The 72,089-nt window shown below is 39.6% G+C and overlaps 1 protein-coding gene across 2 annotated transcripts; it reads right to left on the bottom strand.

Moving 5' to 3' along the window:
• Nucleotides 1–22,493: 22,493 nt before the first annotated feature.
• Nucleotides 22,494–59,288, bottom strand: TXLNB (taxilin beta). 2 transcript variants are annotated; one of them, XM_060114887.1, is made up of 10 exons: nt 59,201–59,288; nt 56,534–56,986; nt 49,894–49,985; nt 44,452–44,622; nt 40,303–40,497; nt 38,302–38,421; nt 34,480–34,554; nt 27,580–27,672; nt 25,360–25,455; nt 22,494–24,113 (listed from the first exon to the last, which is right to left on the bottom strand). In XM_060114887.1, the coding sequence occupies exons 2-10, from the start codon at nt 56,970–56,972 to the stop codon at nt 22,902–22,904; spliced, it is 2,493 nt and encodes an 830-aa protein (XP_059970870.1). In that variant the 5' UTR covers nt 56,973–56,986; nt 59,201–59,288; the 3' UTR covers nt 22,494–22,901. The 2 variants fall into 2 exon arrangements, with proteins under 2 accessions (XP_059970870.1, XP_059970871.1); XM_060114888.1 differs by lacking the exon at nt 56,534–56,986 and having other exon boundaries at nt 59,201–59,279.
• Nucleotides 59,289–72,089: the final 12,801 nt, after the last annotated feature.

Raw genomic sequence — 72,089 nt, 5'->3', positions numbered from 1 at the left:
TAGCACTGGGTCATATATTTCAACAAAGAACTTAAGATTGGAAACCATGTGTGAAATGATTCTGTTACTTATTATGCATTTTTGGTTCTCCTAGGAGGGAGGTGTACCCGGGAGCCCCATGGAGTGTGTGTGGTTCAGACATCAACAGTCTTGAATGAGCAATCACAGGGCATGTTCCCCAGACAGAATGGAAACTGGCTGTTGGCCCTTGCCTGCCTCATGTGAAACACCAAGGTTAATTTCAGGTCTGTGTCATGTGAAAGTAACTTCCTAATGCTGGTGTTCTTATTTAGCATGTCTGCTTAACTAAGCCTCTTCTATGAGTAGCTAAACGTACATGTAATTCAGTTTTCTTTTTAATTTTCAATTAATTAATTTATTTATTTTTGGCTGCGTTGGGTCTTTGTTGCTGCACACAGGCTTTCTCTAGTTGAGAGCGGGGTGTGGGGGGGTACTCTTCGTTGCTGTGTGTGGGTTTCTCATTGCAGTGGCTTCTCTTGCTGTGGAGCACGGGCTCTAGGCACCCAGGCTTCAGTAGTTGTGGCACACAGGCTTAGTTGCTTTGCGACATGTGGGATTCTCCCAGACCAGGGCTCCAACCTGTGTTCCTTGCATCGGCAGGTGAATTCTTAACCGCTGCGCCACCAGGGAAGTCCCCATAATTCAGTTTTTAATAATCTATTATTAATGGCTTTTTTTTGAGTTGATAATATCTTATGGACCTTTATCAGACTTAATCCAAGATGAGTTTCCTTTGTTGACTGGTTCCGATAGATCACAGTACTAATTGGATTATTCTGAGTAACAGTGAAATAAGTGGAGGCTGAATCCTGGTTTTTACTCCTGGTTTATTTATTCAACTAATTAACATTTGGGGTCTCCTCTAAAGTCACAGGTCTTGTAGATATACTTGATTATTTAATGTCAGCTGAGGGATGTAAGCTAAGGACATTGAGGGAAATAAAATCTTGGAGTATAGTTTTAGCTCAGAAAGCTCTTTACAGCTATTAATCAAATGTCACCTTTACGAAGCCTACGCTGACCACCCTATTTAAACAGCAATCCTCTGGCATCCCTGATGTCCCTTTTCCTGCACTATTTTTTAATAGCAGTCATCACCTTCTGTCTTATTTATTATGCTTATTGTTTATTGTGTGTGTGTCTCTCTAATAAAATCTAAGCCCCTTAAGGGCATGTATTTTTCTGGGGTGGGTGTGGGTGTCTGTTTCACTGGTATATGCCAAATATCTAGAATAGTGCTTTGTCACAGAGTAGGTGCTCTGAGTAGTTATTGAATGAATGAATAAATAGGTGACCAGGATCACAGAGAGGGATGTTTTCATTTGATCACTCCATTAAGACTACTGCGAAGTTCATCAGTGGCCTCCATGTGTTAAAGCTAGTGGTCATTTCTCAGTCCTCACTGTACTTAAATTATGAACGTTTAATACAGCAATCACTCCCTTTGCCAGGGCACCATGCCACAGGTTCCAGTTTTTCCTCTTACCTTACTGGCTAGCTTCCTCTCAATCCCTCCCCACCTGGCTCTTTTCATCTCCCCACTCACTTAACCGTGAAGTACCCAGTGGTCACTCTTCGACCTTCTTCTTTGTTCTATCTATACTCATGGTCTCATCCTGTCTCCTGACTTTAAATGCTAACCATATAGTGAGGATACCTACATTACATATCTAGCCTAGACTTCCCTAAAGTCTAGGCTGCATTAGTTCAAAAACAAATGAACCCCACATTTCAGTGGCTTTTACACTGACACACATTATTTCTTGCTCATGGGTTTGTAGTTCAGCTGCATCTCAGCTCCAGGCTATAGGTTGGGTTCAGATTTTTCCCTTGTTCCATAGATGGATCTTTTCTGTCTTCTCATTCTAGGTACCAGTCTGAAGGCGCCACCTGTCTGGTCTGGTCTATTCTCTTGTAGCAGAGAGCAGGAATGAAAGGGTAGGTGGGGATTTTTGATGGCCAAGACCAAAGTCAATAAAATAGGGAAGTATACTCCATCAACTGAAAGGGAGAGAATGATGCCAAACAATACAATCTAGCAGAATGTCTATTAGACATTTCAGGCTTCACACCGAGTTTCTGATCTTTCCCTCCAAAACTGCTCCTCCCATAACCCTCTCCGTTTTAGTTACCGGCAACTCCAATTGCTTAGACCAAGATCCTTCAGATCATGCTGGACTCTTCTTTTTCATATTCTATATCCAATATTTTAGAAAGTACTGTCAACTCAGCCATTGAATTATGTTTAGAATCCAAACACTTCACACAGCCCAGTGCTGCTGCTTGGTCATTGTCAATGTCACTGTCAAGAGACAAAGTCATTGTTTCTTTTTTTTTTTTTGCGGTACGCGGGCCTCTCACTGTTGTGGCCTCTCCCACTGTGGAGCACAGGCTCCGGACGCGCGGGCCTAGCGGCCATGGCTCACGGGCCTAGCCGCTCCACGGCACGTGGGATCTTCCTGGACCGGGTCACGAACCTGCGTCCCCTGCGTCAGCAGGCGGACTCTCAACCACTGCGCCACCAGGGAAGCCCTCTCAGGAAAAATTTTAATGAACCCAGATTCTTGCATCTTCCCACACATAGAAAAGCACTAAAATCATTCACTTGAGATATTGGTTCTTTGTGATTAGCAGTAGCCTTTTACCAAGATGTATGCATGACTGCATGTATTCCCTTGCCAAAAATCATATATAAACTGCCTTCTCTCTCACCTCTTCAGAGCAGTTCCCTCAGAGCTACTGAAAGGCTATCTCCTGGGCTATACTCCTCAGCAAGACCCAGAATAAAACTTAAACTTACAACTCTTATGTTGTGTGTTTTTCTTTACGTTGACAACTGGAATGATCACGAGGAGACATTTGTCAAAAATAAATGTAAAATATGTGCAGGGGTCCCAAAAGCCAGCTCCGTGTTATGATGGGGATGACATACTTACGGGGAACATTTGACTCAACATGGATCAGGATGCCATGCAGAAATGTGGAATCTAGAACTACACTCTCCATAAGGTATCCATTTAACACACCGGGCTGTGCAAAATAAAATTAGTTAAATAAAATAAAACACAAATTTTAGTTCTTTGGTTTCAGTAACCACATTTCAAGCACCTACTAGCCCAAGGAGGCTGGTAGTTACTGAGTGAGACAGTGCAGCTGTAGAACATTTCTGTCATTGCAGGAAGTTGTGTTGGATGGTGCCAGTCTAGAGTGCAGACAGTGGTCACATCTTTCTACCATGCACTGGTCCTACCACATCAAGGATATGGTCATGCTGGGTCTGAGTAACACATTTCAGAGGGACATAGACCAAATAGAGCATTTTAGATCAGAAGGCCTGGAAAATGAGAGAAATGAAAATCATGCCCTACGAGGCACGTGGAAGGACCTGGGTAATTAGCTAGGAGAAGGGACAGCACCTCCTCTACGCTGAGCGTCAAGGCTAACACGAGGAAGAGGAAGGAGATGGCCTCATGGCCCAAGGGGTAAACCAAAGACTAAACTAGTGGACGTTAGAGGAAGCAGGAATCGTTACGCTATGCAAACTCAATAATTTAGAGGGGTTCTGGAGTCAGAGAGCCTGTGTTCAAATCCTGCACTGAATCTTCCTTTTTGGATGAATTTGGGCAGGTTATGTAACCTCTCTAAGCTCCATTTCTCTCATCTGTAGAATAGGATCATATTAGTATCTTCCTCACTGCGTTATTGAGGAGAATAAAAAATATTATATAGACAAAATTGAATATCTAACAAGTTAACTAGTATTATTATGTCATATTCTATCTGATATAAGGAAGATTCATCTAAACACTGAATGAGCTGCTCTGGGGTTATCAGTTCCCGTCGCTGGAGATGTTTAATGTGATGACAATTTTTGGGCAGGGAGTATGGAGGGGACTGAAACTCTGAGTAAGAGGCTGAATTGGAGTATTAAGTTTCCTTCCTGTATAAGCATGTATGGTTATTTTGTTTTGTTTTGTTTCATTTTCTGTCTGTTTTCACCAAGGCTGTCCCCAGGTCTTGAGCATTTTTGACTCGGTCAGGTGACAGTTCATACTTTCTTGCTGACCTTGAGGGATGGAGCAGGAGGGAGAGGAAGGGAGGGAAGGAGCTGAGCCTGAGCCTCTGGGTCCTGCCCAGTACCCACCAGTCGGTGCTCCTCAAGAAGAGACTAGAGAAGCATAAGGCCAGTCCTCAGACCAGTGCACGTGTTCTGGAGAGAACGAGGGCCAGAGCAGCCCCAGAGTTCTGTGGCAGGTTCTGAGCGAAGTCCAGAGTGGTGTATGCCTGTCCTCCCAGCAGCTCACCTAATGGCTAACTGTGGATTTGTAGTAGCTGATAGTTGCTGTAAGTGCCCTGTCTAAACTGAATTGTAGAAGTTAAGGAATAAGGCATATAAGAAATTTTATCAGGTCAGCAGTCAAAATGATCGGATGGAAACATTTTCAAAACTACTTTGCACAGGGCTTCCCTGGTGGTGCAGTGGTTGAGAGTCTGCCTGCTGATGCAGGGAACACGGGTTCGTGCCCTGGTCTGGGAAGATCCCACATGCCGCGGAGCGGCTAGGCCCATGAGCCATGGCCGCTGAGCCTGCGCGTCCGGAGCCTGTGCTCTGCAACGGGAGAGGCCACAGCAGTGAGAGGCCTGCGTACTGCAAAAAAAAAACTACTTTGCACAGAACCTTGCAAAAAGAAGGGGGTTGGGTTGGATGGAAAACATGATGAATGAATCTTTATGGGTAAAAATATGAGCTAACATAAATATTTAATACCTAATACTCAAGTTTTTGCTCACCTGGACTGTATTCAAAAGTAAAATCATAGTAAAATACCAGATACTTTAGCAGGGCCTCAGATACAATTCTCACACTAGTAGCTTAAGAAGTTTTAGTTTGTGAATATTAATTTCTCCCTTAAGTCTATGTATCTTGCATCCAACAGGGCACTTCTTTGCCCATTTCCTATCATTTGCGTTTACCTGGTCTCCTGCCAGAGGAGGAGGCTCACCTGTACAGCTTATTAGAATATGCCTGGATGATGGCTGTGCCTCGTGGCTAAAACACCTGGATCTCTCTGTAGGGAAGGGGTGTTCAGGTTCTGCTGTCCAGCTGCAAAAGTGTGACCGCATCACTGTGTGTTGGGGTCTTGACTTAATAGGGTGTTTATTTACTAACTAGCCTAATGTCTGTCTGTCTGTCTGTATTTTAAGATTTCCTGATGTCATTAGACACTAAAAACGTTTAAAAATGTATTTTCCTAATCATTGTCAGAAATGTGCTGTTAGCACATGTAGAGGAGTTTGTGAATACAGGGAAAGGATTTAACACTTTGAGAGTTTTCCTGGCAAGATTTTCTGAAAGGCAGGCCAAGAGGATGCTTAGGGCATCTGCAAAACAGCTATTTTGAGAACAAAATTCCAAATATTTTATTTGTTAATTGGTAACTCAAGAAACAAACCAAAACAAAACAATAAAGAAGTCATCATGACTTCTTAATCTAAGCTTAGTGACAGTGGGGATAGAACACAGGGAAACATGGGAAACCCGGATTCCCCCCAATTCCATACTTTGAGATATACTCTGTGGAGTGAATTGTGGCGGGTTCCTCGAGTGGGTTTGTCAGTTGTGGAGAGGAGATACAGCTTTATCACCTTTCTAGTGTAGATCATTCATTCTTCTGACCCTAATGCCTCACCCAGCATCTGGTTCAGGGTGAGTCCTTAGTAACTGTGGTCTGTGTCAAACTGCCCTGGCTGGCTTGCCCACTGCTCACTTAAGTGGAATACAGCCTGGATCCCAACTGTAGTTTAGTTTCGTTTGTTCAGAGCAAAATAAGCTTTCTTGAGACTTTTTCAGCCTAACCATGGTAAACAATCACTAACTCTGGCAGAAGATGAGGTCACCTTAACCTCTGTGTAAAGGTGGTTCAGGCCCGTGGCTGGGTGCCGGGCCGACCCGGCTAGCCACGACGCCGGCTACGTCTTCAGTGCTCAGTAGGTGGCGCTCGTGCTCTCTGTGCCAGAGCCGGCGGCAGCCAGCGCGGAGGCCGTGGGTTTGGTCCAGATGGTCAACTCAAAGCAGCTCCTTGGGCAAGCAGCTGCACAAACCCATGATCGGCGCGGTGGCAGCCGCTTCCGACTGTCCCTGCTCGCAGGCTGGTTCAAAGTAAAGGCCTTTGGAATCCGTGAGGCTGGAGACAAGAAGCGAAGCCACTGTCTAAAATAAGCAGGTTAGGAGTCTGCTCTCTGGTTCCCTGTAGGAGGGTCCGGGAGCAGCTTGGAGGCTGAGACGAGGCTGCAGGGAGGCTCTTCCCTCCTGTAACTCTGTTCTGGAAAATCTCATCAATGTGGCCAACTCTCTTGGAACCAAATTAGTGAAAATCAAGAACATCTTGAACCAGTGACAGAATTACATTTTTTATACCTATGTGCTGGCTTCTGGTCAGTCTTAATTCCTAACATTCTGTCTTATTGCCAATATAAGAGCATTAGCCCTCCTCAGACAGTGCCTCCCTCTATTTGGGGTATAGAAAATATGGTCACCATAATTACCCTCCATTTTCTGACAGCTGAGTCTCAAGCAATGTTATGGACTGAATGTTTGTGTTCCCCCCAAGTTCCTTTGTTGAAATCCTAATCCCCAATGTGATGGTATTAACAGGTGGGGCCCTTGAGAGGTGATTAGGTCATAAGGGTGGAGCCCTCATGAATGGGATTAATGCCCTTGGAAAAGAGGCTCCAGAGAGCTTTCTCACCCCTCCCACCAGGTGAGGACACAGTGAGAAGATGGCCATCTATCAACCAGGAAGCAGGCTCTCACCAGACACTGAATCTGGTGGCACCTTGATCTTGGGCTTCCCAGCCTCCAGAACTGTGAGAAATAAATTTATATTGTTTATAAGCCACTCAATCTGAGGTATTTTGCTATAGGTGCCTGAGTGAACTAAGACAACTGTATTCTATGTCAAACTCTGCAGTTGCTGGCTTGCCCCCTCTTCCTACCTAATTCAAACTTAAACTCTTATACAACTTGATGGGAAACCATGAGCCACTGGGATTTGGTTTTTGCTAGTCTCAGTTTATAGGATGAATACCTGCCATGTTAGCAAATCCTTGTCCACCTTGAAGAGAAAGGCAGTAGCTGTCTTTTTAAAATTTGAATGGATACAAAGCAACTTCTCAGAGAGATGAATCCACTTGTGGATCATCTCCTTTGTGTCTGACAAATGCCTGGCGAATATGCTGCCACCCCTTCTCTCTAGGGTAGGCATTATTAATTTATCATGGCACACTTTCCTGCTGGACCAGTTGTGGCCTCAGATGCTTTGGCACACGGGAAAAAATTTATTTGTCTGGTTTCAACTATGGTTGATCTTTAATATTTTCATTATATTAGATAATAATAAAGGTCAAAATATTAGCTGAAACAAAAAAACAGATACCTTAGAGTTGGTTCTTTAAAGAAACAGAAACTCTAAGGAAAGCCATAGGGAATCATTTAATTTTAGAGCTCAAAGGAAGTATGATGAATTTCCAGAATCTCAAGATGATGAAGTTGATGCTCAAAAGACAAGCTGGGTGAGAATTCTGCTTCTGGTGAGGGTGGAATCACTTGTTGCAGGGTAACCTTCCCTCCAAGAACAACTAGCAAAGATGGAGAATATGCATAGAATACCTGTGTGAAGGCACTGGAGTGCTACTCAGACAGCAAAAATTTGAAGGGACAAGGTCCTTAAGAAAAAGAAAAAAAAGAAATGAAGTGACATTCTGACTGGTTTTCTCCCTCAAGGCACTTGCAAATATCCAAGCTGTGGCTGAGAGGCTGAGAAGCTAAGCTACGTTTCCAATAGTTTTATGGGGCACGAAGAACAAAAATTGGTGTTTAGGGACAGCCAGTGATCTAGGGTCTTGGCACCACTCAGGTTTTAGGTTGGGACCCTCAAATTACTATACCATAGGAAATAGAAGACTCTTTAAAAAGTCAGAAGCCCAACTTCAAGTCACTTCAATTTATGATTAGGTAAGATAATCTGCTCCAAGTTAACTGCCTGTTGGAAGCAAAAATAAACTCCCTTCAGGAAGATAATGCAATCTAGAGCTTTAAATTATCTCAAAAATTTTTAATAGAAAATGCCCTGCATTCAGACAAAAATTATCTAGTATCCCTCAAGGGAAAATTACTGAAAACTGAGTGGGGAAACACTCAAGAGATTTGAATATTGCAATTATCAGGCATGGAAGTTAAAATAATTGTGATTAGTATGTTCAAGAATTGAAATGATGAGATAGAAATTGCACTGGAAACTATAAGAAATCAGATGGAATATCTAAACTTGAAAATTAATATCTAAAATTAAGATTTCAATGGATTCATTTCACAATGGTTTAGATATAGTTGAAGAGAGAGAACATAAGCTGAAAGATGACTCAGGGGAAGGCAGAAAAGGATTAGATGGAGTTAAACTGAACTAAGGCCCTGCTTTGGCCAGAAAGTGGTAAATTTAATACTATTTATTAGACTTTAATAGTCAGAGATGAATGCTGAAATCTCTATGGTAACCACTAAATACATAATGCAATATTGTAGAATTAAAAATAGCCAGGTAAAGAGGGAGAAATGGGATAATAAAAATAAGAAAAATTCATAGTCTAAAGGAAGACACAAGAAGAAAGGGAAAAAAGAAACATAAAGCAGAAGGAACACATTAAAAACAAATAGCAAGATGGTGAGTTTGATTTTATATATATCACTTATTGTATGTAAATAAATACAAATTCTAATTAAAAGAGAGAAAATGTCAGAATGAATAAAACAAAATAAATAAACAAAAAACAAATCAAAACAAAACCCAGCTCTATGTTGTACACAAGTGCATGATGCAAAGTATAAGAATCCAAGAAAGTTGAAAGTAAAAGGATGGAAAATGACATAGCATGTAACTATTAACCAAAAGAAGCTCATTTACCTGTACATATATCAGATAAAGTAGACTTTAAGGCAACAAGTGTTAATAAAGATAAAAAGGAACATTTCATAATAATAAAATGGTCATTCCAACATAAGAATATCACAATTGTAAATTTATATACACCTGATGTTGTATAAGGTAATGCTTGGTAGAACAAAATGGAGAAATATGAAAATCTGCAATTATAGTAGGAGATTTTAACATACCTCCCTCAGTAACTGATAGAACCAGTGACCAAAAATCAATCAGTCAATGAGGATAAAGAAGATTTGAACAACATGATTAACAAAACTGACCAAACTGGGACTTCCCTGGTGGCACAGTGGTTAAGAATCCACCTACCACTGCAGGGGACACCGGTTCGAGCCCTGGTCTGGGAAAATCCCATATGCCATGGAGCAACTAAGCCTGTGTGCCACAACTACTAAGCCTGTGCTCTACAGCCCGCAAGCCACAACTACTGAGCCCGCATGCCACAACTACTGAAGCCTGCGTGCCTAGAGCCCGTGCTCCCCAACAAGAGAAGCCACCTCAATGAGAAGCCTGTGCACTGCAACGAAGAGTAGCCCCCGGGCTTCCCTGGTGGCGCAGTGGTTGAGAGTCCGCCTGCCGATGCAGGGGACACGGGTTCGTGCCCTGGTCTGGGAGGATCCCACATGCCGCAGAGCGGCTGGGCCTGTGAGCCATGGTCGCTGAGCCTGCGCATCCAGAGCCTGTGCTCCGCAACGGGAGAGGCCACAACAGTGAGAGGCCTGCGTATCACAAAAAACAAACAAACAAACAAACAAACAAACAAACAAAAGAGTAGCCCCCGCTCGCCACAACTAGAGAAAGCCTGTGTGCAGCAATGAAGACCCAATGCAGCCAAAAATAAATAAATAAATAAATAAATTAAAAAAAATTGACCAAACTGTTGTATGCCGAATATATAGAACATTGCACTGAACAACTACCCACAGAACATTTACCAAAATTGACCTATGCTGAGCCATAAAGAATTTCAAATGAATTAAATCCTACAGAATATGGTTTATGACCATAACAGTATTAAACTATTAATTAAAAGCTTAAGAAAAGATAAATAGAAAATTTTCTGTTTAGAAATGAATCAATATACCTTTAAACGTATGTCAAAGAAAAACTAGTGAAAATAAGAAAACATGTTGAATGATAATAATCAATATAATAGATCAAAACTTGTGGAATGCAGTTAAAAATATTCTTAAGTAGTCTTTAATTCATATGTTAGAAAAGAAGAAAGGAAGAAAATAATCTAAACATCTATCTCAAGAAGTTAGAAAAAGAACAGCAAATGAAACATCAAGAAATTAACACAAATTAATGAAACAAAACAAAATGTGCAATTAAAAAAGATAAAATAGATGAAAACAAAAGCCAATAGTTGGTTCTGTGAACAATATAATTGATAACCCTCTTATAAGACTTATAAAAGACATAGGGAGAAGGCATAAATTACCACTATCACAAGTGAAAAATACTACAGATATTACAAAATTTTAAAAAAATTTAAGAGGCTATCATGAATAATTTGTGCCAATAAATTTGAATATTTAGGTGCAATGGATTAATTTCTTGAAAATATGGCATTCAGTAACTGATAGAAACAATGGGAAAATTTATTAAAGAAAATTAAATCCATAATTTAAATCCTTTTCACGCAAAACTCCAGACCCAGATAACTTAACCCAAGAATTCTAATATTTAAAGATAGAAGAACACTTAACATACACAAACTCTCCCTAAGAATAGACAAATAAGGAACACTCCCCAATTCATAATGACAAGGACATTATAAGAAGAGAAAGTTAAAGCAATCTCTCTCATGAACATAGATGCAAACATCCTAAACAAAACATTAGCAAACCAAATCTACTAATGTAAAAAGGATATTACTTCATGACGGAGTTCAATTTATTCCAAAAATTTATATTTAGCCTAACATTTGAAAATCAATCACTGTAATCTATCACATTAACAGAAGAAAACAAGAAAAATCATGATTGTCTGAACAGATACAGAAAAAACATATTATAAAATTCATGTCTATTTACAATAAATATTCATAGCAAATGAAATAGAAGGTATCATACTTAATCTTATAGAAAATGTCTACAGAAGTCATAACAGCAAACATCCTATTTAATAGTGAAATATTATGTGTTCCCTTGAGATCAGAAACTAAAGAAAGAAGACTGCTGTCACCAGACATATTCAAATTCTATCAGAGGTCCTTACCAGTACAATAACTTAAGAAAAATGAACAAAAGGTATAATAAGTGGAAAGTGAGAAATAAATGACATTATTTGTAGATAACATTATTGTGTGCTCAGAAAATCCAAAAGCATCTAAAAATGGCCTATTAGAATTAACTAGTGAATTTGATAACCTTGCTAGCTGCAAGGTCAATATGTAAAAAAAAAAATTCTATTTCTACATAAAATCAACAAACATTTAGAAAGTAAAACTTGGCTATGTCGTTTTCAATATCATCAGAAAACACCAAACACCTAGAATTAAACCTAATGAAAAATGAGCAAAAACACCCCCAAAATGATAAATTGTTATTGGAAAATATTTAAAGAAAACTGAAATAAATGGAGATACTTACCACATTTATGGATTGGAAAACTCAATATTGTAAAAATATAAATTCTCCCCAAATTGATTTATAGATTAAATCCAATCCCTATGAAAAATCCCTGTGTGTGTATGTGTATATATGTGTGTGTGTAAATTGATAAGCTGATTCTAAATTACACATGGAAGTAAAAGGCTAAGAATAGCCAATACTACCTTGAAGAACAACTAAGTAGGAAGATGTAGATTATCAGCTATAAATACTTATGATAAAGCTACAGTAATTAAAACAATGTGGTGTTCGTGCAAGCATGAACAAATCAATCAGTGGAACAGAAGTCTAGAGAAAGACCCACCCACATATGGACTTTCAATTTATGACTAAGATAACACTAAAGCAATGGAGAAAAATGTTTTGCTTAAATAAGTGGTGCTTGATGAATGGCCTATCTATGTAGAAAAAATTGATCTGCCCCCTATGTCAATATTTATTCAAAAATTCATTCTGGGTGGACTGGTAATTCTGGTAAACACCAGAGCTTCTGTAAGATAATGTGAGAGAATATCTTCATTATTTGGGGGTTGACAAAGATTTCTTAAAGAGGACACACATGTATTTGTCAAAAGGTAAAATATTGATAATTGAACAACATTAAAATTGAGAAATTCTGTTTATCAAAATATATTATTAAAAGAATAAAAATTCACAGAGCCACAGAATAGGAGAATTGATTTGCAATTACAGTTATTAATAAAGCATTTCTTTCCAGAAATATGAGAAAGTTACAAATGAACAAGAAAAAGACCGATGACCCAACAGGAAAAAAAGGGAAAAAAATCATGCATGTCAAAAAAGAGGATATCCATCCACTTGGCCAGTAACTATAAGAAAAGATGTTCAACCTCATTAATCATCCAGGAAAGGCAAATTCAAATGACAATCAGATACTGTTACACACACCCAAATGGCTAAAATTAAACTGCCTGATGATACCAAGAGGAGGACATGGAGCAACGGCAGCTCTCATACACTGGTTGTTGAAATAATCGGTACAATCTCTTTGGAAAACGATTTGGTAGTATCTCCTATAGCTGAAGAGGCACATGCCATATAACCCAACAGTTCCTCTCCTAAGTATATAGTTAGGAAATGTCACAGCAAAGTTATTTGTAGCAGCCAATAATTGGAAACAATTTAAATGTCAGCCAGCATTAGAATGGACAAATAAATTGTGGAATAGTCATATAATAGATCACTGTATGACAGTGAAAATGAATGAACTACTCCTACAATCATGGATGTGTAACATGGATGAATCTCACATGTATAGTTTCGAACAAAAGAAGACAGACACAGAAGAATACTTTTATAAAGTAAAAAACCCAAACAACAACAACAGCATACATATACATATATACACACAGAAGTAAAACAAATCCTTGTTGCTGTACATCAGGAAGGTTGCTCCCTCTGGAGGTGTGGAGGTGAGGGAACTTCTAGAACGCTCGGCTATGTTTTATTTCTTGACCTGGGTGGTAGTTTACACGAGAGAATTCTCGTTGTACTAATTCAGTATTTTTGAAATAAATGGATTTTAAAGATATGTTGAGAAATTAAAGAGAAAAATGAGATTTTTAAAACATTTTGATGTAAGTTCAATGATTATCATTGTAAACTCTTCTTTTTGGTGTGCCGCACTTCAATGATTTCAGCTTTCTCCTCATCCTTTCCCAGGGCTCTCTGAATGCAGATGGGCAGCAACCTGACTCTCACCCTCTTAAACAAAAGGGGAAATGTTTGATCTGTAAAGGCCAACTGGATTCAGGGGCTCAAATGTGGTTATCAGGATTATGTCTGTTCTCTCATCTTGCAACTCCACTCCCTTCCTCTTTTTTTTTTTTTTTTTTTTTTTTTTGCGGTACGCGGACCTCTCACTGTTGTGGCCTCTCCCGTTGCAGAGCACAGGCTCTGGACGCGCAGGCCCAATGGCCATGGCTCATGGGGCCAGCCGCTCCGCAGCATGTGGGATCTTCCCGGACCGGGGCATGAACCTGTGTCCCCTGCATCGGCAGGTGGACTCTCAACCACTGTGCCACCAGGGAAGCCCCTCAGTCCCTTCCTCTTGACACTATTCTGCACGAAGACTATCTTCACGTGGTAGACAGAATTCCAGCAGAAAGAACCAAGAGGTAGATTTCACTGGGCCCTTCTGAGTAAACTTAGGCACACTGAATTCAAGGGGCTTCAGTGCCCACAAACCCCAAGATAACAGAAGAGTAAAAACAGTGTGGTTGCCCTGAAGCAAATGCAACTTCATGACATGTCAAGTAGCCTCCCGCCCCTCTTTACAGCAGATTGAACCCCCTCCTCTGTGGAAATCCTGGAGCTGCTGCTGTCTGTGAACTAAACACCATATGGAGTGTGATGCTGCTTCAGGCTGCCCCACAGGCTAGGATGGGTGAGGGCGGCTAAGGGTCTGTGCTTGATGGCCCCATCTAGACTCTATGTATCCAGGACACAGTGCTTCCTCCAAAGAAAGGATGCGGGCAGGCAAGAGCCATGTGTCCGCTCTTTGCTAAATAATTTTTACTTTTGCACATTAGAAAAAGTGTAATGCACACTGCCAAAATGCCCAAATGGACAAGAAAAAGACAGACACCAAATACTGTACCCACAGGTTATGACTACTGGTTTGCTTCATCCTTGCTAATATTTGATATTATCAATATTGAAATTTTTGTCAGTCTAATGAGCAAAAGTGATAGCATCTCATTGTTTTACTTTGTATTGGCCTGATGTGTTTTGGTCATTTTCATTTCTTCTTCTATGAACTGCCCATCCTATTCCATGCCAGTGGTGTACAAATGGGGGATGGGGCACACAGCAAGAGTGATCATCTCTGCCAGGGAGGACAATTTTACCACTGATGCTATTCAGGATTGCTGTGCATGATGATGATAAAAAGAAGACTGGCTTGCAGTTGGTCTTATTACCATTTTAAAATTCTCTATAGACAATGCCCCCTCTCCCTCATCGCTGGTGCCTGGGTGGGGTGCTCCTACTGTCTCTCCCACGTTCTTCTGAGTTGTTTGTCTTATTGCTTTGTATGATTTGTTTGTATTTGTTTTTTTTCTTTTTTTTCTGTTTGTATTTTGGATATTAATGCTTTGTTGTATTTATTGTGACTATCTTCTCCCATTCTGTTCTTTTTTTCTTTTGCTGTACGCGGGCCTCTCACTGTTGTGGCCTCTCCCATTGCAGAGCACAGGCTCCGGACGCACAGGCTCAGCGGCCATGGCTCACGGGCCCAGCTGCTCTGCGGCACATGGGATCTTCCCAGACCGGGGCACGAACCCATGTCTCCTGCATCGGCAGGCGGACTCTCAACCACTGTGCCACCAGGGAAGCCCTCCCATTCTGTTCTTGTCTTTTAATTTTATTTATGGTTAGTTGTTTTGTTCCCTTTAACTTTTGAAGATCATCAGTTAACTTGTATGATAGTCAATTAATTTGTTTTAAAAACTCTCACTCTCCTTCCTTTGGGCATTGCTTTAAATTACTCCCAGACTGAATTGGAGGACTTCTGGATCAGTTTTCTAATGACTGACAAGGGAGCAGCCAGATGGTCTAGCTATGACAGAACAGCTCATCAATACTAGATATTTTTGGGATATGAATTGTATCAGAGCAAAAAAATCTCTCTGCGCAAAGGATGAGTCACGGGCATGACTGACTGGCTGCTAGCTTCTGCAATCAACTCTGGTTTGCTACCCTCTGACTCACTGATTAAAGCATAAATAGATTGGGCACGATCTTGGCTTTTAGTTCAGAGAAACATTCTTGATATTCAGGGGGTTGGTAGTGGAGATTATAACTCTGCCTCCAAGGATGCCGCCTTTGTTAGAAACAGTGACCATGTGAGAAATTTCTTTTGCATGTAGAAAGACCAGAATAAAGTTAGTCTTTCTGCTGCCACTGCTTATGTCCCTTGCTCAAGCTATGGCTGGTCTTTGTGAATTTCCCCAGACATACCCATAGCCTTGCCTGAGGATGGGACTTGTGAGTCAGTGGTGGCCGTCACCTTGGGCTGGTGGTGTATGCACGTATTTCATGAATAGCTGCCACTACCACTTACAGCCTCACCCACCTGCATGTTTGTTCAGAGGCAGATTGTCAGCCAAAAAAGAATGAGTCCTGTGACACTGCAAGCAAAAAAAGGATTAGCTGTGCAAACAGAAGTCTGCAACAAGACATGATCCTATGAAAAACAAGCTAGCCACATGCCTAAAACCTCATCTATAGTATTTCAGCTTTTCCGTTCCCAGCCTCATCGTGCACACACCATTAACTTGCACACGCCAGAAACTCTCACACAGCCACACACCTATGTAGGCCCACGTCAACTTATTATGCAGAAATATAGTCACGTACAATTATAAACATTCACATAGAACTACATTCATACCACACACCTGCACAAAACTACACACATACACTGATACATGTTGCACATGCATCCTCATACATGCCCTCACATTCAGGTACGCACTCACACACATTATACATACACACACATTTCATATAACCTTCCTTCTCTACCAGGAGCACACACTTTCTCACCTGGAGATCTGGGTAGCATTTGTAATAAAAATGCTCCCAGAAGTTTCCTACCTGCTGTTTGGCTGCTGAAATTTGTGAGACAAGTAGTGGGAGGGACACTCAGGCCTGAGTCAGATGACCAGGTGCTCTGACTGGGAGCTCTGACTGGTGCTCTGACCACGGGTGACCACAAAACCTCACACATAGAAAGACTTCAATATTTATTGAGAAAAATCAAAGAATTTGTGATTTACCCATTAACCTTTTCTTTGTCTAAATTTTAAAATTAAAAACAACTTTTTATTAGAGTAATTTCTTGTCTCTCTCCCTTTGCCTAACTTCTAACAGACATGCCCAAGGTGATATGCAGATCTCTTATACTAAAACCCTCTCTGGAGAGTAGAAAATCCACATAACTTCCTAAGTCTTTCGAGAATTTATTCGGAGCTGTCAGAAACTTAGAGCTCATCTAATCCAAGGCTGTCATTTTATAGATGAGTGAACTGAGGCCCAGAGATATTAAGTGATTTCTCCAAAGTCACCCTGCTGGTTGGTAGCAGAACAGGGACAAGGGACTCAACAGCCTGATTCCTGGACCAGTGCTATCCTACACTTTTCACTTTGGACTTGACTGATTTTATTCCAGGGAATAACTTCTTGATAAGACTATTTAGAAAACAAGTCTTAACATATAATATACACTATATTACAATAGTCTATGAGGAATTATACTGGTTTGGGTAGAGCATTAGCTGTATTCTAATAAATCTTGCTTATACTATCACACTGCTAGTCCTCCAATCTGACATATGTTTAACCTTGTGACTTTAGATGTGATGAAAGCATCCCTGTTGTACTACTTCTATAAATTTCAACTCTGACTTTCTTAGTATATGGGATCCCTGAATATTCCATGGTTGGTTGCATCTGCCTGGTAGTTATTAGAGCAATCTCAGGTCACAACAGTTTTTAGCCTGGCCCTACTTAATAGATATGCTATAGCTAGTGATGGTGACCATCATTTCATTAGAGCAACAAAGCCACTAACTGTCTCATTAACTTTAAAGAGATTAGATTTGTTTTAGATCATTGACCTTTATTTAACCAATGTAATGATTTATGGTATTATCATATGTTTCCTGTCACTTCATAAACTGGAGTTGGACTTTTTTTTGTTTTGTTATTTAAAGCATTTGTATTTCTCTAGAGTTGGTTTTTGATATTTATATAATTTTTTGAGCTGTGTTAAGTTTAGACGTCTTACTCTAGCCCATGTCCAGTAGGTTTACTTGGAAATTTGTATATGTGTGGTGGAACGTTTAAGTGCATTGCATGGCATAACTTTTTCAAACAACATATAAGTGTGCTGTGTATCTGTATTTGCACAGTCATGCTTATTCTAAAAATAGTATAATATGCTTCCATGTAAGCAAATAAAATTTGAATACACAGTGTGAACGCACAAAGCTGGCAGCTATTAACAGCTATTACTCTCACTTGAACTACTGCACCCTCCCCCAAAGACAAACTAACACAACGTTAAATAAAAAAGATAGGTAATTTGGGCTTCCCTGGTGGCGCAGTGGTTGAGAATCTGCCTGCTAATGCAGGGGACACGGGTTCGAGCCCTGGTCTGGGAGGATCCCACATGCCGCGGAGCAACTAGGCCCGTGAGCCACAACTACTGAGCTGGTGCACCACAACTACCAAAACCCTCGCGCCTAGAGCCTGTGCTCCCCAACAAGAGAAGCCACTATGATGAGAAGCCCGTGCACTGCAATGAAGAGTGGTCCCCGCTCGCCGCAACTAGAAAAAGCCTGCACGCAGCAACGAAGACCCAACGCAGCCAAAAATAAATAAATAAATAAATAAATAAATAAAATAAATTTATAATAAAATAAAATACACTATTATATAGTGAATGCTGACAGTGGTTGTTAGGGTGATAGAGTATTGGGTAAATCTTCTCTTTTCTCTATTTTCTAAATGTTCTATAATTGTAGTATTTTAATACTAAAAAGACCACATTTATTATTTTAAAAGAAAAGCACCAAGAAGGAAGACAATAAAACAACAACACTGAGAAACATGTTTGTAAAAATTTCCCCAAGTTGACATTACGGTGTGGAGGTGTGTGAATGTCATTATGGTTCTTGCCCTTTATTATAATCCTGCTTTCACAGAAGGGACCACCAATTGATGTGCCACTTCCTTTATTGCTCTTAATTGTCTTAAAGTTTCATCTTTTTATTTTTTCTTTTATATAATAGCTCTCTCTCCTTCTTTCTTCCCCTCTCTTAACCTATGTCTTCTTGCTTTTCTTGTTATGGTGGTTTTGTGTTATTTGTTATGTCATCCATTGACTGTCAGTTCTGAAATAATGAATCTGACACCTAGGTATCTTTTAATTATGATATGAGGTAATTGGACATTATGATATGCCACTTTTAAAAATTCAAAGTTAAAATATAAAATATAGCCAATATTTTATAATAACTGTAAATGGAAAGTAACCTTTAAAAACTGTATAAAAATTTAAAAAAGTGGATTTAATTAAAAAATTAATTTGGGGTTAAAAAAGAGTCAAAAAATTTTAAATATAATAAACAGTTCATTCATTCATTCATTCAAAAATATTTGCATATATTGCAAATAAATAAATTAATTAAATGGGATCAAAGTCAATGTTAACAGAAAGTCTGAGGCTCTAATATCCAGCAGGAAGGACTTGCATTCAGATTTTGCCAAGGTTGATTGTCCTGCTGAAGTGATTTATCTTGTTTCTTATGTCCTGATAGAGTGGAACAGCTTCTGTGAATAGTTTTTTTGCCATGGATTAATGAATTTGTAGGCTTCTTTTGCTAGTTAAATGTTTCTGTCAAATATCCTTATTCATGAAGAAAATGATTCCTTTTTATACTTTGCCCTTGTCAGGAAACATGATAGTAGGTATCCTTTGAAAATACCGGTGTAAAGACTCACCTATAGGAACAGAATTAAATCTATGTCAAATTTTATACATGTGTGTTGTGTGCATGTGTGTGTGTACATTCACACACATGTGCATCAGTAACTAGCATTTGTGGAAATTCTATCAGGGAATACCACCAAGCAGACTCGACCTCAGGTATTGAGGATACAACTGAACAGTATTGAGGAAAACCTTTATTGCTATCACTTATGAATGTTTCTATTCTCACGGAATGCTCTCATGGTTGATCTAATGATAACTTTAATTTTCAGGTTCAGAAACGGAAATTAGTTAAGCCTTGTGAAAATTTAACCTATAAACTCTACTTGCCTACTTACTTCCTAAATCCCACTTGCCAGTTTATGATGGGAACAAATTTTAGAGACCGGAGTTATCATTTTTATTTCATATCTTCTTTTAGTGAATCCTTTACATTTTAATTACTTTCACTTTTTCTAAATACTGGATTTAACTACTGGTTAGAGCAGGGGCTAAGGAAATTTTCCTGAAATGATCTCTCTCCTCGCTATCTCTTAGTCTTATTGAAAAGCAGCTTCAGTTTTGCAACAAACACATAATACTTTCATTATTTTTTTTTAAAAAAGAGCTATTTTAAAAATGTGTATCTATACCATATGAAAAAAGCAAGGTTTAATCTTCTTTTTTTTCATTCTAGCTAAGCAACCCTCTTCTCCAAGCATGCTAGGAAATGCTGGGTTCCAGAAGCCCCTCCCGGATCAAGATGGGTTGGGGAGAGGGAATAAGCAAAAGGCAGAACCGTGGGCCTCTTCCGGTCTTGTTAGAGAAAAGTCTTGAAGCAGGTAGAGAAAGGAAAATAAGCTGACACCTTCTACACTCCCTCCCTTACTCCTCAGAATATTTCTGAGAGGGCACATGCCAGAGAAGTTTGTGGAAACATGGTCTCACGGGAGACTGGAACTGAAGTGTGATAGGTCTGCAGCAGCGGATGGCCAGGCCGAGGAGCCTGGGTTCTGCTCTCTCATTAGGCCTGGGCCGTCACATTCTCTCTCTCTCTCCCTTCCTCCTTCCCTCTTTTCTCTCACCAAGCACACGCGTGCGCACACACCCACACCAAGATTTTCAAAGTGTTCATTCCATGTACATTCTACTCATAGACCAAAAATTCAACCAAGAGAATATAACCACAATCTTTGTTAGGTATTGTTGAAACATAGAAGTAACATAAGTAAAAATAAATATAAGTGAAAAATTTTAAAATAAAACCACTACTGGAGCATTTGGGAAGAGAAGTGCCTTTTTAGTAAATACATAAATTATAGTTATTTAATTTAGAAAACACCAATAACTTCAGTGTTTCTGGAAAGTAGACTTGGCATCTCTAGAAATAGTTATATGACCTTGATAAAGAACAGAAATTCCTTACTCTTTTGGGCCTTATGAGTTATTGTTATAATTAGTAAGGCCAAAGGACTATAATAAAACATTCTTTGAATATTAAAATAATTCTTCCAAAGCCTATATTAAGCCTTGCAAATTTCAGGCAAGTTATTGTATCTGAAAATCCGCCCAAGATATACACCATAGTGAGTAACGTGTTGCTATGAAAGCTTTTGGATTAAAAAAATGAACTTTTTAGAATATTTATTAGAATATTTGATTTACTGGATTTCAGCTCGTCTCCTGCCTGTTTCTCTTGCTAAACATTCAGAGTGAGACTTTACTATGATTATCTAATCTTACCCCATTCTTGGAAGTTCAGCCTCTGTAAATAATGGGAAAGGAGACCCTCCTGGATTGTTGTAGTGCACATTTGGCTCTGAATTAAATGAATGTTTAAATAGCTAAGATTTTCAGTTAATGTTGAATTTGGCTGGATACCCTGTGGTTATAAAATTTTAAGCCTTTAAAAATACATGGGTTCTCAAATAGCATATGCTTTTTTCCTGATTTTTTTTCCTGACTAGCATTTTGTTACTACCCTCACTGTCTGCTTCAAACAAATATTATGTAGTTTATAATTCTTATAGCATATGGTTGCTGCCTACAAGCACTTTGTGTGCTTTAGCAGACAGCCACATGCAACACTGAAGAATGATTTCTTGGATGAGTAGTAGAGAATCTTGCTTTTAACCATTTTTCTACTTGAGTTCAACTTTTAAGGTAGGGTTGGGTTAGATCTGTTTTTTCCCTCCCTCCCTCTCTTCCCTCCTATTTCTTTGTTGCAGTCTCTCTTTACTCTAGGTAGAGTAATTCATGCTGTCAGTATTATTAGAGGTTCTTGTCACGCAATAATAATGTAATACTCATGTAGACAACCCCAGGTGTTTCTAGCTTTTGCGTCTCCTAAATCCTCACCTATTTTTCAAGTCATTTTGAGTAGGGACCCACTTGTCTTTTGCTTTGAACTTCTGGCTGTACAGAATTCATCAAAGCAGAAAATGTGTTGGTTTGCAAGCCTCATCACTCATATTTAAACCCTGTGTGGATTTGTTTTGGAAAAATAATAGCTTTTACTAAGCCATAATTGAGATGAGGGCTGAATGTAATTTCCTGCTGCCAAGGAGAGGGTTGGAAAGAAGGAGCAGAAGCTTTGAGAATATAGACTAGGGCAGTGACAGCAGGAGGTGGTGGGGAAACCCTCTGGAGAGAGTGGTAGACAACAGGGAGGCAACTGAAGAGTTGGCAGGGCCAGGTGAATATGCTCTCTCCAGACCTCTAGCTCAAAAGCCGGGGTACCAGAGCACAGACTCTCAGCCTGAGGGCGCTCAATCCCTCTATCCCCACCTCCCTTTCCCACTTCCAACCCTTTCCTTGCAGGAAGCCGTGAGTGGGCTGATTCACCACATGAGGGTGTTGCAAGGCAAGGGGCCGAGTTGTGTAGGAGAAGCAGCTGCAAGTGGTGAGCAGTCTACTGCTGTGATTGTTCCCCCATTTTTTAGGGCCTCTTTTGGCCATCTTTGTGTCTATGTGCTCTGTATAGCCTTGCAATCTAACCCAATGCTGTTCTGTCATTTAATCCATTGGTTGAATTTATTGACCTACCATTGGGTTACTTATTTTTACCCAACATTATGTAGCCTAATATTTGTGTTCTGAACCTATTTCTAATTCACAGAGCATTAGTCTACTGTAGTCCCAGGTGCAAGTAAGAGATAATTTTTTTGATAAGCATCTAAATATTCTGCATGAGAGAAAGCCAAAAACAGATGATAGAAATGTATGTGTAATATATATTTGCATATATGTGTATAAAATATACACGTATATATAAGTGCATAAGCACATATATGTATATATTCATACATATACATATACACACACACACAATGTATATAATGTTTAAATGGAACCTGGTCATCCATTACTTACTATGGCACTTATTAAACTCTCTGGAAATAAATAAAGCATCACATTTTCAGTATTTATATATTGTGATGGGAGTCTTTAAACACCAAATCTTACTGTTGATTAAGAAATTGAATTAAGTACCATCTTAATGGCAAATTAATATAAATTTGCTACTCGTATGTTTTCTTGCCATTTGAGAAAATTATCCTATCAGTGTTAAATAGAAAAGCTCCAAATCAGTTATAAATTGAGAACAAATAGCAAAGGCTGAAGGTACTCCGCATAACATATTAAAATGTCTTGATTCTAAATAAGTCTCTTCCATTAGACGTCCCCAGCCCTTAATGCCTCTTTCAGGAGACAATCTGTTAGGACGATGGAAAGTCGGGAAGAACAGCCTCAGAAGGCAGAGGAGGCTTAGTCGACTCCTTCCAGATTGGTGTCGGCCACTTCGGGCAGCGGGGGCCCAGCTGAGGCCCCTCCTGGCAGCCCCTCTGCTGCTGCTGCTGAGGGCTGCCTCCTGGGCTCACATCTAGACTCCCCAGCTGGCACATGCTCTCCCGCTGCGGGCAGCGGGGCACGACCGCCAGCCTCCATCACCCATAAAAAGGCCTCTGCCGCAGGCTCCGGGGCCTGGCCGGAAGCTGCTGCTTCTGGCTTCCGGGGCTGCGTGTTGGCCTCCATCTCCCGTAGAAGCGCTTCTGCCAGAGGCTCCGCGGCCTGGCTGGAAAATGCTGCCTTTGGCTTCCGGGGCTGCGTGTTGGCCTCCATCTCCCGTAGAAACGCTTCTGCCGGAGGCTCCGGGGCCTGGCTGGAAAATGCTGCCTCTGGCTTCCGGGGCTGCGCGTTGGCCTCCATCTCCCGTAGAAACGCTTCTGCCGGAGGCTCCGCGGCCTGGCTGGAAAATGCTGCCTCTGGCTTCCGGGGCTGCGCGTTGGCCTCCATCTCCCGTAGAAACGCTTCTGCCGGAGGCTCCGCGGCCTGGCTGGAAAATGCTGCCTCTGGCTTCCGGGGCTGCGCGTTGGCCTCCATCTCCCGTAGAAACGCTTCTGCCGGAGGCTCCGCGGCCTGGCTGGAAAATGCTGCCTCTGGCTTCCGGGGCTGCGGATCAGCCTGTGGTCCAGCAGGGGGACCATTGCCTTGGGCCTGTGCTCCTGACCCTGATCTGAGGGGAGGTTCTGCCTCGTTGCCTCCCTCCGCCTCAGCCTGAGGACTTGGGGGTTGCAGGGGACTCCCTGAATGGCATGCTGGGCTCAGAGGGGCTTGTTCCAGCCCCATGAGGGCCGTGCCACCGCCCCCTTGAGGACTGCTGACTTCTGTTTGGATTTCTTTGGACGCCTCGAGGGTTGACTCTGGACGATGAATGACCATGAAGGCCGCGGCCAGATTTTGCACAGCATTGTGAACAACGTTGGCTTCCTCCGCATCAGCCTCTTCACCCACGGAGGTACTTGACTCTGGCTCGTCGTCGTCAGAGGTGAGCTGACCTTGGTCATCCTTTTCAGGCATTTTTGTTTCTCTAATTTTTTTATAGAGTTCGTTTCTCTCCTCTTGTAAAGCTCGGCAGAGGTTCTCCAGCCTTCCAATTTTCATCACGAAGCACTCATATTCTTTAGCTCTCAATGCTTTCTGTGATTTAAACAGACACACACACACATAAAACGACTTGAAAAGCCAAATTGCCAGGATGCTCTATGGAGAGAAGCAAAACCATTTGTCCAGGAATTTGTCTGTTAGGCTCTGACCACAGGGTGGTGGCTGGACAGATACTTGGTCAGGGACATCACTTCTAGTTTTGTACTGTGTTGGAGACTGGTAGAATTTTAAGGCACGTATTCTTTTCTTTAGAATAGAGAGTTAGCAAAGCTTCTCTCTGCTTCAGTCTAGGGCTTTAAAAATCTTATAATAGATGAATTTTCTGCTTCTAAGACTTAGAAGGCGTAAGTAGAAGTTTATGGCAAAATGATTGAGATGGACTGGGTCTTGGCCATCAGCAATGCCTTATCTGTTCTGTAGATAAACTGCTCTATGCTAATCCAGCAACTGTTTGATTTATGTTTATGAATAATAAGCACATCTCTTTGGAATTGGTTGCAATTTGGGATGAATTGTTAGAACAGTAATTATATCCAGAGAAACTCACCACACACTCATTCATGATGCTGCTTGAACTGTTCAGTTCTCCTTTTCTCTAGAAATGTTGGTGTGTTTGTGCATGAAATCATCTTACTCCTTAAGCCCCACCTTTGTGCTAGTCTGTACCTTTTAAGACTTTTCTTTTTCCACTTCTTTACGTGGAGAGGGCTTCACCTGAAAGCCCTGCCTCTCAGGTTAAGGACCATGTATCTTTGCCTTTATGGTCTCAGAATCTCCAGAGCCTGATGTAATATCAGTATTTAAATGCCTGTTGGAGGAATTAAACAATATATCTCCGTATCTGTCTATAAAATAGCACATACCTTGGGTGCTTGGGCTAGTGTCTTCTCTCAGTTATGGTCAGATCCACTAATTAATTTATTCTGCGCCTGTAATGTGTCAGGCACCAGGGAAATTCAAGGACAGGTAAAACACTCATCCTGCCTTTAAGGAATTCACAGTCCAGGAGGTGTGGTGCTGCTTTGGGGACAGCTTTGGAATCAACAAGTAGGCGTGTGACTTAGGGTCACAACACTCTTTATGAGTCTGGACCTGAGACTAAATTACTAAATTGACGTTTGCTCTAATTATTTTTATTACAATATCATATACCACATCCCAGAAAAATTCAGCTCTTTTTCAAAAGTAATTATTTTGTGGTATTAGACCATAATTATTTTCTGAGTATAAATATATTGACCAGACAAGGGAAGGTGAACAAGGGGAAAAACTTCCTCACCTCTTCAATCATGTCCAACAGAGCTTTGTTACAGTTCTCAAACCGAGCTTTCCACGTGGCTGTGTCCTTTTCCAGCTTCTTCATTTTCTTAGTGGTCTACAAAAATGAGTGTTTTAATGTTCATTCTGAAGAGTTAATATATCAAAGAAACTATCAGTTCCGTATGTGACTTCAAGAAAAGTCCTTTCGTTACTAGCTGCTGAAGCAAGCAAAAATTCAGTGTCAAGAAATGATGACTGAGTGGAGACTCATGATTTATTTTTGAATCATCTCGGTCAGTGGTGAACAAGCTTACTTGCACCAGAGCCAATTAAGGAGACGGGAAAACTACTTAAGGCCTTTCTGTTTTGTCATTGCTTTTTCCTTTGTTTAAAATAAAAATAGCCTTATTGAGTTCCAAGAATAAGCTTGAAATTTAGATTATTTACTGTACTGAATGGAAGACTATTAGTGAGAAAGTCAGCCTGGCTTTTCAGATGTTAAAATGTTGATAATATCTGGGCACATCTGAGAAGTAGCCACACAAAGGCAACTTTCTGCTTTCTCAGCCTTCACATTTGTAGAGTGCAGTAGGATTCACAGAATGTGATTACATGCGTTATTGCTTTCATCCTTGAGACAGTCCCCCAAGGAGGGTTCTGTTTTCACCTCCATTTTATAAAAGGGGAAACTAAGGTTCAGAGAGGTGGAGGAGTATTCAGGTGAGTTAGCAGAAGAGTAGGGCTGGAGTTATTTCATTTAATGCAACATGTGCAGAGTGCATGCTAGTTGCCAGGCTGGGGCTGGGTGTAGGGCATCCAGAAGTTAACAAAATGCAGCCTGGCTTTTTCAGACCTGAAACTACTCACGTTCCTGGTTATAGGATCTCCTCTCTGCTTGCCTGAAGTGAAGGACAAGGCGTGTGTTCAGGTGCAGTTACCCTGGATGAACCACACCTGGGCACTGGCTGCTTCATGCTAACCTGCCTGAGGCGGGTCTGCTTGGAGGCTAGAGGCTGGGCCCAGGCAGTTGGCCCCTGGGCCCTATAGAGAAGCTACGTGAGCCTTGAGTGCTTTTTTATTTTGATCATTTCTTAACTGAGTTAAACTTTTAAAAGTCATCAGCCCCTTTAGGAATTTGATGAAATCCATGGGACCACACCTAAAGAAATGCAATATGCATATCAAATTTTTTTGCTAATTCTGCTAAGAGTCTATAAATGAACTCCAGATAGAAAACTCCTCCTTTAATATTTATTCCAGTCTTAAAACTATGTAATTTTGCAATAAATAACAGCATTTTTCCTACTCTAATATTTATTCCAAATTAAAACTCTATAATTAAAAAAATTTTTTTTAAATGGATGGATCCATCGTGGAGAGAAAGCTGTAACTTTTAACAAATGTTGGCCCATTAAGTTTGCTCATGAATTGTGAAATTTATCATATTAGTTTATGAAAATTTTTTCAAAGAATGCTTTCTACACTTAAAAAGGGTTAATGCCAGTGCCTGTTCAGAAACACAATTCTGATGCTGATTTTATTTTGGGAAGACACTGAATTAAACAAAATGTAAACAGTATGTCCAGCAATAATATTAGCACCTCATATTTGTAAAAGACTTTAAAAAAGTTTAAGACCCTTAAAAATACATTAACTTATTTGAACTTCACAATCTTGTGAAGTAGGCAAGGGAAATCGTTTCTTAATTTATAGATAAGGGGGAAGTTAAGTGAATTGTTCACCGCTACTTGATGAGTAAAAACACACCCAGACTTCATCTCCTCATTCAAGGCCCTGTCCATTATATCTTATTACATATATTCTCTTCTGAGAAGGATCCTATGAAATGGTATTTTCTACTCTTAACATTCTGCTTTTGCATATTTGTATGAAAATTAATTTTTTTAATCTTTAAAAGATTAGTTTTTAACTTCAGTATAAACAACATAATATTAAATTTCTAGCTCTTTTCTTTTTACACCTCTCCATGGCCTAGAAAAAGAAAATATTCTTCCTCAGTGTGAAAATGTATCCTAGTGTCTTCAAACTCTTCCTAAGACTAATTCACCAGATACTTAGCAATAAAAAACTACAGTCCAAATCTCATTTGCATGTATAAATGTTTCATTACTTCATGAAATGCACTGAAATATCTTAGCAGGAGAACAATGAACCCAAAGGAGTGTTGCCTGTCGAACTAGAAGATGTCAGTATTTCGTGGGGGATAAGCAATACTCACTTTCTCCATTTCCTGTTTGAAGGTGGCAAACACTTCATTGCTTTTTGTCAGTGTGCTCTGAAACTCTTCAAACCTTCCGGAGTAGACAGTAAGCTGTAAACAGGGGAAAGAGCAGATCTGTTTTAGGACTGCTTTCAGAATGCTCCCAGAACAAAACAACATGTCATTGTTTATTATTTGAGAAGAAAAATGATTTAAGGTAATTTTTAATACAATGTTAGTGATATGTTCAATTCTTTTTACTACGAGATCAGCCCAGGTCAGTGAGTGTGATTGAAGTACTTCTTTAAAGAAAAATGAAATAATAAAATATGTCATCACCATTTCATTATAACTTTTACCAACAAACATTTTTTGAGCACTGAACATAAGCACGGACTCTGTGTACAAAAGCATTTAACCTGTAGTTCCTGTTTTTGAGGGACCTGCACTCCTGACAGGAAGATAATCCCAAAGGCAACTTGATTATAGGACAGTGAATACAAAGTACCAAGTCAGTTAAGTACTGATCAGAGAAGGAGGTGAGTGTGGCAGGTGATCATTTGAGCCACGTTTTTGTGGAGAAGGTGAGCCTTGAACTTGGTCTTGAAGGAAGCACAAATGAAGACAAGTATGGGCCAGACATGGACTAGGGTTGCTGCCATTATGCAGGTTGTGCTATTATAAGCAATTGTCATTTCCCTTTTTGACATTGTGGTTTTGTGTATTTATGAATACAGTGTTCTAGCCAACAGCAGTTAATTGTCCCTTTTCAACAAAATCAGTTTATTATACCAATTTTTTTATACATGGAAATAATGGGCCTTGAGGAAGAAATGCCTTTTTCTAATTTGCACCAATAAAACATCGTATGGGTTAGCTTGGGAGTATGGAGAAGAGGCTTTGTACCTCCACATCCTTAATTCTGAGGCTTGTATTTGGGGTAGGAATAGGGCAGGATAGGGAAGGAGAGTGTATAAATACTTGATTGTTACTGACAGTGATACAATAATAAAATCTTGCTTTTGAAAATAATTTTAGGATAGCACGTTTTGAGTGAGTGGAGATTTAATATGGATGATTCTTGTTTACTAACATGGAAAGTTTCCATTTTCAAATGAGACTTTGGTACTCTTGACTGTCTGGAACAGCCTCAAGTCCTCAGTTGGGCGCCATCTGGCTGGTGGTACTTGTGAGACTGTCCTTTCAAAGGCAGAGAAGAGTGACTGACCGAAAGCCAGTAGGTTGGAGAGTTCCCAGTCTTGGGGATGGGAGTTAGAGGGAGTGTGTGGGAATCAAACAACCCCTAGAACCAAGAAAATTTGCTTATCTCGAATGGCTCATTCTCACATGATTCAGAATAGCAGAGGTTTTACTGCAGTACACAAGAACAACAAAATAACGTAAAACTTTTCATAGGACACAGATTTTCCCAAGTCAGACAACAGCTGACCATCATTTTGAAATCAATCATTAACTCTATGGATATGTGATAAAACTTGAGGTAACTCTAGTGGCCTAAAATTTTTCTCGTGATTCTTTGGCATACAGATTTAAAAAGACAGGGTAAAGTGGCAGAAGGGAATTCGTGGCCAGGAAGGTACCCTAGGGTTTTACACACATAGTGCATAAGACAATACAGCTGACCCTTGAACAGCTCAGGGAGTTAGGGACACTGATCCTCCATGAAGTGCAAAATCTGTGTATAATTTATAGTCAGCCCTCTGTACTCCCGGGTGCTCATATCTGCGGTTCCCCATCTGCCGATTCAACCAACCTTGGATACTGCAGTACTATGGTATTTACGATTGAAAAAAATCGACGTGTAATTAGATTCAGCACAGTTCAAACTCATGTTGTTCAAGTGTCAACTGTACTTGATCATTATGTGCAATGCACTCTTGACATAGTCTATTTAATTGTTTCATTTTTTCCCGAAGTACTGGCTGAGATCCACTGAACTGATTTCAGGGTGCATGAATAGGTCAGGTCCCTCAATTTGAGGGTAAACTCCTGTGGGACTGGCTGCCTGTACTGCCCGTGGTCTCGTGGTGTAAGGTGGGGAGAGCTACCCCCCAGCTGATCCTCTTCACCTATCACAAAATCCATTCATTTGTATTTTTTGGCCAAGCCTCCTGTTCACTTCTTTTCCTTACTTTCTCCTCTTTCTTTTTCCAGCTTTTCAGTAATTCCAGCAGAAGTACGGGGGGTTCACAGATGTGGTCTCCTGAGCTGGTCCTCCCAGACCCTCTCCTGCAGCCCTCTAGTTGTAGGCTGCAGACAGGAAGGGAAGGAGTGGGCACGTGTGCGGTCCATTTCACCTGCGCAACCTTGACAGGCTCAACGGGGGCAACCACACCCACCCTGGCCAGCTCTCTCCTCATTCTTTGGGCAAAATGTTCTTTTTTTCTTGTTTTTCTTTTTTTTTTTTAATTAGTTTCTGCTTTATAACAAAGTGAACCAGTCATACATATACATCTGTTCCCTTCCCTCTTGCGTCTCCCTCCCTCCCACCCTCAAAATGTTCTTTTGGTGTATAAATTGGGTAGATGTTGTTTCCCTTCCCCACGTTTTCTTGTGGTGTGGAGAAGACAGATATACCAGAGTTCTAAGGAGTAGTGTCTCACTTCATTACCACTTCTGGCTTTTTTCTAGTGACCATCAACTTTTTCTCTCTTTTCATCTTTTAAATTGGATAAAATACACATAAGATTTGCCATCTTAACCATTTTAAGTATATAGTTCAATATTGTTAAGTATATTCACATTGTTGTGCACCCCAATTTCCAGAACTTTTCATCATGCAAACTGAAACTCTACACCTGTTAAACGATAGCTCTCCATTTCTTCCTTTTAGTGACTGTTTTAATAGTCTGCTTTTCTTCCTATTTGACCTCTTTGTCATAGGTGGCAAAACCTGTATGGACTATACTTTTCTCAAGTAACCACCTCTGACACTCTTTATTGATACGAGCTAAAGTGCACACTTCCTGTTTACTTTATGGATATGTGTTTGGTCACATTTTCCCTCTCACTATTATGCTGACATGATGCATGTTTGATATGTCATATTCCCTCTTTCACTTTGGTATTTCAGGGAAGCATGGAAGGAACATCCAGAGGTCTTCCTCAGTATTTTTACCAGAGGCAGAAATAGAAACAAACTATTCTAGGGTTAGTAACAACAGTTGCCCTGACATTTCACTTTTAAATGGGCAGAGTGGCACACACATTCTTTTACCTGAGCACAAATTGTAATTACAAACATTCATAGCATATATGAAACAGAAGTGTGTCCAGGAATTGTCTTAGCCAACTTGGGAGATTTGGTTTGGGAAGTAGTCCAATTATAATAGTAATTGCAGAGGAATCTCCTTTCATCTTATATAGATAAGGTGAGGCCTTCTGAGATTAAAGACTATGATTACCCATCTTTAACAGTTGACTCACTGATCTTTCCCCTGGGGTAGTATTTTGTGTCTGTGCTGCTATGTTGTGTTGGTATTGCTGACTTCCCACATCTACTGCCATCTTCATCCTTATCGATCCAATGAACACTCTATTTGTAGCCACAATTGCATCCCATTGATCATCTCTGACATTTACTCTATTGCCTTGGTTTGTATAATTGAAAGCTAGACATCTCTTCCCTAAGTGAGAATCATGCCCCAGATTGGCAAGCTGTTGTCTTATGACTGAAAAGTGACTTCTGCCTAGGAAAACACAATCTATCCTTGATATTTCCTTTGCTCAGACCATAGAAATGGAGACTAAGGCCTCTCCTTCCTACCATCCACCTCCTTTAATTGTCAAACCAAAGGAAGTGTTTGAGTGCTTTGCAAGATCATCTGTGATAGACTTTGTTTTTCAAGGTTTAAACATTTAAAAAACATAATGCTGATATTTTTCACGAGGAGCTCATTTAAACATTATTACACATAGGGATTTGGGGCCTCTTATTCTTTGTGATGATTAAGTAATTATTGCAGTTCTGAAAATGCCTTGAAGACAAAAGAGATAGACAAGGGAGGGTCCTTACAGAGAGAGCCACGTGCCATGGAAAGCAAGGTGATGGAGGAGGCAGGGTTATCTAGTTTAGCTGAGTTCTTCAGCTCTGGATATTCTCTACATTCATAAACTAGAGCTGAACATGTTTTGAGATCATCTTTTCCAGTGGTTCTTAAACTTTTTTTCAAATAAAGACTTCTTTTGTCTCATATATCACTATGTGGATCCTTACCTATGAAATAATACTAATATTAGCTCATACAGTAATCAGTTGTTAGCATTTTAATTAATATTTATCACTAGATTGTGAGTTTAATTAGGCAGGGATTTTTGATTCTCTTATTAAGTACTATATTTCTAACATCTAGAACTATGCCTAGCACTTAGATGCTCAGTAAATATTAGTTGAATTAATTATGCTTACTATGGGGGCAGGCACTGAGCTAAGTGTTTTTTTTTAATTGTTGAATGTGTCTACTCTTTTTTTTAATTAGTTAATTTATTTATTTTTATTTTTGGCTGTGTTGGGTCTGTTGCTATGCATGGGATTTCTCTAGTTGTGGCGAGCGGGGGATACTCTTTGTTGCGATGCATGGGCTTCTCATTGCAGTGGCTTCTCTTGTTGCGGAGCACGGGCTCTAGGCGTGGGCTTCAGTAGTTACAGCACATGGGCTCAGTAGTTGTGGCTCACGGGCTCTAGAGTGCAGGCTCAGTAGTTGTGGTGCACGGGCTTAGTTGCTCCGTGGCATGTGGGATCTTCCCAGAGCAGGGCTCGAACCCGTGTCCCCTGCATTGGCAGGTGGATTCTTAACCACTGTACCACCAGGGAAGCCCTGAGCTAAGTGTTTTGAGTGTATAACTTGAAAACAAACTGCATATACTACATGTTCATTAACTCATTTTCCTTCTATAAACTTAATCAAACATATGAATAACTGCCATCCATGCTGCTAAGCAAAAGCTGATATAATGTCAGAAACAACTACATTTTAGATAGTAGCTGCTGCCTTATGTGCTGTTAGGTTTTGGAAATACTGAAAAGTAATGGGCCTCCCAGAGTTCAGAGGACTCCAGCTTGGGATCATTGATCCATTACAACATTCTTATTTTACAGACCAGGAAATTTAGGTCCAGGGAGGTTTAGGTGAGCTGCACAGAATCAGACAGCTTCACAGTAGAAGAGCCAGGACTCTGACCTTGGTCCCTGGGTTCGACCCAGTATCAGGGATGAACGAGGAACACTGGCAAGTCTAGAACCCTGGGTCATACTTTTTCAAACTTGAGTGGGTATAGGTGGGAAATTGGATCACACTTTTATGTTATTTCACAGGTCATTAAAGACCTAGATTCTGATACCAGCCAAATGAGTCACTCTCTAGCCCAGAAGAGTCTAATGGTATTAATCTATTCTTCATTTAGCATAGAGGAGTAGAGATTGCTTATAACAGGTGGAACAATGAATAGCTTCAAGTACTGCCTGTTGTACCCCTCAAGGCTCTGTGCTGTGAATGGGACAGAGATAGAGCCAGAAGCCCTGACTTGCTTCTCTGGACTCTCCCCCCACCAGCACCCCCATCACTGGACAGTGAGGTCACACCTCCTTTCCCCCCTGCCTGCCTCTGGTTAGAAAACTGCCATTGCCTGCCACCCACCCCACACCATGATATGATGTGTTCCGTGACTGCCTAAAGGATGACCTTGAGTTTGTAACTTTAGAGTTTAGTCCTTCGATTCTATTAATAGTGAAAAAATATTACGGTTGGTATTTCTATGTCATTAATATTTTAAAACTATTTTGATATATTAGTGGGGGAAACAATTCATCATTGCGTTTTGTACACACATTGGAAAGGTGTGCTTTAGGAAGGTTAGATATCAAAATGTTATTTATGTTCTTGTCTGTGTAGTGGTATAATTTGTGATTTTAAGTTTCTTGTTGTTCCTACTTTCCTTTTTGAAAAATGAACACGTATTCATTGAACTGGTTCATTCATACGGTGAAGAATTTTTTTTCACAATGAACAAATATTCAGCCGTCAGCACATAAACATTTACAAGTGAATTATTCAAATCTTAAATTAATGCTGCCCAGTTTGGAAGGCTTCTGATTTTCTCACTTTCTGTGAATTTGCTCTGTGAGATTTTACAGTCCCTTTAGCACTGGGGCATTTCTCCCAGCAGGGGAGCTAGAGCCCCTTTGTGGCCCGGCCTGTGGCAGGATGGCTCTCCTGGAACCCGACAGGGAACGTTTGCCAGGAGGGGCGGAGCCCCAAGGGCACCAGAACGATGGACAGGCCTGGCTTTCCTCCAGAGCCAGCTGTTGCATGAGGCTTCATTTTTGAGCCTGAAATACGAATTCCCATAGTCTAATCAAAACATACACATAACATCACGAAGCCAAATCAGAATGGTTTCTGACATCTGCCATCTCTAATCATGTGGCACTGACCAGGCCAACCTCTGATAGCACAGAAACGTGGGTGCTGACTCTATTTTTCTAATTTCCTTTTATTATAAATCATGTCAAACAAGTAAGGAAATTTTCAGTCTTGACAATTATAGAGGGTGCATCTGGACCATTTACATTTTACCCTTACCTTGACAGGTTAATGGGGGAGGAGAGAGAGGACATATGAACAGGTAGGCGAGGACCTGGCCACCAGCTTATTCTGGTTGACCCTCATTTGTATTGATATGTCAGCAGACCTTTTGACTAGAAGTTGTTGGTGCAGAGCATTTACTTTTCTTAGATATAATGTTGTACTATTATTTTTACTTAAAAATAATAAATATGAAGTTATTCTTCATTTCCAACTCCTGTCCCTACTTCCCCTCCCACATGGAAGGCCTCTTGCAGACTACCTTTGGTTCACAGCAAGGAGGGCATACCCATGCATTGTCCCCCTACTTCACCTGAGCCTGCAGGACTGTCTCTTGTTCCTTCAGCACTTTGGCTTGAAGTTTCCACTCTGCTGCCTGGTTCAGCAACTGTGAGAAGAGAATGCATGGAAAGACTGTCAACTTATCTTTTAGATTACCATTTGTTGTAACTTGTGTGTAAACTTAATTACTTGCTAAGTAAGCCTCTTAAGTAATTTTGGGGGAACTTTGTAAAGAATCTAAGAAAGCTAAGAAGACAACTAGTTTAAAAAGTTTGATTCTCAACTAAAAATTAGTGATTCCAATGGGAAAAAAAAAAAGAGGAAAAAAGTCTCCAACTCAAGCATGAATCACACGAAATTCAACCTCCCACCAAATTCTGGACCCGTCTGTAGCAATTCTGGCCAACTGTCATTCAGCCTCTGCTTGAACATTTCCATAATATTCCCACCTGGGACATTGTTGTGAGCAACTGATCCTTTATATTAAACCCAACTGTTCCTTTATATTAGACCACTGTTCTCCACCATAGTATGCATCAGAATCTCCTCAGGAGCATGTTAAACTGCATATCCTTCTCAGAGAAAATAAGTTAGGAAGTATAGGATGTGATTAGAATCTGTACTTAGAGCAAATACCCAAGATGGTTTGGATATTGGTGGTCCATGGATTATACTTTGAGAAACACCAGGTTAAAATTTGACCTGTTACTCCAAATCCTATATAAGGTTTACAAAAGAAGTCTCACCCCTCTTCTGTAAGGCAGCCCTTCAAATACAACCAAGGCCCTCATGTCAAACACGATCAGAACTGGAACTCATGGGTTAAACTGAAAAAGTCGTTTTAGGCGTAAAAATGACACATACATATGTAAGACATGTTATTTTAACTTAAGATGTATGTTCATTTATTTATCAGTTTTGATGTAGGGCTGTGATCTTTGTTTTGGGTATATATCTTCTGATTGGAATTCGGAGGGTTTTTGCTTGTTTTTACGAGAATCATATCTATAATATGGCATATAAGATTGATAATTTTTTTAAAACAATACTGCTAGAACCTAAAGACCTAAGATATTTGTAAAGCAGCTTGATTGGATAATTCTCTAGAGTTTTACAACTTTCTTCCAGTCTTTTATAGTTGCTCACATCTAAGTTGACAATTGTGGTTTTGCTATTGGCCTACATCTAGGCTTTCAAATCATTAAGCATAGTTTTTTTTTAGAAACAACTCTTTCTTTTAACACATATTTCATCAGTTTATGTATCATTCTGTGGATTTACATAATACAAAACCAAGGATAACTGGGAAGAAAAGGTTTGGGAGCAAAGACCCGATTCTTAGTAAGCTCTATCTTACTGAACATGGGCAACCACGTGTAGATATTCCAGAGTGGCTAACTAGCCCCAGGATTCAGCATGCTGTGGGCACCTGTCAGCGTGCTTCCAGAGAACGGTGAACATCATGGATAACCTGGTTAGTCAGTCAGGTGGCTGTCAGTTAAGAAGTTTCTATTTTATTTCAACATAGGCTGATATAATTTTTTTTTGTTTATTCATGTTGTAAAAAAAATGTTCATTTTTGCGATCAGAACCTAAAATAATAAAATCATTATTTGTAAAAACTTGGAGGCGTCTTTTTTCTTATCCAAGTTAGTCTTGACCTCTCCATCTGTAAAAGGGGGTTGTATATGTCCCTCCATGCCTCCCAGTGAGCAGTGGGGATCAATTGTTATAGAAGTGCAATTGACTCACTGTAAGAGAGGTCTGAGGCAGCTGCGGAGTGGAAGACCTGCAGCGCCCCCTCTGGCCGTCTGAGCTGTGTGGCTGCCATGTACACGGCCGGCCCCTGCTTGACACACGGGGGCCCTGTTGTGATGGGTGGTTCCCGATGAAGAAGGAAGAAGGAGGCTGCCTGTTCTTCTTGAAATGAGGAACGGCCCCTCCCCTCCCCTGCAGCTCTGACTTGATATTTCATCACTTTCAAAAAGAAGTGTCAGAGCTGGAACCCAGGAAGGTAGCCGCTAGCTTTGAAGAACTGAGGGGGACTACCTTTCTTTGACTTGTACCTGCTGTTTTGCTAAATCAGGGAAGGAAAAGAGGGCAGCATGCTAGTTTCTTGCTAAGGTTGAGTCACTCCGTGGCTGCCCCCCAGTCTCTCTCACATGAATCTTTACCTGGTTGTTCCTCTGTCATGCCTCAGATATTAAATACCAAAGGTACTGATATTCTGTAGGAAGCATATTTTACCTGAGAGTAATTACATCCATAGTGGAGTATCCGTTTTCTTGGATTCTGAATAATAAATAAATGCCTTATTTCTTACTTTGAAAGCTAGGTTGTAGATGGATCTAATAAATTAATCTTTTTATTAAGAGCACATGGACATCTGATTTGAAATTGTGCAATGTCCACCAGGTTATGTTCTCCAGAATTCATCCTTTTGTTGCCAAGTTTGAAAACCGAAGTTTTAAAAAAGCTGCTATTTTAACAAATTGAAATGATTATTGTCTGATTTTAGGTAAATGCAGAGCTTGTGATCAATTGTTAAATGGCTACATTTGAACAACTGGTCCATTGACTGTGTCAAATCTCTCTCTCCCCAGCAACAGACACGTGCTTTAACTCATGCCTCTGAAACACACCTCTGAGTGTGATGTACTATCACAGAGCTTGGGCTCTGGGGACAGATACACTGGAGACGTGACCAACAGAGCTTGGTCACTTAGCAGTGTGTGACCTTAAACAAGTCACATATCCTTTTTGAGCCTCAATTCTCTCGTCTGTTTTGGAGTGTTTGGGGTTAATGAGATGTCAGTAAAAGCCACCACTCAGTTTCTTAAACCAAAAACTCAGGAGTCATCCTTGACTCCTTCCTTTCCTCACTGTCACCATCTTCCTGTTCAAAGCCTTGCCTGTTGGTTTTACATTAAACACATAACTTTTATCCACATCCAGCTCTCCTGCTCCACTGCCACCTCCCCAGTCCAAGCCGTCATCAGATCTTGCCCAGATTGCTGCCTGGCTCTCTTCTTGCTTTCTTGTCCCTCTTTAGTTCACTCTCCACCTACGAGCCAAATTCAGCTTTTGCAGATGCAAAGCAGATCATGTCACTTCCTTTGCTAAAACTACCCAGTACTTTCCTATTACATTTAGAATAAAATCAAACTACATTTCAAGCTTACAAAGCTATACCATTTGGCCCCTGTTTACGTCTACAGTTTTATTTTGAAATTTTCTCCCATGGGTCAACCTGCTCTTGCCACCCTGACCTTTTCCACTTTCTGGAGGATGCCACGCTGGTTCCAGCGTTAGGATCTTTGTCTCTTCTGCAGACACTGCTGCTGGAGACCTCCTCTCTGACTCCCTCTTACCAGGCAGGGCGCAGCTCAAGCGTCCTCCTCTCGGTAGCCCTTCCCGAGCACCCAGTCTAAAGTAGGTCCTCTCTTTCTGCCCCATTCGAGGTTCCTCCTTATTTCCCTAGTAGCACTTACTATTATCTGCAATTATCCTTCCTTATTTGTTTTCTTGTTTATTGCGTCTCTTCCCAGTTTGATTCATGCTGGAGTGTGGCCTTCTCCTTCTTGTTCACCGCTACACCCCAGCACCTAGAAGGGTGCATAGCTCATGAAAGGTGTTTGAAAAAGGTTTGGTGAATGGATGCACGACTGTTTTCGGTAAAAAACAGCGTAGGTACAGTGTTTCCTACTGGGCTAGCCAATTTCATTCTCCAGGGAAGCTTAGGCTCTTTCTCCATCAGTCTAGCGCTCTATGACCGTTGTCAAAAACAACATTCTCAGGGGCTCTCTGACCCCAAGGCAGACCAGACAAGCACACAGACTCAGGTGATAAGTACATATTCCTTTTCACGTTTGTGTCGTTCCTCTGCTTCCTTCATCATTTCTTGCGCCTGCTCGAGTTTTGCATCCACCAGCTTCTGCTGCAGTTCTCTGTGTTTAAATATTTTGTCCAGGTGCTAAGGAAAAATAAAGTGCACGTTATCCAGCTTGACTTATTATTGGTGCTGAAAAAAATGTAAAAAAAAAAAGTAATGTTGACCTAAACACGTGTTCGCTGGGTTTTAAGATTTAAAAAAAAAGGGGAATAAATGCATTGGCATCAATTACGGTTTTATATGAACGTCATAAATTGGTGGAGTCCCCTGCATTTTGCACTACACAAAAGTGGCTGCAAAAGGTGGAGGTGCCAGAGTTCAGCAATGCTAACTCCAAAAGGTCCGAACAGTGTTTTTCTAAATTTGGTAACTATTAGAGATGGCGCTAGTAATTACGCTAGGCAGCACAGACAGTGATGTATGTTGCAAGGGCTACAGCACTATCACTTGGTATTTTGGCTCTTTCTGTGAATATAAAACCACTTTTAATCACAACATTAATTCAGTTTATCATGGTGAATTCTCCTCTACCTGCTTGCCTCAAAGGGTGGTGAGGAAGCCCTGAGATAACAGCCCGTGGCCTTGGGTCTGGGACTGAAACAGGAGCCCCTGACATCAGCTCTGTTTCTCTGGTGGGCAAGACAGGGCTGAGGGTCACAGGCGAATTGACACGCAGATGTGTTACCGCCTCCTCCATGCCTTGTGACCTCTTGACTACCTTGGTGAAGAGCATCTTCCAACTCTACCTCAGTGTGGAGAATTTCTTGGTCATTAGGAGGTCCCATTGGCAAGAGGACATGTGGAATTCCATCCTTGGGCCTTACCTAGAACCAATCCTAGGAATATACAACTAGTCTACCAGGCCATTCCCATATGAGGTCTCTCTGAAGAGTATGGACATTTTCTTTTTCGCTCCTTCCCTTTTGTTTTCTCCTGGACCTCCACTTTGGAGCAGGATTGATCTTCGTGACAAGATAAAATGGTAGCATGGCATCATGGCTTACTGTGAGGAGTTTCTTGATTTACCTAACTGCTATTACCATCTTCTATTGGCTCAGGTTTTTTCTTGATAAAACCTTAGCATGTTGCCAACAGGGCTACTTTGACTATGTTATATTACATTTTAAGGCAGATATTTAAAATTTGGGTGGGATGGGAAAAGGGATATGATATATCAAAATACTGAGGGGGCATCTGGAGTCTTAAAAACATATTGAATATTAAAGTGTAATTTTGAAATAATAAAAGATCCTTATAGTCCCCCTAATGTAAACCATTGACAACAAAACTCTTTGGTTTTGTTGTCTTTGGCTTTTGTGTCTATGGATAAGTGATTGAAAACTCTGGCTTTTGTGTCTATGGATAAGTGATTGAATCTCGTAGCCTCTGCTTCCCATCTATAAAATGTGGATAATATGTTATCATCTGGTGCATAAGATTGTTGAGACAATTAAATGACATATTGTATATAAAGTATAATACTTAGCACATTGCCTGGCACAAGCTAAGCATAAATAATAATGCCATTATTACTATAATTACTATATAGTAATATTTTATATATTATTTGATTGTGGGGTGTATACAATGCAGACTTTTAATTTAGATGACATAGTACTTCTTAAGAGGGAGTGTGTGAGGTATTTCTTGGTTCTGTAGAGAGAGTTTCAAAAAGGCTGAGAAATATTATTTTCAGGAATAACTGTGTTTACGGCCCACCACTTTCTATTTGTTACCTTTGCCTTGCAGTGATTCCAGTTTTGAAGAAATCCTGTATGACTTTCAGCCAGGTATTTTGTAATACCATCTGTTTTTATTTTGGCTAGTAAAAGAAATCCAATCCTAAATATTAATCAGTCGAGAGGGCTGGCCATAACTTTGTCATTAACCAGGTTCCCCACCTTCACAACCCAGATCCGGTTTTATATGCAGTGCTTCTAGGTTGTTTGATGTGGTTCTCACCTCCTCTCTGAGCTCATACTGATCAATGATGCTTTTTAGTTTCTCTGCAAGCTCAGTGTTCTCCTGACAGAGCTTCATGTTTCGCTCACTCTGCTGCTCGATCTGGGCCTGGATATCTGTGAGGGTGCTCTGGAAATGACTTGTGATCTCCTTCCTTTTCTCTTCTTCCTCACGTGCCCTCTGAAGGGTTTCCTCCTGGGGATAGAAAGCAAACTCTTTTGTTATGCTGGTTTACACGCACCAGGGTTTACAGAACTCAGGTTTGGTCAGTGAAAGATGAGTGTGCAGGGTAAGAAGGATGTTTTTCCCTCAGCTCTCTAGAGGTAACATTGCTCAGCCCCAAAATAAATGTTTGAGCAAAGGTTTCAGTTGTGAATACAGGGTCACTCAGAGCAGGTGCAGCAAGGGCCTTGAATTTGATAGCTGGTGATGAGTAGGCTTGTTTTAAAGACAACGGGTCCCCTGTTGAGTGAATAAACTGCAGGGATTTCTAACAGACATGCAGCCCTAAGGTTCTGATCTCTTGGCTGTAGCCTGGAAAAAAAGGCCACTTGGTTTTACTGATTGATGGGACATATCACGTGTTCCTTTGGTTTGGTATAGAAAGAAGAACAATAGATCTTATGCCTCTATAAAAATGATGGCATATTAATCACATAATTGTATTGCCCAAGTTTTTTAAATATAAGTGGTCACAATATAAATTTTTTTTTAGTTAAAAAAAAACTTTCATCAAAAAGCTTGAAAAGGAAACTAAGATAACCATAGATGAATTACAGCAATTCAAGAATGTAAAAGGAAATCTTAGAAAATATGCTGGATATTTTTTAATATATATAAATTTATGTATTTATTTTTGGCGGTGTTGGCTCCCTGTTGCTGCACGTGGTCTCCCTCTAGCTGCAGCGAGCGGGGGCCACTTTTCGTTGCGGTGCATGGGCTTTGTGGTGGCCTCCCTTGTTGCGGAGCACAGGCTCCAGGCGCGCAGGCTTCAGTAGTGTGGCTCGTGGGCTCCAGAGTGTAGGCTCAGTAGTTCTGGCGCATGGGCTTACTTGCTCCACGGCATGTGGCATCCTCCCAGACCAGAGCTCAACCCATGTCCCCTACATTGGCAGGTGGACTCCTAACCACTGTGCCACCAGGGAAGTCCCCTGTGCTGGATATTTTTTGAAGGAACAATCATCCATTGTGTCACATAGGGTAATTGAAATGTTCAGTGTAAATTTTGAATTTGAAAGCAATATTATGTTTCAAATCTTCTTTAACTCTAAAATGAAATATCTAATATTCCCCTCTTCTACTTTGCTAACATTTAAGAATTGAAAATTAACTTTTATATCATTTCTGTTCTCTTTTCTCCTAAATCAGAAGTCCCCCTTCATTGCTAACTGCTGACAATGTACCCAAATTTCTCCCATATCGATATTGAGAATTATTTGCGTTGTACTTATTCCTCTCATTCTTTTAAAATAAAAGGGCTTAATCTTGCTACATCATACCAAAGATAGAGACACTGCTGACAAGTGAAACAGACATTTTAGGATTCCTTTAGTTCTGATTAATTGTTATTATGAAAGCTTGCTTCATTGTTGGCAAGTAAAATTATACTGCATTTAGTTGCCTACCATGATCAAATTATGTAACAGGATTTTTAAAAAGAAATGCTGATTGAAACAGAGGTAATTGTGCAAATCTTTATTATTACAGTAGAATAATGTGATCAAAATAAAAGTTGATGCTGAAAATACAGGCTCTGGAAATATTTTAATATATCATTACGTATCCCCTTTCTTCACAATATTTGCATATTTTCTAACTCTAATATGACTCCTGATATCAGAATCATAATTTATTCATGGTATAAACAGTTATTGAGTGGAAATTTCTTGGGGATATTGTAGAAGAAATCTACACTTCCTAATCTGAAGAAATTAACTATCGGAGATGTTATTTCCCTGAACTTTGAATGCTAACACTTACTGTATGTATTTCACTAAAAGTGATTTTGGCGTCTGTTAAGAGCAGTTGAATATACATGTGATAGTGATTGTCTCCTTATTGTTCCCAATTAGTTTAGAAGCCAACAACCTCCTAGTCGTAGAATTATACTCCATGATCTGAATGTCATTTGCATTTATAACTATTCCATCCATGAATGATTGAGTAAATGAAAGGACCACCCCATGCTACCCAGCGAGTCTGAGTTTTTCACTGGCCACTGGCTAGAGAAAGAAGGTATGGCTGTTAATATGGCATTAAACACATGTCAGACCATCATAGCACCCAATCCTGGCCCACAGAATGGTGTCTTGCATTTTACATTACATTGTTTTTCAATGAGAGAAAAATAAATGTACTGCAATCATAAAATTTGAGTCCACTGGTAAAGAAAATGCAATCATTTGGACAATGTCTGAGATAAAATTTTCTTTATCATGCACAAAATTCAAAGTGAAAATTAATAATGAAAAGAAAATTGAGGGACAAAATCTGAAATAACTAAGAAAACTTTTCAAGCATCATTGTGCATCTTAGAACCTGTGCTGTGCCTGGGACACAATCCATGGGTATTCAGTATATGTTTATTTAATGAATCAGTAAATTATTAATTTACATATAGACATATGAATAGCTTGAACTAGATGATTCCTATAGTCAAAAATTGATGTAATTAAAAGGAAGAAGTAGGCAATTTCACAATTATAGTAGGAGATTTTTTACACCCATCCCTCAGCAATTGATAGAGCAACAAGACAAAAATTCAGTAAAGACATAAATGATCTAGAGCTAATTTTTACTTATGGAACATTACACCTAATGTGTATGTAAAAGCACTCAGCACAAGTCCTGGCATAATAATGCTACTTAATTCCATTTCCATAACTGGAAGCCATTACTGAGGGTGTGTGGGTATAGCTACAGGATCTCCTGCCACTTCATCATTCTGTCTTTGAATGCTGTCCAAAGAGATCAAGCCACATCATTCCATCCACATCATTAAAGGAAATTTAACTTTTATCTCCTTACTATACAACACTACTGAAAGCCAGGAGATTTATGTAAGCACAGAGTGCTATTACTTGATTACATATCTGAAGTTGAGGATGATGACCTCATTCCCATATAACCTGGGTTTCGATTGTCCCAGTGCAATGATTAAAGAGATGCCAGAAGCCCATCCCCTACAACTCATAATTTGAGAGTTAGAGTTCATCACACTGGCCTCTCATTTCCCAGATATCGGAAAACAGTTTTGGAATATGAGGAGCCATCATCCTCTTCTATTTTTCTTCCTAACTCCATTGTAAAAACTTAGCGATGATCTTAATCTCTCTGTTTCTTAAAGTATCTTCTTTTAAACACGTGTAATAATAACTGTCTCACAAGAATATTGCTATCTAATTAATTCTTGTTTGTCAAAAGCTTTAGGATCTTCAGCTGGAAAGGGGATTGTGGATGCATGCAGTATTATCTTGTAGAGCCCTACATCTTGCTTCACTGGATGGAGCTAGTGTCTGTGTGTAATCAAGTTAACCACACTGCTAGAGGCTTACGCTGTAATTAATGAAACCCATGCAGACTGACTGAAGTGATCAGTCTATTATTTTTAGATTGAATAATTAAGCTTGAAGAGCTTCATTGTTTTTTCGAGTAGCTTCTTTTTTCAGAGGACTATTGACATTTTAGATCTGAATCTTGCCTTATTCTGTCAGTTAGCTTTGTGTCAATTTATTTCATGTCATGCAGATTTCATTATCGTACAAAAAATGTTGAATTTTTATAAATTTGTATTTTAAAGAGTAGAACTAAGGCCTACCTTAAAAAACAAAACAAAACAAACTCAACATAAGGAAGAGGAATGGCACACATTTTACTAAAGTTCTGCTCCACATCAGGTACTATGTGAGCACCTTACACGTGTGGCCTCATTTAATTTTTCCCTGACCACACAGCGAAGTTGGTATAATCCTCATTTTATGGATGAGGTAACAGGCTTGGGAGGTAAAATAATTTATTGCAAGTTACAGGTGAGCAAGTGACAGGGCTAGTATCTGATTCTGAAACTCACACCCTTACCATAAGTAGCAGAAGCCTGTGCCTACCGAGCATGCAAGAAGGTGTGTTATGTGGGGCCTCGGTGACACATACCTTCAGTGTCTTGTTGTGTCTCTGCAGCTCCCGGCACAGACCCTCCAGTTTGCTTCGTGCAAGGATAGCTTTGCTGTGTTCACCTTGTAACTGGTCCTTTTCTTTTTGGATCTGTGCCTGTTTCTTCTGTAGGAGTTTTAACTTCCTTTGCTCAGTGCGATGCTCATCCAGCTGGATGTGGGGATGCAAATGTGAAAGAAAACGGCAGGGATCTCTGTTGAGTTGATAGAAAAGGACCCAAAGAGGAAACTCCTAAAGACCACTGTATGGTTGTTTGGAAAATGTTTTGCTATTATCACTGTCCCTCTGGAATCAAAAGAACTTCATAAATGTTAACTTGGCAGTACTTGTAGATATGGTTTTAAGAGCATAACATTTATGGGGTTTTTTCCTTCATCATTCTTATTATTGATCTCTTGCTTTGATCTTCTTGGTGGTCTAGAAACAGTTTTATCTTTCTTGAGTCTAATGAAGTCAGTCAGTATAGAAGCATGTCTCAGAATTCATGATAATGCCTTGCGTTAGGAGGATAGTCAGTGGTGTGTCTGCTTGGTTTATGTTTAGTTTTCACAATTCTTTCTCAAGACAAGCTTTAGTAACTATTTTTAAAAGTAGGAAAGCGAAAAGCAGCTTCCTAGCAAACAGAAGATGAAGTCTGTGGTTATGAGAAAGGGGGAGTGGAGAATGTACCCCTCGACTACTTAAGGATTGATGATCTGTCACCAAAGTTTCAGAAATAGCCACTGCACAACCCAACAGCACACATGGCAAGTATCCTTAACAAGCCTTTTTCCCTGCCCATCTCCCTCACCCTCTGTGCTTATGGTGAATAAACCATGACACTTGTATCTGCGGAGCACAGGTGGGGCCTCTTCTCTCCCTCCTCCAGCAGCCACAGCTAAAGTATCGAAATCAAGGGCGGCATGGAAAATGAAACCAATGAACCCCTGGGCTTTCCATCTCGGGATGCTAAAGTTCTGAGGTAGGGTTGCCAGGTAAGATGTAGGACACCCAGTTAAATTTGAATTTCAAATAAATAGGGAATAAGTTTTTAGTAAAAGTATATCCAAAGTATTGCATGGAAGGTACTTTTACTAAAAAAAAAAATGTTGTTGGTTTACCTGAAATGCAAAGTTAACTGGGTGTTCTGTATTTTTATCTGGTAAACTTGGCAACACATTTTTATGGAAATCTAGTTGGAATGGGGGGAATTTGGGGTTCAGCCTCCAGAGACTAGCGTAGTAGGAGTGTGGATCCCAGATTGATGATCAGGGTGGCCACGAACAAGCTGGAGCCTTTTTCCAGACCCATTTCCTCTGCTGCACTTAGTTCCCTTAGAACCTGAATGGTGCATAGGCCAGGAGGGTACTCGTCCTAATGATGACCTTGTTGGCTAATGAAGAGGAAAAGGCCTGGGAGCCTCTGGGTGCTTCTGGACCCCAGGTGCTCCTGGTACCTCGCAGAGCCAGATGCAAATGGATACACACACAACGTGAGCCCTGATACATGTCTCAGTTACCCTGTCTTGAAAAAGCATTTGTTCTTTCTGAACTAGATGAACAGGACAGCCACACTTTCTTCAGTTTACATCTTATTTTAATCCTTTCCTCCCTCCCTCCCATCAGCCTGAAATGTCCATGATAAACCCTTGCCAGATTAAGCTGGGGGTATTCATACATGATATTCTATCTTCATACCTCAGGACATTTTTTACTTATTAGTGAGAATTAGCATCAGGAAAAACTAAGTCCATATTACTATAAATATTGATTGAAATTGGTATCCTTCTTGAGGTTCAATTGGAAAACTAGTTATATTTTATTATATATTTCTCATGCTAACCTCATTTTGCACCATAGTTATTAGACAGGGGTGAAACTTCTCATACTTGTGTTCGTACTTTACATGACCTATTGTCCTTTCTTGACATTTATATGTTGCTATTATTGTTATTGCCGTTTTGGTTCAGACTTTACCTTTGGAAGATTAAACCATTTGTCAGGGTTTCTCAACCTTAGCACTGTTGACATTTGGGGACAGATCGTCCTTTGCTGTGGAGGCTGTCCCCTGCATTGTAGGCTGTTTAGCTGCATCCCCGGCCCCTACCCACCGGATGCCAGTGGCACCCCCAACTGTGACATCCAGAGTATCTCCAGAGACATTGCCTACTGGCCCATGGTTGGCAAAACTTCCCCTGTTTGGGGGAACACTGCCCTATGTGTGGATTTATCTGAGCATCAGGAGGAGGATACCTTGCATGTGTTTCATAAGTTGGAAGAGAGGATTTGTGCTATACCTCACTGGCCATTTAAATGTTCCAATTTTAAGGCAGGATCATACACATCTGAAATATAGCTAGGTCTGTCTTGCTTTGCTCTAAATAGAACCCCTTAACTTGCTGACGATTTTTTTTTTTAGAGTGTGGCTAATTTTGTTCAATACTTCAGATTTATGTGAATGCATATGGGGTTTCTTAATGAATGAAAGCAAACATATTGCAGCTGGGTCAACTTCAGTCAAATGCTGGCCTTGTGATTTAATAATACCCTTAGACATGTGTCTTCTGTACAATTCTAACAGGCATATAAGATTTTTATCTGGAATTTCTCTTGTTCTCTCTTTCTTCTTAACTATTAAGTTAAAAAAGTAAAATTAATGCCAAGTAGTTAGTAACGTAACTACTTTTAAATGGAGGAAATTTGCAAAAAACATTTCTTCCAGGTCATTTCTTAATTTAGTCATGAGGTGTCCTTATTTATTAATGAACTTATCCTTATTTATTAATAAATACAATAGTTGATGATATTACAGGATTTAGAATCTGTAAGGATGAGTGAGCTAGGGTGACAGTTTGATTCACAGCCTTGAATTTAATGATTTATTCTATGTTAACACTTGTATTTCAGACACTCTCTGTATTAATATCTGAATAAGTGAGCAGGGAAAATAGCTTTTAGTGTCCAAGTAAAAGATTGAAATTCTTCATAATTTTTCCTTTCTGAAAAGGATATGTGATGGGGTTTGGGGGTCAATTTTCTCCTATTCATTTTTTCTAGAATGATATTTTGAGTTTAAAAGTTTATTATGGGGTATGATACAAATGTCAAAGTATAGTTAAGACTTGAATTGAGTAGAATTTCTGGAAAAATAACCTCTGTGGGGTTGACTTCTTGGCTAGGAGAGTGAGTGGGCTTGGGGAGTTCCTGGAGACCAGGGTGAAAGGCCCTGGCTCATGAAGAAAATCTTGGAAAGACTGGATAAGTGGTTCTTTCCTGATATTCTGCTGTGGGGCTACAGCACCATAAAGAGTAGTAGTCTAGAAGATGCCCAGTTCATCCAAGTATGCAACATGGCACTAGGAACTAAATATGAATGGCCTTGGTATGAGTGAATAAATTGAAGGGCAAAGGGAAATCAATGTAGTAATTATTGAAAAGAGCAAGGGTGGACAGGTGAGGATGGGGCCAGATTTGGGGGAAAAATATTAAATTTGACACCTACCATTTTATGGCACTGAAATTGCTCATGAGTGGTTAGCAGCCAATGTTAAACAAGTTGCAATAAAATTGATACACTAATACTTGCTTTATAAATTTCTACCATTCTTTTGGAAAACAATACAGCCATTTAAAAAAGCATTTATACTGCTTGATTTAGTAATCCCAATTCTGAAACTTTTTCCTAAGATCATAAAAGAGAATGAACAAATCTCATGCATGATGATGTTCACTGCAGCAATATTTGGTAAAACAAACACTGGAAGGAGTCTAAATGTCCCCAAATTAGAGAACCAGTAGATAAAGTCAATTAATGGAAAATTACCTAGCTTTGACAAAATATAATTATGAAGACTACAAACTACATGGGAAAATGTCTGTCATATGAGCCAAAAAAACAGATACTAAATTATATGCACCTTATGATGGTAGTTATACAAAAGGTATCTCTGAGTGTATAGCAGAACAGGAAAGGAAGACAGATAAATCAACAACTGTGTTTTAGATTGTAGGATTAGAGATATTTTTACTTGTGTATTCAGCATTTTCCTTATATTATTGTGATGTGGTTTATGTGATCAAAAAATAATTTAAGAGTATTGTTGGTAGAGTTAAGCAATCACTAGTCATTCAGGTTTTCAGAATTTCTCTGGGTCTATTGCGTGACAATTCAGCATAACAGGATGCCTCGAGGTACAAGGAAGAAAGGAAAGAGTAAATAGGGATCACAGGGCTAAAATTAGAGTAAAAACAGAAGGAAAACAAGTCACTCACTAAACTCTACTCCCTCAATAGGGATAAGATGCAGCCAGAGACCTGAGGGGTTTGTGGGTCTCAGTTTTGGAGACCTTCTTTTTAAAAAAAAGGAAAAAATTTAAAAAAAGAGAATTATGTTCAGGGCCTCAGAGGGGCCCATGCAAGTGAGAGGCACTGACTCTTAAGCTTCTTTGCTGTAAGGTAAATCTGCCTTCAGGGGCAGTTCAGTCTACTGCCTGGAGGAATTGTTTTGTTGTGTGTAGGGGCTTAAGTTTCATTTTCCTGTCACTGCTTCTCCAAAAGAAATAAGAAAGTGGAAAAAAATGAGGAGAAGAAGCAGAAATGAGGGAGAGGTACATTGCCCAGCCTCACTTGAGAGGACACCACATCTCCTCAGTGGGTCTCGTACACCTCAGGGGTGGTGCACGGACCTCAGGTGCAACTCCTTTAGCCAGTTTTTGTGAGGGTTCACTGAAACTAGGGGGTCTGGCTTCACTGAACCCTCCTCTTTCTTCCAACTGGCCTATTATAAGAGTACTGGCGAGGAGACCATCCACTTCACAGATTCTCTGAAGTCTGGGAGTGGCCTCCCTTCCTGCCAGTGGTCCTACCTTATTGAGAAAGAGACTGCATGGGAGGACCTATAACCAGAAACAAAACAATGCACGTCAAATGCTTTGCCATCGTGGGGGACAAGGAGAAGAATGTAGATCAAAGAGAATGAATGAATGAATGAATCAATCGAGTCATCAGGAATAAACGAGCATGTGTCACAAACTGAGGGGTGGGATTAACTCAACCCTCTGCCTTCCTGAGGGGACCACCCCCTCAAAAAATCTGTGTACAAGAACCGGATGAAGGTTTACCTTTATTCTAGGGTATTTCTGTTTTATTGCAAAGGCAAAAGGAACTTTTAAATATTCACAATTTTTAATTATCTATGATTCTCTCTTCCATCTCCCGAATTATGCACATAATTCTTTCTTCCTTTTGCTGTTATTCCTCAGTTTTTCTGTTTCTTTTTATTTATTTATTTATTTTTAAAAAATTCTGCCTTTATGAATTCTGGCTTTGACTTGTCTGAGGTAACCAGCTATAATGATATACCTGAAAAACTAACAGCATCCTTTTCTCAGCTCTAACCAGAGCTTGAATCTTTCTGACAAAAAGGGCTAATCAGAGAACTTACCAATTCAGCATACTTCTTGAATAAAAAATCAAGCTTTTCCTCAGGAGTTTGCAACTTGTTCAGGTTTTGCATTAGCAGATTGGCTTCTTTGCCTTAAAAGAAAACAAAAACCATAAAGACGTTTTAAAATATAAGTGCTGAACTTGATGTCAGATGATAAGAGTTAGAATCTCAGGTTGTCTGCTTGTTAGCTGCTATCCAGCCTTGGCCAAGCCACTTCACTTGTCTGAGCCGCAGATGTAATTTTGGTTTTTTTCCCCTGTATGAAGGAATGATACCCATTTTGCAGAATAAGTGATTAGATGAGAAGTTTGTAAAGATGTGTGGTACAGTGTCAGGCTCATGGTAGATTCTCAATAAATGTCTGCTATAAGGGTAGTCCCCAAATTTTCATCCCAAGAATCCATTCTTGTTACTTCCCCCCATGTTCTAAATATTCCAAGGAATTTTGAACATTCTCAAAATATTCAAAAGAATAAAAAACACTGACTTTATGAAAGAATAGTCATCCACTTCCCCATGTTAATTATCTAAAAAAAGAAGCAAACCAGCCTATCCAAATATCTGACTACTGTGAAACAGCCAGGAGTAATACATGGAGCTGTTAAAATTCCAGCCTGAAGCAGAGAAACATGACAGTTTAGTCTGCCCATTTTTTTTGGTTTTGTTCCTTTAGTACCTCTTTGCTCTTTCTTTGGGGGGGGAACCAATTCTCTTTTTCTGTGCATGAGCCTACTCCATGAAGTTTGGGTGGAATGACTCTGATTGTATTTCCTAACAAGTGGGGAATAAAGTCAAAATATAGAGAAAATGGACCCAAGACATGCAGGGCCTTTTTTTCACAGGCCTTTTTGTGTCTCTCTGGCTGCAGATTTAGCCTCCCCAGGTCTTCCCTTCTCTCATCCAGGCCTTAATCTCTGTTGGCAGTTTCATTTTCTGTTTCCAGTCGGAGTTTATGCTACATTTAAAAACTCATCTGTTCATGATTATTTGACAGTGAACCTCAGATTCTTTCTTTTCTTTCCCCATTGTTCTTCCTTTTGTCCTCTTCAGCTCAAACTGCCTGGTTAGCCTTTCTATGATGCCTGGAAATCTTGTCTTTCAGTGCCCACTGGGCTGAGCTTTGTAGGCAGGAGCCAGACCCTGAGGCCTACGTGTATGTACCACTGAATGTATCTTTGCGAACAGTAGGGTCAAGGCGGAGCAGCTTCCCCGTCCTCACCCACCTGTGACAGCCACCCTTTCTAATCAGGGTTGGGAGGTCAGACCATACAGTGGAGCCCAAGTTTCCTGATATAAATCTGCTTAAGAATATTAACAACTTTGACAACCTCTCCCCCAAGAACAGCCATGTCTCCTGTGCTGGAATTTTTGCTTTCATCCTGGAGAGGCAGATATATCATGGAATTAGGATTGCCAGATGAAATACAGGACATGGGACACACTCGTAGTAAAAAAATAATGGTTTGTTTATCTGAAATTCAAAGTTCCCTGGGCAGCTTGTATTTTCATTTGCTAAAACTGGTAACTCTAACGGCATCAAAGAATTTTAGGTCTAGAAGGAACTTCAAAGAGCACCCAGACAACTGGTTAATTTTATAGATTAAGAATCGAAAGCCTAGAGAAGTCCAAAGTTACATAATCAGTACTGGCAGAGCCAAGACTTGAATCCAAGGTTTGTCTACTTGCTCTAAATCACTCCACTCCCATGTGGAATTTTGATGCCAGGGAAACCTAGAGAAATTAAAGGAAACTTTTTTTGAAAAAAGTGACCTCATTCCTAACAGCTGGTTTCATCTATATTTGCCCAGTGAGTCAGGTCAGATTAGAGACACAGTCTGAGACAGGGGAGAAGGTGGGGGTGAGTGGTGCCCCACCAGCAATCCAATATGGCCTGTGGCATAACACTGCCTTTAAACTGGTAAGCTCTGCGCTCCGCCGCCACCAGGCGTGGCTTTGAGTGATTTCTGTAGCAGCAGGGACGGACTTGTGTTGGTCAGGCCATCCCCTCACCCTTGTCTTCAGTTTGTGCTCACGTGATGACTGCTGTCCTGAGTTGGAGGATCATCCGTTAAAGGCAAGAGACTGCACTGTTGGTCAGATTTGGCCCAGGACCCCGCACAGGGTTTGGCCCATGGCAAGTGTTTAGTAAATCTTGGTAATAATGGAACAAAGCCAACCTGTGCACTAATATCATGTAAGTCAAGTAAACACTGTCCAGAAGACAACTCTGTGATCAGCTAGAGGAAAGACAGGTCTTACTCTCCCCTGTGACATTTAATGTATGCTTAGCATACCTTTCAGTGTGAGTATTGACGTAGAAAACCGTATCGTGTCTTGAGTGAGTCCAGTGGGTCTCTTTTTCTCTCCACATTCAGTATCTTCTCCCCCTTTTGTTTTCTTTAATGATGTGAACAGGTGTTTTTTTTTAATTGTCACACTCACTGAGGTGTCTTTCTGCTCTCATATTCTCTTATTTTGTATAGAATTTTAACATTCAGATGCATCAGTCTGCCCTTCAAAAATGATTTCAACAAAAAAAATCCAAGAAACTGGAGACAAGCATGTATGGAATACGTAACTTTGTAACATCAGAGAGCTTCATTTGTAAACTCCCATTGGTTTCACTGGACTAGAGTGCTGTGTGGGATTATGTTGAGGAGGGGGATAGACAGAGACCCACTCATCTTCTAAGAAAGGCTATAATTACAATTTTAGGAAATGGGGTCATTTGGTGACAGTGTCAGACACAAGAGGAAAAATCAGCTTTATGTGTTTAAACTGCTAGCAGTTTCTTAGCTATAACTATAAAGAAAACTTTCTTAGAAAGAAAACAACTTTGAACCTAATAATGAGGAGATTATTCCAGGGAAAACAAAATAAAGCAAAACCTTACAATAAAAAAGAATAATATCAGAAAAAGCAGTAAGAAATAAATACATCCATTCCCAACTTGGGTCAGAAGAAAGTACTGATCATTTTGCCCAAGACAATTTTTTTTTTCTCTTATTTCACTTACTCCTCTAAACCCTCGTCTCCTTTCAGGATCTGGTCTAAGTTTGAGCTTCTCTGTGAATCTACTCATGGACCCTTCAGTCTCTGTGGATTCCTCTCTCTCCTAAATTCTTCTGGTTTTCTACCATTTCTTCCAGAAAATTTAGCATTTGTATCAAAGCAACAGTTTATTTCCTTCTCAGAGTGAAACTAGAGAAAAATCAAGCTAAAATCTTATAAAACAAGACTACCTGGGAAGGTGACCATTCTAAGGCAGAGTAAGTCAATGGCCCAAAAGATTTTAGAAAATCAATGTCCTAGTCAAGATGCTACTCAGAAGGTAGAACTGAAACTCACCTGTCACTGGAAAGGTGAAACCAATGAACTGAACTATAGCTCAATTAAATGCTCCTCAACCAACATACCAATTATTTTTATATATCTTTGGCCCTGTAATATTAGTGACTTCAGGTCTGCATCTTGCTTTCTTTATTACTAATCTCACAACCACATCAATTAGTTGAATAATTTTTATTTTTGGCAGACTTTAAAACTCTCTAGGCTTTAATTTCCCTCTCAGTAAATCAATGGGTTGACTAGATAGATTTTGAGCTCAGAATGGACCTGTGGATCAGCTTTGCTTTTCTCGTGGGTTTATGCTTCAAACCTATGAATTCCTACTCAATCAGTTATCAGTCTAAATATCAGAAGGGATATTACACTTTATCATTGTTTTGTGCTTCTTACTATGTGGGACTTGTGCAGCCCACATAACGTTGACAGAGAAGAGATTAATAAGACACTTGTGGGCTGGAAGATGGGGTGGGGGAAGGCAGGGGGACACTTAGATGTTAAGAGGACATGTCATGGTGCCGTCTAATGTGGAATCTGTTTTTTGTTTTAGTCAATGCCAAGGAGAAAGTGACTCCACCAACTAAAGAGATTTTAAAGTGTTCCCTCAGCTGCTGCAGTGTATAGTGTGTTAACTGTGGGAGGATATGCAGCCTGTAAAGGAAAAACAAGTCTTGAGTGCTTGGGTTGTAGAGACATTTCCCAAATATTCAAAGATGTTCTGTGAAAGAAGGGTGTTTTTGGTCCAATAAATTCAGGAAATGTTGTAAACTGTGTCCATCACTATTGGAGATTTTTCACTATTGTATATATTAGAGGTCAGAGAATTCTGGCAGTTAGGAAACAAGCTTGGTCTGAAATCTCAAATATCCCAAAGTACATACTTTGGAAAATTTGGGGTTAGAGAGTCAAAACATTTCGGTATCTCAAAAGTATCAATAAAGCAAATGTTATTTGATAAACATACAATAATTAAAGACTCATCTTTGATCAAATATGTAAGCAAAGACTAAAGATATATCTTCAGGTATGAATTGAATGACATACTAATATTCTATAAAAGCTCCAAATAGTTTCTAAAAGAAGACCACAGCCGGCACTTTATATTTTCTCCAAATGGGTGGAGGAAGAACTTTCTGAAGCATCAGAACCACTGCTTCCACAATCTGTTTGTGTCAGAATTACCCAAGGTGCCTTGGCCCCAGTCCAGACCTACCAATTCTGAATCTTTCTGCTCAGCAACAGCATTTTTGACAAATTCTGCATTTGATTCCAATGCACAGTAAGTTTGAAATCATTGGTCTAGACTGTAGTGTAGTATCATTTAATTGATAAATAGCCAAGAAACCTGTTAAAACCACTTGCAGATAATTGAAATGATGTTTAAAATATTTAAATTAGCTTAAAAATATTGTTTTGGGCTTCCCTGGTGGCACAGTGGTTGAGAATCTGCCTGCCAATGCAGGGGACACGGGTTTGAGCCCTGGTCTGGGAGGATCCCACATGCCGCGGAGCAACTAGGCCCGTGAGCCACAACTACTGAGCCTGTGTGTCTGGAGCCTGTGCTCCGCAACAGGGAGACCACGATAGAGGCCCGCACACCGCGATGAAGAGTGGCCCCCGCTCGCCACAACTAGAGAAAGCCCTGGCACAGAAACGAAGACCCAACACAGCAAAAATAAATAAATAAATAATTAAAAAAATATATTGTTTTAACTCATAATATAGCTGAAATAGTACAGTGTTTAGAAGAATATACTGATAGTGTTCAGAGGAACAGCATGAACGTGTCAGCAGCTTGTACCCATGTAATTAGAGTGGACCCACCTGGGCACTCTGATCACAAACATTGGTTCTGATAAACACATTCAGTTGAACTTTGGTAACTTATAGAAAGTGGCAGAATTAGTTGTGAAATTTTTTCTTTCTCTGGGAATTTTTTTGATTATTTGGTAAGTATGAGGTTAATACAGACTTTGAAATAACTCGTGGAAGACAGAGTAGAAACCAAAATTGGTCATCTTTAACTTCACCTCTGCTTTCTTCATACCTATCCCCCCATTATAACACATACAAATTGCTATGTAGATGTAGTTTCAAAATGATAAAGCCAAAGAACTTTCCTGGTTAGGAATACTTAAAATCATTTACCTCTGCGATGTGATTTTGTTTTATCTTACAGAAAGTTTAACAATGACTAATGCAAAAGGTTATTTCTGAGATGCCTTGGATAGAGAAGAAAAAATAGCTCTGTAACACAGAGCAACTTTATTCTGTTTCCCAGAGTTCCAAAACACTAAAGTGATTCTGATCTTGTACTTTAGAACTTGGTGTTATCTGGGTTGATCTTTATGCTCAGTAGGTAAAGTAGTTGTCCGAATGTGTCCTTTAGCCCTTCTTGAAAGCACTGCCAGCAGTGGTTTCACGTGCCAAAGTGAGGTCCTGTGACAGCATAGACATACTTTGGGGTTTACACGTAACCTGTTCACTGGAGTCTGAACCCAGTTCTGACTCCAGTGCCCATGATCTGTTTTACTCTTCTACACTGTCTTCCAGAAATGAGTAAGATGTGACCACTGTCTCAATAGATTCTCCCTCCAGCTTGGGAGGCAGGTACATAAACAAATGATTGCTGCAGAAAATTTCATGGAGAGCGACGGAAGGTGATGCTAACGCTACCTGGGCATGTTAGGGAATGTATCACATAGGAGGTGGTGATTGTAGTGAGTGTTTCAGTGAAATTCACTGAGACAGGCAGATGCTCCTATGTGCAGTAACATGCTCTCACTTATAGCTGAAAAATTAACTCTCTCATCCTTCTTTCACAGCCATTTTTGGTGTTACCAATCCTCCATGCTCTCCTAACAATTTTCCTGTGCCTGTTGTAGCACTTATCCTATATAACAATTAGTGTACACGTCTGTTTTTCTCTCCAGACCTAGAGCTCCTTAACCAAAGACTTTTTATCTTTGTGTACCTCATAGAGACTAGGCATTAGTAAATATTTGCTGAACCAGTGAACTAATGAGAATAAAATTGTTTTCTGAGATTTTCAACATTCTATAATTAGTACATTTCTGAAGAGCTTTGTTAAATTAAAAAATATTTTATATATGTAGTAATGGAACACACCACTAAGGGGCTGAGGATAAGTACAGTAAGGTACTGGTGATCCTGAAGGAAGCTATTGTGGTAAAATCCAAATATGAGATGTGGCTCTTAGCAAGATTGGAGGAAGTGCCCCTTTTTGGGAATAATTCAAAGAAAAGTCATGCATTAGAACGTAACTACTTGCCTAATCCTTTTAGAATTTTCTTCTCCAGTTTTTGCTCTTTATTGCTGACAGGCTCTTTGGCTGTGGGCGGCTCTCCAGAGGCCGGAGGTTCTCTCTCCGTCTCTTCAGCGGCCTCCTCGCAGTCCCTGTCCTCACTGTCGGGTGGTGCCGTGTTCTCAGGCTGCTCCTTGGCCATGGTGGGACCCTCTTTCCCTGCCGTGCCGGCAGCAGACCCGTACGTGTTAATGATGTCTTCCAGCTGTCGGTTCAGTTCTTCAGAGATATCATGGACTCCTCGTTCAGGCTGCACACCTGCCTCCTCCTCAGGTGCTGGGAGTGGGGTTGAGGAATCCTGATCATCTTGCTTCTCCAGGCCATTTTGACTGGGCAATACTGAACTGTCCCCCACAGGTGTTGACTGTGGCTCCCCCGACAGCTGTACAGACTGATTGGTCTCCATACTGGGAGTGGTATCTGGTGGTAAGCACAGCCAGCGTTGATGTAGTTAACCCAGTTACAGGTAAATGGTAAGGCTATTCCCACATGGGCACCTACTAATTACAGTTTCTAACATAGAATGAATGTACTTCCACAAACCATCAATGTTGCAATTAGTTGAGTAGGAACAGTGAGAAGCATCTTTCCAAATCGAGTCATACTATTAGCATATTTTTGGTTTTGGTCTTTAAATTCCGATAGTATCTCCTATTATTGACTTCAACAGAGTAATTCAAGATACCGTTTTTCATGGTCATATTTGTCATTTTGCTTAGAATAGCCAGTTTGTGTTACCATTCTCTTATATAATTCTATGTAGATTTACAATTGTTATAAAGACATAGATGTATACATTTAATGTTTAAATTTAAATTGGTGCTTTTTTCCCCAAAGTTAAAACATTGAATACAAGAGCCATTGACCTTACTAAAATCATTCATAATGATAACATTCTAAACTCTATTTTAATCCATATTGATTAGTATGAGTCCATTAATATAAATGAATTATTATATTGGATACAGGAGATACTTGCTTGTCTAGTATTTTCCTTTTCCCAAATGAGCAACATGTAATTATCAATCAGAAGAACACTTTTTTTTCCCCTGAGGTTCAAACCAGCCTCATTTTTGGAATAAGATAGAATGAGGAAAGGTATAAATTAACTAATGAACTTGTATGGAAACATGGTGATGCTCATAATAACAATTCCTTGAGTTTCTATACCTTTTTGTTCTGATATAAAAACTGACTTTCTTTTAGAAAAAAAACAGATTACAACTTTCTTTTCTCAGTCAAGGAGGTCTAGGATAACAATACTTTTTAAGAAGTGGAAATGTCTAAAAAGCAGGGAGGGAATGAACTAGGGGAATAATCCAGGTATAATATGGGCTCTTTGGAAATAGGGGGTGAGGAATGGGCTGAGGGTTTCTGGCTATCACCATTTCTAGTGTTGCAGTACCTTTGGCTTAGACCTTTAAGTTATGGTGCGTTTTATTTGTAAATAATATTTAATGGTGATGCTGCTAATTAGCAGCATACAGTTATGACAGGGTCCTAATAACACACAGGTTTTGCTGTTGTGGTGGCATGAAAGCGAAAACTAAAACATACTGCTCCATGTACTATGCAGCTTCCTCCTCTGGTTCTTAGGGCAGGCGATGTCAAATGCTCGGATGCAAACAAGAACAGAAAATTCAATGTACAGACATTGCCACCTACCTGTGGCCCTCACCAAGTGCTCATTAACTTTGAAGGAAGTACTGTTTTCTCTCAATTATTTTAATTCACCATCTTTATTATCAAACGATGCAGTAAACAGCTTCATTGTCTTCATCACTGGAATTCTTTATCCTGACCCCTGCTTGTTGGGCACACACAATCTATATATAACTTATGCTTCCCCTGAACTTGGAGAAAGACACATGGCACCTGCTGTCCAGCCAGAAGTTATTTTAAGCTCTTCTAAAAGGAGCCCTGGCCTTTAGCACTTCATCTTTGGAAATCAAGGGAAGAGAATACTTTTTAAATCAAATTGAAAACAGTAAACATTTATTGGTTTAAATCCATATGTGGGTTTTAAAGTCTTAGGGAGCCTCCTGAGGATGAAATAAAATCTAAAGTAAACCAAACTTTAAAGCAATGAATTTAAAACCGACTATCCGTAGGAATTTTAGTGTTTTGTTTGTGTTTGATTTATCCTTCATTCATCAGAGGCCATAATCATTGATTTTTTTTTATATTAAGTCCATGGATCTCCTTTAAACTCATGCTCCACATTTACTTTAAAACAGAATAACTGAGCTGTTGTAAACCACAGGACAACTCAATTCCTAAAAGTAGCCTTAAGACAAATCCACAAGAGGAAAAAAACAGTCAAAGAACTCTGTTACTTTTAAATTCTCTTTCTCTATCCATCAGTTTTACAGCAAGAAATTATTTCTGTTTTATCTTCTATAAACTTCATTGCCCATCTTTTGCCTCCTCTGAGAGAGAATTTTTCACTTGTCCTGGCAGTCCCAACAGATTCCCACACACACATCCCTTCCTGAGCAACACATTTTAATTGTAAATAGAACAATGGAAAGTTCTTCAACAGTTCCCTGGCAGTCTCAAAGTTGCAAGTTTCGAACACCACAAACCGCACCCTACATCATCTCACAGGGCTCGGGGGAGTGTTTGCATACTTACCAGAAGGCAAGGCGCTAAGCAGAGAGAGAAAGGAGAGGCAGGAGGCAGCAAGCTAGTCAAGCAGCAGCAACAGCAGGAGACAGCGGGGGCTGAGTTCTTAGGAGGGAGAGAGAAACCAAACACACACACACACACACACACACACACACACACACACACGCAGCAGGAGAGCAGGGAGGGGGTGGGGAGGGGAGAGGGACATCCTGTGACACAGCAAGAGAGAAATACACTCAAGCTTTAGTAGCTGTCTCCTGGGCAAATGTCTTAGAAAAGAGGAGCAGCTGGTACATCTTATCAGACTCCATGTTTTGTCCTTTAAAAAATATTTAAACTCTCAGTACATAGCCCCTTTGCTAGTGCAGTTTTTCACCATTGTTGTTCTTTGGGGCAGAGATCAGTTTTTCTTATTTCTTGGTTTATTTCCAGTGTGGTCTATGATTCATCTTCTTTTTTTTACCACCTTCTTATGCTAGCTTAATTAGTGTCAAGTTTCTTATAGGAATCAAGGAAAAAGAAGAAACATGGCATAACAAAAAGGAGACGGTAGAAGCACTTTAATTCTGATGTCATTGTTTGGTTTCGTCCTAAAATTTGAAATAAAAATTTAGACAGCTCTTTTGGCACTGGGTTTAGTGCCATCTTCATGTACATGCTAATTGGCGTGACCTCAGACCCCATGTCTTACTCAGGTAACTGCCTTTACTCAGGTAAGCCCTGGGGAAGCAGTTGCTTTTTCTTTAGTTGCAGGCTTTCCCACCTTCCACAGTGACTTTTCCAAGTCTTTCCCACCATCTCAAGCCTTCAACCTTTTCCTTAATCCTCCTCAGAAAAAGAACCTCCTCTTCATTCACCATATAATGCCTCTTTCTCTTAACCTACGTCCATCCCCCTTTTCTTCTCTTTCTGGAGAATGTGTTCCCACACTTTTCCAAGTTGGGTTTCCCCCATCAGAGTTTCTGCTCTTGGGACTGGCTGGGCAAACTGATACCCACTGTGTTAGGCAGAATCATGCCACCAGAAAGACTTCCACATCCTAATCCCAGGAACCTGTGAATATGCTATGTTACATGGTGAAAGAGCCTTTGCAGATGTGATCAAGTTGAGGATCTTGAGATAGACACATTATCCAGAATTACTGGGTGGGTCCCTTGTAATCACAAGGGTCCTTGTAAATGAAAGAGGGAAGCAGGAGGGTCAGAGTCAGAAAAGAAGATTTGATGATCCAAGCAGAGGTCAGAGTGATGGAGGGACACAAGCCAAGGAATGTGAGGAGCCCCTAGAAGCTGGGAAAGACAAGGAAGCACATTCTTCTTGAGATCCTCCAGAAGGAATGCAATTCTGCTGACACCTGATTTCAGCCCAGTGAAACTCATTTTGGATTTTTGACCTCCAGAACTGTAAAAGAAGAAATCTGTGTTGTTTATAAGCCACTAGATTTGTGGTAACCTGTTATAGTAGCAAAAGGAAACTGAAATATCCTCCTCCCCAACTTTTTTTCGCCCCTTTCTCCGAGTTCAGGGAAGACATAGGTTATAGATAGATGAGTACCCAGTAAGTGGAGGTCAGGATAAAGAAATTCCAGAGAGGAAGACAGTGAAGCTGTTTACTGCATCATTTGATAATAAACTTGTTGAATTAAAATGGGTGAGAGAAAAAAGTACTTCCTTCGAAGTTAATGAATACTTGGTGAGGGCCACAGTGAGTGATATTTCATATTGGATTGTAGCAAACCAGCCCAGAGAGATCTCTCAGTAAATACAAACAATAAGTCAGTGCTTCTCAAATTTAAGTAATGTGCATATGCTCTTAACAGAATAACTTAATGTTGAAATTAATTATATATAATATATAATTATAAATATTAGTATATGTTAATTATGTATATAATATATATAATTAATATATAATATATATTATATATATAAACTTCTGATACTTAGTTATTATATGATACAATTAAAAAATATTATTTAGAAAATCCTACAGAACCAATAAATACAATTCAAACTAACAACATTACTTTTATGTGACGGATAATATTTTGCTGAACCCAAATTGCTACTTGCAACATGAATATGGTACTGGCTACTGGTCCTTTTGAGTTCCTGGCACTCTTTTACAATAGGCTTTATGAAATGACTCAATTTCATCAACACTTGGTCCATTCAGATTACTACATAAGTTTCCTTCATATGACCTGCCATAATTTCAACTTGACTTCCTTTGATATTAATGCATCATTTATTGCTCTTTCTCATCTTCCTGCAATTATTAAAATAATTGGTGCTAACTTAACTAGATGTACACATGATAATGAAGGCACAAAATGAACGATGTACATGGTAACACCGAAATGACAGCTACCCAGATAATCCAGAATTGACTTACACAGGCATACCTTGGAGATATTGCGAGTTAAGTTTCAGACCACCAAAATAAAGCTAATATTGCAATAAATCAAGTCACATGAACTTTTTTGTTTTTCAGTGTATATTAAAGTTATGTTTACACTGTGCTGTAATCTGTTAAGGGTGCCATAGCATTATGTCTAAAAAAACCCAGTGTACATAGCTTAATTAAAAAATACTGTTTTGATCAAACATGCTAGCCATGATCTGAGCCTTCAGTGAGTTGGAATATTTTTGTTGATGGAGGGTCTTGCCTCAGTGTTGGCTGCTGATTTATCAGGATGGTGGCTGCTCAAGGCTGGGGTGGCTGGGGTAGTTTCTTAAATAAGACAACAGTGAAGTTTGCCACACTGATTAACTCTTCCTTTCACAAATGATTTCTCTGTAGCATGCAATCCTGTTTGATAACATCTTACCCACAGTAGAGCTTTCAAAATTAGAGTCTGTCCTCTCCAACCCCACTGCTGCTTTATGAACGAAGTTTATGTAAAATTCTAAATCGTTTACTGTCATTTCAACAGTCTTCACAGCATCTTCACCAGGAGTAGATTCCATCTCAAAAAACCACTTTCTTTGTTCATACATAAGAAGCAACTCCTCATGTTAAGACTTTTACTGTGAGATTGCAGCAATTCAGTCACACCTTCAGGCTCCACTTCTAATTCTATTTCACATCTGCAGTTACTTCCTCTACTGAAGTCTTGAACCCCTCAAAATCATCCATGAGGGTTGGAATCAACTTCTGCCAAACTCTAGTGAATGTTGACATTTTGACCTCTTCCCATGAATCATGAATGTTCTTAAAGGTATCTAGAATGGTGAACCCTTTCCAGAAAGTTTTCAATTTACTTTACCCAGATCTGTCAGGGAAATCTATCTCTATCAGAGAAATCTATCTATGGCAGCTATAACCTTACAAAATGTATTTCTTAAATAATAAGACTTAAAAGTTGAAATAATTCCTTGATCTATGGACTGCAGAATGGGTGTTTTGTCAGCAGTCATGAAAACAACACTAATCTCATAGTACATCTCTTTCAGAGCTCTTGGATGACCAGGTCCTTTGTCAATGAACAGTAATCTTTTGAAAGGAATCTTTTTTTCTGGGCAGTAGGTCTCAACAGTTGGCTTAAAATATTCAGTAAACTATGTTGTACATAGATGTACTGTCATCCAGGCTTTGTTGTTCCACTGATAGAGCACAGGCAGAGTAGATTTAGCATAATTCTTGAGGGCCGTAGGATTTTTGGAATGGCAAATGAGCATTGGTTTCAACTTCTCTTCCTAACAAGAGAGTCAGCCTGTACTTTGAAGCTTTGAAGCCAAGCATTGACTCCTCCTCTCTAGCTGTGAAAGTCCTAGATGGCATCTTCTTCCAATATAAGGCTGTTTTGTCTACACTAAAAATCTGTTTAGTGTTGCCACCTTCATTAATTATCTTAGCTAGATCTTCTGGATAACTTGCTGCAGCTTCTATATCAGGGACTTGCTGCTTCACCTTATACTTTTATATGATGGAGACAGCTTCTTTCCTTAAACCTCATGAACCAACCTCTGCTAGATTCAGACTTCTCTTCTGCAGCTTCCTGACCTCTCTCAGCCTTCATAGAATTGAAGAGGGTTAAGGCCTTGCTCTGGATTAGGCTTTGGCTTAAGGGAATATTGTGGCTGGTTTGATCTTCTATCCAGACCACTAAAACATTTTCCCTAACAGTGAGAAGGCTGTTTTGCTTTCTTATCATTCATGTGTTCACTGGAATAGCACTTTTAATTTCCTTCAAGAATGTTTACATTCACAACTTGTGCACGAGACTTAGCTTTCAGCCTATCTTGGCTTTCAACAGGGCTTCCTCACAAAGCATAGTCATTTCTAGCTTTTGATTTAAAGTGAGAAATGTATGACTCTTCGTTTCACTTAGAGGCCATTGTAGGGTTATTACTTGGCCTAATTTTAATATTGTCATGTCTCAGGGAATAGGGAGGCCTGAGGAGAAGGAGAGAGGCAGGGAAATAGCTGGTCGGTGGACAAGCAACACTTATCCATTAAGTTCCACATCTTATATGAGCGTGGTTTGTGGTGTTCCAACAAATTACAATAATAACATCAAAGATTACTAATTACAGATTGCCATAAGAAATATGATAATAATGAAGAAGTTTGAAATATTTGGAGAATTACCAAAATGTGATACAGAGACATGAAGTGAGCAAATACTATTAGAAAAAAATGGTATCAATAGACTTGCTAGATGCAGGGTTGCCTCAAACCTTCAATTTGTAAAAAATGCAATATATGTGAAGCACAGTAAAGCAAAACTCAATAAAATGAGGTATGCCTGTACATATTAATTACAATTAAAATGAATATACAAACACACTAACTAGTGGCTCCCAAGAATCTATCTGTAACCTGGTAGAGGCTCAAAGAACTGGAGTAGGCAACTAAAAAGACAAATTAATAGAGCTCAGTGCTTTATTATAAAATCAATCTTTGAGCTAATGTAAGGAATAAATTTACTTTTTGAAAATAACATTGTTATGTAAGTATTACAAGAAAATAGTTGAAAATGATACTAAAAATCTTATCATGAGAAACGGTATTCCTTTGTTCTCCCCACTATCCCTTCCTCCAACTTTGCCATGCTCCCCAAAGCTCCCCAGGCAAAAATATTCAACTATTACAGATATTGCTTCTGTGATTTACTTTCTCATTTGTAAATAAGATGCCTAGATTGCTATCTGTCAACTCATCAGTTTTTGACATTACCTATTGTCTTCCCATAATGATAAGTAAAGATTTAAATTATTTACACCACTTTTCCTTTCCTTATTTGTCAAGAAAATTACATCTCAATTTTTAATTCATATTCTATGTTCTCATTATTGAAATAAAGTTCAGTGCTAAATCAGGTAGAACATTGTGATAATAGTTCCATTCTTTTGCAATTTTCTGTTTTTCCTGGAGTTAATGATTACCTTTTCTTTTTATTTGTTTGGTATTGAGAACACTCTGTCTTCCCAACCTGTACAAGAACTCTGTAAAATACCTCTCTATGCAATTTCCTCCAAGATCAAATCTATCAGGTAACTTTATACATTCTGATATTTCTTGGAGACATCACTTCCACATACGAACACCCTCAGAGCCTTGACTTCCTGCTCTGGTCCAGTTTGGTAACTTTCTTGGTCTGCTGCACAGCTGTGGTCCTAGCACTTCCTTTGCTGTCATCCTGGGAATTCCCTTTACCTTTCTCATGTTTCCTAATTTCCATTCTTCCTCTTTCTTGGTTTACTTCCTCATTTAGTGAAACATATTGTCTATTGGCTTCCTGAGAAAGCATTTATGGGAAACTTTGTACTCCTCAAATGCCTTTTTGCTACTCTTGTACTTACTCGATTAATTGGTTAGATATAAACCTTTTTACAAAATGTAAAAAAAAATGTTGGATAAAACGTTTTTACATCTCTATCAAGGTTTTTAAGGCATTATTCCCTTGTCTATTCATTTTAAATTTTTTTCTTAAAATTTTATTCCTGGTCCTTTGTATGATCTATTTCTTTTTTCCTCTCTGGAACCTCTTAGAATCTACTCTTTATCTCTGATATCATGAAGCTTCACAATAATAAAATTTGATGTGGGCCTTTTTTCATTTATTGTGTTGGGTGCTTAATGGGTTCTTAAATCTGGAGACTCATGTATTTAACCTCCTTCCCGCTTTATAATTTGTTCCTCACCTTGTCCTCCTCTGGGCCTCATATCCCTGAGTCCAGAACCTTTCTGGTTAACTTTCTCCAGAGAACAATCCTCAGGTATCCCAAAAAGGTGGAGAGAGGTTACTTGACTTTGTGATGTGGAGTTGGGGACCCTTCGGTTTAACTGTTCTCCTAGTTAAAAAACCAAATAGACGAACCAACCAAACAAAAGACTAGCCATCAAATGATCCCACTGTAGTCCCCTGCCTTACTGTAACTTTTGATAGTATCACCACTTGCTGAGTATTAACTTGAAATTCTTTAGTAGTCTTTTCAGAGTCTACCAGGCAAATTAGCTTGCTTTTCACTTTCTTACTGCCTTTCCTGTGGCCGTCCAACCCCGTTTCTGTCAAGCACACTTTTTCTGTGGGATCATTTGCCATTATGTCTTGTGTTGTAGTCCTCATTCATTGTGGTTTGGGGTTTACGGATTCAGTTCTTCTGATTTCATTGATGTTAGAGTTTCTATTTCTGTTTCTTGTTCTTGTTTGCTAGTGAATTTTAGAGGAGAAAAAGGTCAGAAAAAAATCTTGATAATGTCATCTTGGATTCAGGGAGATCTACTTAACCATTATAATAGTCCAGCAATGAAATGAACTATCTTCCAAAGAAAGAAGCTCCAGTTTTGGAAATATCCAATAAAGCCTGGTTGTTCTTTCTTTTAAAGATGCTGAAGAAGAAATTTCTGCATGGTAGGAGTAGTGGGGGAGGATTAGATTAAATGACTCACTTATGATCTCTTTCAAATATACGAGTTTATGAATTCTACCACGGGCTTAAGAGAAGCAGAAATCATATAATAATTATGGCTATAATCCTGAAAATTAGGCAGCCTCCATATGAATTCCAGTTCTGTCTTTTACTTAGGCTCTATTTTAATTTCTTCAGATTTTAATTTCTTTAGATTTGTCTTGGGGTAAGGAGCAAGTCTGTACACTCTGTTTTCCTCAGCAGACATCACCTTTGTGTTTCTAGAATAGGAGAAAGCGTGGGCTTGTGGTCAAGCAGAGATTATTTTCAATTAGTCTAAATATAAAACCATGCAGCAAGTTACAATATTCGATTCCTATGGTGATACCTCTTTAATTTGTACTAGTTGTGTGTAGATAGTCTCCAGAAGTGAAATGTATGATTCACACCCTATGAAAAGAATTTAGTTTTATTACTTTAAAGTGATAATTAGTTAAACAAGGATTGTTTCTGTTAAAGGGCTATGTGAAGTAGCTTTCACAAATAAAATAAATCATTTGTAATTTGCATAATATTGGGTGCCCCACTTGGAAAGAAAAGCTCCACTTCTTAAGTGTAAAAATATTTACACTTAAATATTTTTTCATGATAACAATTAATCATGAATTTCTTCTTATAAATAATGCAGATAAATTTTAGAGTAAGCTCCTTTACACAGATTCTCTAATCTCAATTTAAAAGATTTACTGCATGCATTCCACAAGGGAGATTTGGCTCATGTCAATATTTTGTTCAAGGAAGGTCAGAATAAAATCTGTCATATTGCAGTAATATTTGATTCATCTCTGAAGAGTCCCTCCCTACTGCATTGCTGAATGTAGTAGAGACCCAGGAGCATGGGACTGTGTACTGCCTTGTTCATATGAAATGTGTGCACTGAGGGTAGAGCTGAGTTTTCATGGCCACCAAGGACTGCAGCAATGACATTCTCCAGAACAGGCTCCACTGTTCTAACCTGCCGGCAAGGGGGCTGGAAGACTATATGGCTGAAGCATGGTGATGTTTCTCCCCTCCATCCTGTCTAAACCTGTGTCACCAACAGTTTATCCAGCAGAGTTCTAGGATACTGTTTTGGGTAGTGGTCTGCTTGTTGCTGCAGCTTGGCAGGAAAACCCTGCTGGCATTTGAATACTCTAGCATAACCCTGGGGGCAGAATTCCCGAACTCCAGGGTTACAGTCACTTCGTGGTGTCCCACTTCCTCTGGCTCATGTTCGCCACAGGAGACTTGGGAAATATATCCCTTTTGAAAGAACTCTGGTCATAAGATACCAAAATTAATGACAAGAAGGCAATGATGCAGACTGACTGAAATGTCAGTTGCTGATGTTCCCAACTTTGAGGACCTGTGGTTTTGCACTGGGACTCGACTGTCAGGTATATTTCTTTCCTCCATCCCCTCTTCTCTTTCCTCCTTGTTCTGGGGTTTGATGGTTATAGTGGCATCTGCAGAATCTTGGCAAGGGAAGGGTTCCCACAGATCATCTTCCCACCTCCCTTGGACTCAGAGGTCCTGTCCAGAGCCACCCTGATCCATCCTCAGGTAGTTGAGATTTGACGAAAAAAAAAATCAGCCCTTCCTAATAAGACAACACTGCTTGATTGCCAATAGTTAAATAAAGGAATCAATTCTCCAAAAATGATAGATCCATGGTGTTTTGCCATTCGAGCACTGTGCCTCCTTTCAAAGGTTTGCCAAAGGCATCTCTTTCAAATAGCTATTTTTTTGAGGTTTGGTAACTAACACTTTTAGTGTTCTTTTTTTTTTTTTTTAAAGACGTTGGGGGTAGGAGTTTATTAATTAATTAATTAATTATTTTGCTGTGTTGGGTCTTCATTTCTGTTCGAGGGCTTTCTCTAGTTGTGGCAGGCGGGGACCACTCTTCATCGCGGTGCATGGGCCTCTCACTATCATGGCCTCTCTTGTTGTGGAGCACAGGCTCCAGACGTGCAGGCTCAGTAGCTGTGGCTCACGGGCCTAGTTGCTCCGCGGCATGTGGGATCCTCCCAGACCAGGTCTCGAACCCATGTCCCCTGCATTAGCGGACAGATTCTCAACCAGTGCGCCACCAGGGGAGCCCCTAGTGTTAGTTTTTGATTGATTTGATTTTGATTTTCTTCCCTAAGGCTCACGAGTTCTCCTTTTCCCTACCTGACTGTCATGAGGCTCCACTTCTGCTGTTGATCACAAAGCAATTCTAAGAAGGGGTCTAAGGTTGAAATTATGTTTAAAGGAAAGCCTGTCATTTTGATGTGTTAAAAAACAGGGGTGTGGTGGTCACCTAATTACGATGCGGTGAGTGCTCTTTTCCTTCCTTCTTGCAGTGCAGTTCTTATCAAAGAGTATGGACCTATTTTTAAATTCTAAGTGTGTGGTTTTTCTCCACAATAATTTGATGTAGGTTTGATAGAATCTGGAACAACAGAAACCCTGAGAAGGCAGAGGTGGTCAGCGGGTTAGGAGGGAGTGAGCAAATGGTTAGAACTCTGATCCTTTGCTTTTTAATCCTCTTTATTATGTCACCTCCTTACCTCCCTCTGTGTTGCACGGATGCCTAGGCTTTGTTATTTTAGAAACAGACTATTAATTGAGTTTGTCTATCTGCCTGCCTAGTCTTTAAGAACACTTTCCTGTTGTAAATATCTTTTGTGACTGGTTGTCCCTAGATTCGATTAATTTACCATGTGCAGGCCTTGATTCAAGTTCAGGAACTGGAAAGGAAGCACCTCACCTCTTCCAGTCATCTTTAAACCATTTTGTAATCCATTCTGTATCAATTTGAATTGTACCAAATTAATCATGTTAATCAATTAGTTAATCTTGTTTATCAGTTATGATCCTAAATTGTAGCTGAATCCTGACAGAGCTGCCTTGTTGCCTAACTCCAGGGGTCACTGTTCAAACAAGATAAATGTGGGCCCCACTGGTTTTCTGCAACATGTTGGTCCTAGACTCAACCTGGAACTATGGCCAGATGCAGTCATGGTATCCTTGGAAAGGACAAATTCCTAACTGCCTTCCCCACCGATATGCAAGAGAGATTGCAGAATCATTAAAAGCATGAAGAAAAAATGCAGGGGAATCCTCTCAGCTATCTGTATGGTGCCACCAAGTGCAAAAGATGACTTCTTTAAAGACTTTCTTGTGGGAAAATGTAACTATTATTAAAAAGTAATGAAAGCCCAGCTGTAAACTTGCACTCTTAGCCCCAAATCTACCTTCCTATGAGGGTCCCCATTGGTGAAAAGAAGTTTTCTATAGATTGTCTGGAAATAAGATTAAGTCCCTGAGATGGATCACTACATCCCCATGGATTAGAAGAGTACAGCCTAGAAGTAATGGGTTTGGATCCTCACCTAAGGAAGTGCAGTCCTGCAGTGTCCCACACAGAACGGAAAAAGGGGCCTCGCCAGAAGTCTGTTCACAGAAATCAACACTTCCACTGCCTGAACCTTACTTTTAGAGTCACAGGATATAGATAAAAATGGACTAATTCCCCCCAGAGTACATATTTAAATATGTATAATCATAAATAAGTGTGTGTGCATTAACAAAACAAAACAGAAAAACAAGAAACAGAAAAGCAAGACAGAACAAACCACACTTGGCAGGCTACTAATATATTTAACATTTTTAAAATTCAAAATGTAAAATTCAGAGATCTTAGAATCTAAAGAATGAGTATCTTTTGGGGGGGGGGTAAGCAACAACAAGCAAACAATTAAACAAAAACCATACACTTAATTGAAACTATGAAGCTTTATTGGTAAGAAGCATATCTGTAGAATTTGAATATTTTGCTTGAATGTGTTTAGTATATTTAGCTAAAAAAATAGGATGACATATAAATTTATGTATATAAAGTTAAATATTATATGAACTAAGCTGTTTTAAATGAACACTTTTTTATATCAGAGACTTAAACTCAAGAAGAGAAATTTAACTTTGTACGAATAAGAAAAAAATAAGGTCATGGAAAGGATCGGAATCTTGGGCCTGAGTCTGAGAAGGGAAAAATGTGATAGTTTTAAAATCTGTCCTAAATAGTAAAAGTCCCAGTTATAGAAAAACAGGGGTTGAAAAATAGCAACAACAAAAATTAATCTGGTGGGTTTTTAAATAATATTTATTCCAAAATTTGGTGTTTTTTAAATTAAAAACCTGTTAAAATTTCAAAGGGTAACCACACCTATATTGTATAATAGAACTGGTAAATTAAATGTGATGTCGTGTTTTTTCTCTATAAGTGACAGAAAAACTGAAGTGAAAATATGCAATTACCTTATGTAAAGGTACATAGTATTTCTATTGAACTGTCTCATTTTGATGCATTCTGCTTGTTTTCTGATATTCTAAAGTAGTTTCTGGAAGATTGAAAAATGGAGTCCAAGACTGAAAAATTGGAGTTCTACACCAGTGTCATCTGTAATTAAAGATATGTGTTTTTTGGGGGCTTCCCTGGTGGCGCAGTGGTTGAGAGTCCGCCTGCCGATGCAGGGGTCGCGGGTTCGTGCCCCGGTCTGGGAAGATCCCACATGCTGCGGAGCGGCTGGGCCCGTGAGCCATGGCCGCTAGGCCTGCGCGTCCGGAGCCTGTGCTCCGCAACGGGGAGAGGTCGCGGCAGTGAGAGGCCCACGTACCGCAAAAAAAAAAAAAAAAAGATATGTGTTTTTGATACATGAAAATTTATCAGATGATATATTCAAAATAAGTGAATTTTGGATCATGGGTCAAAGGAGAGACTTTTAGTCTAAACTTCAAAACTCTTTGAGTTTACGTGTAATGTTATTTGCACACAAAGTCTTTCTTTGATCTTCCTGCAGAAAATTAAACACTTTGAATTGGCCCAGGCTGGATGGAAGTGGTATTCACTGGGACAATCACTTAGGTTCATTCATGCAAATACAACATTCCATGATATATCAGTTTGCTAAGGGAATGAGAAAATGTTTTGTGTTATATACAAGGAAGTGCTTTTGGCTTAGGAAAGAGACCAGGGTACATTTAAAGAGTTTTATGATAAGGGCAAAATTTAGGAGAGCTAAATTTTAATTTAACTTAATTACTAGAAATTAAAGAGAAGTGGGAAGAATCAATTTACCCAGCATCCCCTTGGATAAATGAATTTGTACTTTTAATTGTGCAGTAAGTTATAATGGAACACATAGGGAAATATTTCCATCCTCTCAGAGTGAACTAGACTAGCTGTTGGACTCTCTTCCAAAACTGGGTATTAGAACCAAGAAGGGTAGTGACCCAAAGCTTCCACTTCTGACAGTGCAGAGCTGGCAGTGATGAGGATGCAAAAGACCTCAGACTCAAAACCAGTTGAAAAAAGTGAAGCAAACTATCTGTCGAACAAGCACCTACATAGCCATGGAGAATGAAGGCTGAAGAGTGAACCTATAACTGAGTAGCTGGAAGGATCCCATCCTTCCTGGGATCCCTTCTCAAAACAGTACGGCTACCCAGAAAATACTGAGTTTTAGTTAGTACTTTATCGTCCATATTGATATTGGGGTGGGTATCTTGGAACTCTTAGTTCAATAAGGAAAATAGGAATTATTCTTGCTTGTGTAAGAGAAAAAGTGCTACAATTATAGAATCCCTCAAATTACACAGGAACATTGTAATTCTAGAACAGAATTAGAAATATCGATGTAAACTTTAAAAGAAAAATTTGTACCTTTGATACTGCAATAACCTAGGGACAGTGGTACCCCATGTTGCACTCTATCACCCAGTTCTTGCTCTCTGTATTTTTTCACTAAAGGAAACTAAGGATCCTTGGAGAAACATCTCAGTCTATGCTTGGCTTAGAAATATACCAGATAGCTTGGATCATCTTGTGCCAGAAAGCAAGAAAGCTTTCAAAGATTAATAAACTCATACCAAAAAGACATAGGAACCTACCTAAAAATCTACCACTGAAGCTACTGCTGGCCAAAGTTGTGACATTAAAAATTATAATAAATCTT

Source organism: Mesoplodon densirostris, chromosome 12 (genome assembly GCF_025265405.1).
Source record: "Mesoplodon densirostris isolate mMesDen1 chromosome 12, mMesDen1 primary haplotype, whole genome shotgun sequence".
Classification (NCBI taxonomy): Eukaryota; Metazoa; Chordata; class Mammalia; order Artiodactyla; family Ziphiidae; genus Mesoplodon; species Mesoplodon densirostris.
Note: the sequence above shows the minus strand (reverse complement) of the source record. Positions and strands in the feature narration are given on the sequence as shown.

Coding starts and splice junctions, on each gene's coding strand:
- TXLNB (XM_060114887.1), bottom strand. CDS start 56,972: ATGGAGACCAATCAGTCTGTACAGCTGTCGGGGGAGCCACAGTCAACA. Junction 44,623..49,893: donor TCAAGAAGTATGCTGAATTG/GTAAGTTCTCTG, acceptor CCCCACATCCAG/CTGGATGAGCATCGCACTGA. Junction 27,673..34,479: donor AGACAGTCCTGCAGGCTCAG/GTGAAGTAGGGG, acceptor CCCTGTTTACAG/CTTACTGTCTACTCCGGAAG.